This window comes from Nothoprocta perdicaria, unplaced genomic scaffold (assembly GCF_003342845.1).
Source record: "Nothoprocta perdicaria isolate Ctin4 unplaced genomic scaffold, notPer1 scaffold_18, whole genome shotgun sequence".
Classification (NCBI taxonomy): domain Eukaryota; kingdom Metazoa; phylum Chordata; class Aves; order Tinamiformes; family Tinamidae; genus Nothoprocta; species Nothoprocta perdicaria.
Genome location: NW_020454982.1, coordinates 5975487 through 6047575, shown reverse-complemented (window position 1 = coordinate 6047575; position 72089 = coordinate 5975487). Strand labels below are relative to the sequence as shown.

The 72089-nt window shown below is 36.5% G+C and overlaps 2 long non-coding RNA genes across 2 annotated transcripts; both read left to right on the top strand.

Annotated features, from left to right (window-relative positions):
* The first annotated feature begins 27679 nt into the window (after positions 1-27679).
* On the top strand, positions 27680-42967 carry LOC112944962. The gene is made up of 3 exons (XR_003248896.1): positions 27680-27795; positions 42652-42836; positions 42936-42967. It is a non-coding gene; the product is annotated as an uncharacterized LOC112944962 (long non-coding RNA).
* Positions 42968-45510: 2543 nt separating this feature from the next.
* Positions 45511-51213, top strand: LOC112944964. Its single transcript, XR_003248898.1, has 2 exons — positions 45511-45576; positions 51113-51213. It is a non-coding gene; the product is annotated as an uncharacterized LOC112944964 (long non-coding RNA).
* The last annotated feature ends 20876 nt before the right edge of the window (positions 51214-72089 follow it).

Sequence of the window (72089 nt, the reverse complement as noted above, 5' to 3'; positions counted from 1 at the left end):
TTAAGTCCCTTTTAAGGATCTCCCGTGCTTATTATGAATCACGTTGACATGTATAAATTGTATAATTTTATTATTGTTATTCTTTTTTTCAGTAATGTCGTCTTTGGTTTTTGAGTTCCTTAAGGTCAGAACCATCCCTGAGTATTTAGAAACTGTGTAAATAAACAAATAAATAGTATTAATGCATGTTGACAAGAAATAGTCTTAATGGGTTTAGAAAAATCTCTGGGATCATCTTTCTGTCCTATCAGCACCTCTCTCACTATTTTTAGCGTATGTGTTTTCCTCTCCTTTTTAAGAGTCAAGAAAAACATAAAACCGTAAAAAAAAAAACGTAAAAACAGTTATGGTGAATCAGGGGGAGAGATGCCTAGGTTTGTGTGTCACACAGTTTTGTGACTTGTAATCCTTGATGAGTGCCCTGGCTGCAGCGCCTCACCTACCCCTGAAATAGTCTTAAACAAGTTTCAGAAGACAATTCATTTTCCCCCATTGACTTGAGGAATATTTCTATTTCTAAGGATGCAAAATAAAACCTGAGGGTTCCATCCCAAAACAGGGTTTGTTAGGGTGGCTTGAATCTAAAATTGAAAATTCTGGAAGAGTCGGCATTTACCAAACTCAGTTATTCATACAAGCTTAACATGTCCCAGAAGATGTTGTTTTTTCCTAGTTCTAGACCTGAGTAACAGGCACGTTCTGTCATGTTTGCTGCCTGTTCTCAATCAATATCCAATCAATATCAAATTTTACCAGATATGAAAGTGCATAGCTTTCATAAAGCATGTTTTGGTGTTCTGCATTTTATTAGGAGCCTGTGCTAACAGACGAAGTCACCAGTCTGTGAACCTTTGGGTCATTATTGAAATTCCCGCCTGAATTTATATTTTTGCATGGGAGACTGAAAACCACCACTTTGCCTTGGTTGCTTGCTTCTTCCCCTAAAAGATGTCCTTACTTTCTCAAATTTCATGAGAACTGTTTATTTTATTCCACTTCCTCTAAAATCTTCCCTGTCTGCCACACTTTTTCGTACTTGTCCATATTCCAACCAAATCTCTCTCTAGTAGCTATGGCTGTACTAGGTTTACCAAGTAACAAACATGATTCAACTTCGTCTATCTAGAAAATGTTCTTACCCTCACTCCTGTCACTTCAATCATCATTTTCCTTCTCTGTCTCTACTCAAAGTTGTTTGAAGCACTTTCTGAAGTGTCCAGCATCACAGTCCTGTCACTGTAGTGGTTGCTAACCCCCACTGCTTGACTTTGCCTTAGGCCTTTTCTGAGGCTTGATGTCTAGGTCATGTCTTGAGCCTGTTAATTCTTCTGGAAAACCATTTGAGAAAAAGATCCTATCCTGTCCATTTGTGTGGACACACAAATTCTTTTCCAGATTCTCAGCATCTTCTGTTATGTACTGTAAACTTTGCTTGAAATGAATGGGTTTGCTTCACATTTCCAGAGTCCTCTTGCAAAGCCTATTTACCTAGACTATTTTTCTCCTCCCTTGTTTTTCATCTATTAGCTCAATCACATTAATAATAAACTACTACTACTGTTCACTCTTTCCTATCCTCTATCCCTCTAGACCTAGTAGCACATCTCATGCCTGATGAGTCTCCACCTCCCTCACTACCTTTTGCTACAAGCATTTTTTTTCTGTGTTCCCCTTTCTGCTTACAAGTAGCTTGCCATTAACATCCACATCGTTGTTCAAAGTCCTACCAAAATTTCTTCTTGGATATAGGTCCAAAAATTTAGCCCAACCTTGAAGTATTGCCAAAGTCTGCTATGTATGGGTATTTTATTTCTTGTTGCTCCCATCAATACTGACTTTTTTTCTCCTGTATCTTTTTTAATACTTGGATAGTAAGTTATTTGGGAGTAGGGCTTGCTAGCATACCCATATTAATGCTATAGGAATGCAAATAATACCAGAAATAGCAGCAAGACAGCCTCATGTAATTAACACAGCTGAACTGAACTCAAGCAGAAAGAAAAAAATGTAATTTCAAAATATGAATTATTTAGGAATATGGGTTTCTTTCACAGTAGGAGCTGAGACTGAATACCAATTTTAGTTCTTGTGACAGCACAAAACACAGCTTCTGGTCTGGGCCAGCAATGTGCTTTTTAAGACTGATAAATTATGAAGTTGCATCCATTTTCCAGCTAATATAGTTGAAGTATAAATACACGATGATAACTGAAATGCAACTCTTTACAGTATTGTAAATGGGGAGGTGGAAAATCCCTGGATATTTTAAGGGCCAAACAGGAGCCGCCTCAAAGATTAATTCCTTGTGTCTAGTTTAAAACAAGATTAAATTAGCTTGTGTGAGCTGCTGTTAGCAGATGCGCTATTACATTATGCATGATTCTTGACTGCTCATAGCATGAACAAACTGCACAATGTTCTATTAGTGATTTTCAATGCTGTGCTAAGCTTTAAGTCACGTAGACAGGCCATTGTATTTGGTTTATTTTGTGGATGTGTTTTCCAGGCAATTTCACAACCTACCTGATCACTGCTATTGATTGACTGAGTTTGAAATGGATAAAAGAATTAACCTGTGTAAGGGTAGCAGAATGGGGTATATACAGTATCCTATATACTTAGGAAAATCAATAATACTTTAATGTGGAAAACTTAACCAGACAAGGCAAAACCTTCTTGGCCACGTGCATCAATCTTCATGCTCCCTCCAGTGTGTGTGTGTGTGCACCACTAAACTTGCACTGCCTGTATATGCTTATATACTTTGAATACGTTTTATTCAGTTGGTACTTCTGCTTGTACTGTCCTTTGTAACCTTGCACTTGCATTCAAATGCTACTCCAAACAAATTTCTGAACTCCAGAGCTGATGCATTTTTCTTCTTTCAGGCCCACTTTAGAGAGAGAAAACAGAGGCAGCTTCTCACTGTGAGAGGAAGTCTCACCTTCATCTGTGAAGGTACACACTCCGTATCTCTACTGGCTCTACTGTGGTGAGTAAATTTCTTGCTTTTGTGTTCCCCGTGTCCTGTCCTACCCCATGTTTCATTCACAGGCTAAGCCTCAGTAATTTTTACCTCCTACTTGCAACATTTTCATACCCTCCTCTGCTGTACCTTAGGAAGAGATACGTATGCAGACATTCTTGGTGCCTTTAGCTTATGACGTTTATTTCTCATGCTCACCATATTGATAATGTTCACTCTTCTACTCCCAATTCATCTTAGCAGCTAATTAAGGGTGTATCACTGAAAATGTAGTAAGCCCAAACATGTAAAAAATGATTTTGTAGAAGAGAAAAAGGCTATGACTATTTATCCTCAAAATTCAGGTAGCAGGGTTTCGTTTTTGTCATATAATTAGATTCAGGAAATAAGCTTTAATACAGAGCTTCAGTTGCATTATACTCACACTATGCCTGTTCCCTGCAGCATTAAGAGAATGTTAAACTGCCCATACCAAACCTCTGGCCTTCTGGGAATTGCTCCCTTCTTGGCCAACTCCTCTTCCTTCTTGGCTAACCTTCCCTATTCACAATCTCCTCTGAAGAAAAAAAGCCACCCAGAATGGCATTTCTGCTTTTTCTTTCAAGAATCCCAGGAAACTTTAGGAAGAAAAAAGTGAGAAGCAACAATGCTGCTCAGCTTGTGCTTACACCATAAGATAGGAAGGGAAAAAGAGAATGAAAGGGACCTGCAATGCAAAGTTTTAGAATATATTTCTGGTATACTGCTTCCCAGGTGAAATGCTAACAGAATAAATATTTTTGGATTAATTTCAAATACATTATTTTTTAATACCTGTAACAACTAGAGGTCTCAAAATTGTCTACTGTTTTGGAATTAATATTGCTTTGAATCATTTCCTGGAATATGCAATAAATTCATCAGTGAACTACGTTAGGAGCTAGGTTAGGAGGAATTCTATTCTAGGCCTAGAATTCTATTCTAGGAATTCTATTCTATTCAGTCTATCTTTTGTCTAGAGCCATGTCCAAATTACAATCCAGATCTTGGTAAATCTGATCGTTAAATTCATGTAATTTGCAGTGACTCCTTCCCCCTCCCCCCAAGTCTGTGTTTATTTTCTGTAACTAAGTCAACAGCTTGGAGGTGGGAAATTTTTTATAATAATTTCAGCACTGACAGTCATTTCTGATATGGCCTTTCTTCCTACGCCCTTATTCAATACAGAGTGTCCTTGTAAAATAACCGTTAGAGTGGTCATTCTCTGAACTAATGTTGTGTTAGCTAATGGCTTTAATATGGAGTAAGAAAATTACATAAAACTGGTAACGTTTCTTGTAGGTAACAATCTCGGACTGTAAAGTTAACTACATGACTTCCCAATTATTCTTGTTTAGAGAAAGCAATGACTCAAGATCTGTTTTTCACTCCTGCCAAGGGATGGTGAAATGAGAAAAGCCCAATCAATCTCATGGCTTTATATGGGAGCTCTTTCTGCTCAGCTTTCTGCCCAGGCAGAATCAACGTGGGTGGTAAGGGCAGGGTAACAGAGCTGGCCAGAGGTATCGCTCCTTTACCAACACTCAGTGCCCAAGAGCTGTGGAATTGCCGCCAAATCCCTGGAGTGACTGCGATGGTACCGACGAGGGATTTACAGCGCATTTCCTCTCCAAGGCTAGTGTTGCAAAAAGGGAAAACAATATTCTAGCTCACAGAAGTTGAGGAGCCCTGTGCAATTTCAAAGCAGTCAATGTAAGCAAATAACAGATTCCCACAGAAAAAGCAAATACTTAGTGAAACAATTCGCTCTCCACATTAAGCGGTTTCAGAGCAATGTAATAGATACTGAATCAAAGACTACTGAAGTTCTTTATTGCTGGGGGGGAAAGGGTCCAAATATTGCTTGGCAAATTACTGTTTGCTAGGGGCGCTATTACCCGTTGACACAATCATTGGTCAGCAAATTGGTCACATTATCGGTTAGTAAATTTGAGAGTGCAGAATTATTTATTGGTAAATTAGAGATGGCAGAATTATTGGTTGGTAAGAAAGGAGTTGCGGTGATTGGTTAGCAAATTAGAGGTGCTTGCTTTTGTCTGCGAATAAATCAAGGTTGGTCAGATATTGGAGGCCAAATTATGCATGGCTATATTTATGGTTGCTCTTATGGATGTTCAGATCCTGCTTTATGTATTACAAATGAGCAAACATTAGGAGGGTTTTCGGGTTATTTTTTGGTTTTACTTTTTGCTTCTGATTTAGATTTACAAAAATTTCACTTTAAGAATTGTTGCAGGAAGGTGGACATATACACATATTTTTGCTCTTCTTTCTTAGCTGCTGCCAACATTATATGCTACCTGGACTTGCTTAGAATGCTAGGGGTGGTTTCTGAAATTGTTTGTATGTGGTTGATACCAAAGGCAGGCGTTGGGCTGAAAACAATTAAAACTTGAGCACTTAAAATGGAAGCCTCGAAGCTAGGGCAGTGTGGGCAGCATGTACAGTAAGCTGCTCCTTAATGGCTCATGCTCAGCTGGCACCAAGAGGAGCTGGAGATGTGAATCCCATTCCTGAGAGGCTGCATCACTGCCAGCTACAAGCTGCTGCCCTCCTTGATTGGGCTTTGAACATGGAGTAGTGGTGCCTTCACAGCAACAGTTGCTGTGGACTGTGGGGATTTCTATGGGCAGTGCCTCCCATCCACGCTGCCTGCAGCTCAGAAGCTAAATCACCATACCAGGGTCAATAACCAACCATTGGTACTGAGGCAGCCAGCCTCTTCTTGCAAAGCAGCTCTCAAAGCAGCACTTTTTATCTCACTGAAATGACTAACTTTCACTGGGGTACTGCAGTGGAAGGACTGCTTTCCAGCAGTTTCACAATTCCAGTTGCCTGCAGTTTTTCTGCTTTCCTTCATCCCTTTATGTGCAGAATTTCCACTTAAAAGCAATCTTGCTTGTGCAGGATGTTAGAGCAAATCTGAAGAAAAAGCACAACAGTCCCCTCCTAGACCACTGAAAGAAAACTTTTTATTTGAAAAACCTTCCACACAATGCAAGGAACAATGGTTAAAAATTAAATCATTTTAGGTTTTGACAATACTGAAAGCCATTATAGAATACTTATTAAGCAAAGTCCATGATTGTTTACATAGCTGTTGAATTCTACAATGGAGACTGATGCTAATTAATCAAATTTACTTTTCCAATGGGACACCTCATAATGGTTTTGACAGTAGTACAGATGGAGTAGAGGAGGATGTATTTTAAAACTTTAGGAAAGTCTTAAATTTTGAAACATTAAAATTTGGTTTTTATATGAACTCCTGTAACAACAGTGCCCCTACCTTTCCTGTCTACTAATTCTGCCAAAAATGATGTGTTTATTTGGAAACAGTAAAGTATATTGACATTTTTAAGACAGAGCTAGGGGGAATTTTGCTGAAGTGAAGGGGATGAAAAGGAATTTTTATTCTGCTAAAGTAGCAATACAATAACAAGATATATGTGTTTTATAAATCTCCTGGATTGAGATAACATATGCAGTGCATTTTTGGTATTTTCATGAAACAAAAAGTTAGGACTTAGAATACACTGGAGTATTTCAATAACTCAATGATTGTTCAGTGCTGTGTCCAGCTTGAGCTACTTATCTCAAAAGTTTTAGCTGAAACCATTATAATTAACTAGAGATGGTTGAACCAGTACAGAAAAACATAAATGCAGGGGTCCCCCTTAGCCTGGGTAGATACCTACATGATCTGTCCTCCAAAAATAGAGTAATTCCAGTAATTCCAGAGTGCCAACCGCACTCTGCTCTCAAGAGCAGTTGGGCTCACACCATAAGCCATCTCGGCCTGGACTGTCACATGTTTTCACCCTGCTGGTTGTTTTCAGCCAGTTACAAACCTCTGGATCTGCACTCAGACTTTCTCAGAATCTGGAGTATTGAACTGAGACAAGTTTCTTCTGCGGTTGCTCAGAGGTAGTGTCAGATGGGAGATCCACATTGGCAAAAAGGAAAAATAGCAAAAGTAAAATGGAGGAGGAGTGAAAAAGGTACGAAAATAAAGCAGGGCGGAGTAGGTGACATTTCCGAACACAACTTGTAACAAAAAAAAATGTGGGAATGCTGGCAGGTAAATGCCATTAGAAAAGACAAGGCTTTGGGCCTTTTCTCTGATTCTTGTATTGATGAGCATAGGGTTTTATGAGAAGTCATTGGTCAGACTTTTAGCGGGGCAAATAAAATTAAGTAGGTTGATTTCTTGAGCAGTTTATCTGAATTCTTCAAAGCTTGCTGTAGAAGCTGGGATAATTCGATTGATTTCAGCTAATGGGTCTGCTTTTCCATCTGACTTTTTATAGCAGAGTCAAACCTCTTTTTTTAAATCTGTTCAAAAATGGCAGTTTATTTTTAGCTTCATACCAGCAATGATATATATAGCCATTCTTCATTAATATAATTACTGAAAATCTTAATAGGGGAGTTAGTATAAAATGTTAAAGTTAAAATGGTAAACTTAACAGCATGTACGCAGGAAATATTTTTCCAATTGTAACATTCTGAATTTGCTGTTTAATATTGATATTTACTGAGGACAGCATAAAATGAGACCTCTGCTTTTAAGTGTAAATATTCTTAATCAAATCTGCATCTCTACAGTTAGGTTAGATGTGTCATGGGATGTTGTTTGTGCCCTTTGATTAAATAAATTATATAATTTCCTCCATTTGGAACTTCCCAGTGCTAAATGTCAGTTTTACCTTTTATACTTTAGTTTGTGCTGTGTTGACTGATTTCTGGAATATATCTAACAAAAGTCTAGAAATATAATACTTCATTTAATGACTAACCAATATGGTATAATTTCCTTCTTTTAGCTTGCAGCCATTTGTTCTTTGTAATTCAAAATTATTTGCAATTTGAGGATTATATTTGGCATGTAGTTTCTGAGCGCATTTGAGAATTTTGCAGTTGATTCCAAGACATTTTAGAGAACAGAAAGGTGGTTGTCCCTCAATACCATACCATTATGAATTTCCCCCAAACTTCGTCAATTACATATATTCATTTAGATCTTTAGGTGTTGGTAAATTATGGCAGGTATTTTTTTCTTAGAACTTGCAGATTTTTGTACTTCACACTGCACATGTAATGGCTAAAAATAAGAGATAAGTCAAGCCTAGAATGCAACTATCATTGCAATATTGGCCAAATAGCAGATCTAAGTGCCTTAGATGCTGAAGAAATTTGAACTTCCTCACTTTAATGGAATAACATGAAATATCCTATTCTAAGATAGATTGTTATTGTGATCATAAATTTCTAAAAATAAAAATAAATGTACGTAGGTATTAATTAGTCTTTTTGCCAGCTGCAGATACATAAAAAGCTAAATGCTATTCAGATGCTGTTGTCAAAGGACCGTTTTCCATTTAGAAAGAAGAGGATTTTCCCGGGATTCAAATACAGTATTTGAATTTTGAAATTGAAGATTGAGAATCTGGGGTGTAGAAACTGTGTAGCTTGAAGGGCTGTTATGGGGAGAGAGCCCTTCATCCGGGCAAAATCTAGCCCAGCTGGCTGTTGTTCATTGGCAATTGAAGGCTGTGAAATTAAAGGTAAATGTCCACACTGCCAGTGACATCAGTACTATACCTGCTACTATCTCATATTAAAAGAAAACTTGAAAGGAATTGCAAATTGAAGTGATTTGTATAAATAAGCATTTCTTCACCTCCAACAAATTCTTCTGTATTATCTTTTAAATGGAGCCTTTATCTCATTTATTTCATGAGTTCCAATCTCTGTGATGAAATACCTGACTTCATTCCTATGTATTGTATAGGCTGAGTTTTACTTGTGTTTAAATATATCTGTCATTGTGAAGTTTTCAAAAACTTTTAAGGTACAAATGCATCCTTTCAAAAATATGCTAATATAGTCCACTTACCCTTCAAAAAACTTTGGCTTATGAATTTACTTCAAACAGTGATGTAGTTAGGTGCACACAATCTGTGCACATAAAACCTTCATTTTGTAAAGTAATAAATAAAATAAAAGGAGAGTCTTTGTAGGCTACTGTTTTTATGATGTCCTAACCTTGAGTAAAAAGAAAGCTGGGCCAACTAGTTGTTCTTGCTTTTATTAAAGTTCCTGTTGGCAGCACATTGATGGGACACATTAATCTTAGTATTAATACAGAGGAAAAGGGGCTTAGAAGCCTATGGTATATAAATCATTCTGGAGTCCCTTTGGATCTGTTGGCACCTTACCTCGTACATTGTTGCAGGGGAAAAAAAAGGCTTCTCTGCGTGCTAAAGAGCTGGATAAACAACTGAGCAATTGTACAATTACCCACAAAATATATTGTGGGTGTTCGGTTGCGGTAGGAAGCAATGGAGCAGGCTGGTTTGAGCACCTGTAGTTGCTCAGAAAATTAAGATCATCATGGACATGAATGGCAAACTTGTGAGTTAGCACTGATAGAAGGGAAGGAATGTGTCTGCTGACATGTCCTGTGCAGTCTTTGTCATTGGTTTGGTATCTCTGGTGGTATCTGTCTGTTCTGAGATGCTTTTCAATACTGGTTGAAAAGCTTTCTCATGCTGTATTAGGTTTGTCTGTAATGACTTCATTAAAATCTCTGGAGACTCAGGGATGAACCACATAATCCTTTTCAATTGAAAAGAATCAAAAGTAGTTTTTTTTCTATTTATTTCTCCCTTGACAATTATCTCTGAATATGCTACAAATGAAATTGTCATGCTCCAAGAGTAACATTTCTTTCAGTTCCTTCATGTGTGATGCTGCTTTCTGGGCCGACCGTTCATGCCTGGAACATGTCTGTCTGTGTGCGAGTGGCTAGGCAGCCTCTAACCACTATGTTTGCCAAATGACTGTGCCCCCAGGGTCCTCCTCCATGGCACACTGTCAATGTGCCACTGGCAACCATCATTCCTGGTCCCTTCTCAGTTCAATTTGCATCCAGTCTGTGCCTGTTGAAGGTGGGATGCCCTGTGCTAGTGGGGCTGGAGTTATGGTGAGGGTGGAGGAGAAGGAGCAGATGGAAAGAGCAGGAATGAGCTTTGCTGTGGGACTGGGAGGGTTACAGGCCTTTCACCCCCCTACTCCTCTCCCTGGTGAATCCATGACTAACACGATTTCTTCTCACTGGCTCAGACTGGGCCTGCCTGTTCTCTGCAGTGCTCAAAAATAGGATGGAGTTGCGCGCTGGGTGGGTTTTTCTTGATTCCCACAGCTTTAATTGCTGTTACATGGTAAAGTGGTTGCTGACATCAGGGGAAGGTTGTCATACAGGAGTAGCTCAGCCTTTTCAGTGGCAGTCGGTGAACAATTATATGCTACAATTTACACTATCGTCTATAGCCTGTTCTCTGGCTGAAGAAGCACCTATTATTAGTCAGGCAATAATCAAGTGCTTAAAATAGACATATAAAAGAAGATTTGGAGAATAATGTATGCCGCCATTTAATAAGCATTTCACTCCCTCGTGAGAGGCACTGAAGTGTAGAATTTCTAGCTATATCACTGTATTTTTAACTGACAAAATTGCTGTTGAGACAGCTATATTTCCTCAAAGCATTTTATTCATAAAACAATCTAGTTTTATAAACACAGAGATCATCTTTAATGTAATGGATGCAATGTACAACAATTATTTTGGGTAACTTTTAGCTTGATGGTAGAAATCAAAGTTAAAAGAATACTGAAACAGAAGAGCAGAAATAGTTGAATATCTCAATACTTTTTACTTTCAAAGGAATAATAGAGTATCATTTTACTACTTCTAAAATAAATAGGATCATATGAAAGCTGTCAACCTTTACATGTGATGTGATATATAGAAACTGACTTTTTCAAGTTAGCCAGTTTTCTGTGAACTTGTGAGAGAAACGTTTTTTTTTTTTTAATATATTTTCCTGTAGATACGTTTCTTATAAATCTGTTAGCAACAATTTGCAATCTGAAAATTCAGGTAGGAAGCATATGTGATGATAAAACACCAGCAACATTAAGGAGAGGATAAAAGTCACTGGATTGTATTCAATTCAAAATATGAATCTCCCATGAAAGCACTAATAACTTGGCTCATTTCTTAGGCAGGCAAACAAATCCCTATATTTGTACCTTGGCACAGGATCTTTTTTCCCTTTTCCCTTCTTTCTGTGCCTTCTGTCTCTGGCCCAGAGCTGTGCTTGAGTACAGTGGTTTGTGCAGTGACCTAATAATTGGTTCAGCTTGTTCAGGACAGATTACGAACAGTACAGCATATCGAGTTCCATGCAAATGCTTCCAAACTGAATTGTCTAGATTGAAGTTACTATTTTTAAAGAGATAGCTTAAAAAAAAAAAACCCAAACATTATTTTTGGTCAGTTTGCACCTTTAGGGCATATCTTTACCAGATGCTAGATTTACATTTCACTTACCAGTATTTTTATAGTCCTCATATATGTCAGTGTTAAGATTGATAACATTATGATTGATTTAAGAGCAAAACTCATCATGTATTTACTGCTGCTTATTTCAGGAGTGTAATTCTGTACTGTGGCATGTGCTGATTACCTATCTGTTCTTCCTTGGGCTGTGATCTGCCAAGCTGTGATCTGCCAAAAAAAAAAAAACAAAAACACGGACATTGAACTATAGAGAAGTAAAAACTGAAAGCAGGAAAGCAGCAGGCAAAGTTCTGCCTGGTATAAAGCTATGACAAGCCTTGACCTCACAAGAAAAGGTAAGCTCAAGAGAATATGGCTCATGACTTCTGATGTTAACAAAAACCCCTATAATTCTTAAGTGTTTTGCAAGTATTATTAGAATATTGTTTCTCTAAATTCCTGCTGCCCTTCTGCATTTCTGTGATGCTTTCCTTTGCAGAGTGCCGGGGAACTTACCTGAGAACAGGGAGCACAGCAGCGGTCTCGGCGCCTTTTGCGTCATGCTAGACAAGGAGTGTCAGTCTGGGCTCCCATGGAAGAGCCCACCTTTTACCTTAGGTGTAGGTTACGTCTGGTACTTGGGGTACTGCTTGCTATCAATTGGTAAAGCGGAAGATGGGCCTAGTTTTTAATATCCACTATTATTAAATTGTGTGGCTTGGCTATTATTAATTGGTAGACATGAGTCTAATTTTATCCTGGTTTTATTGAGCCATTGACTTTAATGGATTTATTCCAAATTTTCGCTGGCGTAACTGCTAGTAGAAATAGGCCCAATAACTGTCATGTGAAACAAAATCATTCTATCTTGTAAACCAAAATGCAGGTTATATGGTAACTAAATTTAGGCCCACTAAATTCATCTTTCAGATGATGTGTTACATGGCAGCTTTGGATATCTACAGTCAATTAAAATTTCCTGGCACTTCCCTCAGTAAGAATGTTTGTTACTAATAGTGTCCAAATGAAATTCTAGCTAGAATAATTGTATTTGACTTAGCTAAAATTGGCTACGTGCGTGTAGTTAGATGGTTATTCTTCGCTCTGCCTTCTAAAAAAGCCAACCAGTTGTATAGTGATGTTGGTGCAGGTGGCAGCTGTGTTTCCTCCAGAAGCAGTATGCAGTAGAATTCTTCCTACCCTATACAGTTTAACAGAAAGGCATCTTTGAATCTGGAAGCAAAAAGTGTTGGGACTATTGCTCTAATATATAAAGACAAATACCCAACTAATGAAAATGCATGAATGTTGATTGAGATATTACCTAAGTTTATTTATATTTTATTTCTTAAAATAATGTACTCTTTTTAATTGGCTAAGCCTCTTAGGTTTTATTGTTCCTATCTAATTATTGAAAATGTCCTGTGACATATAGACCTTAAATGAGAAAATAAAGTATAGGCTATTATGTTTCTTTTAGGTGTTTCTTCTTTTATTGGTCCTGAACTCATTAGAAATCTATTCTAAATAACTATGAAACTTTTTCAGATCAGCTATTGTAACAATGAATATATAAGTATTTGGAAACATCCGTTGTTTTGCCTACCTCTTTGGGCAGATAAAACTGCATTTAGGATGACATTGACTGATGCTCAGCTGTGGTCATGTGCACAAGAGATTGTGGATTTTGCAGACTTGTGGGAAGGAGGGACAGTGCAACCATAGTGGGGGAATTCCTATTCCTGCAGGACTAAAAATATCAATATGGACCCTCCAAAGAAGATGCCACAGATAGAACTCTGTCCTTTAGGTGGAGAGCAGTGTGTTTCTTGCATTCCCTACAGGAAAACCTACCACACCTATGGGCACATAACAAATTTGCTGAGAAGAGTTTGAGGGTAACCAGGACAGTCAGTCCTAATAGATACAGAGGGCTCAAGTAAGTATGTTTGTCCTTTTAATAGCTTGCCTGCTGTTTATATGTAATCTATATCTTGTAAAACTTAATTTCTCCCTTGCAAAATGGTGCCCGAGTATGTGCAAGCATAAGGCAGTGATTTTTTTTCCTGTAGTAGCTGATGTTTGTTTTATGAAAATGAATGCTAGGCAAAATGTGTCAGCAAATTTCTTCCTGTAAAAGCCTTCTGAGGGTATCCACAGGCAAAAGCACTCACTTAAATAGTGAGTAAATGAAATCTGATGGTAGTTCTGAAAAGCTGTCAACTGGTTTGTAATGGAGTGAAAAAAAATGCCAAAGAAGCGAATGTGAGACAGTACTGGAGCATTTAAATCAAAGGAGACAATAAAGTGCTATGACTCAGCTAAGAAATGGAATGGAAACTGGAATAGTGGTGTCAGTTTATCAGCTACAGGTCTCCTAATCTGAAATATAATAATTTTTGTATTTTGATTTCATAATGCTATTTTTGGCTTTTCCAGTCCAAGAATATAACAAAGCAGCTGTTTTTGGCTTCGACTGACTTCCAAACACAGCCAACACAGTCCTCCTCTGCTTATAGAGCTTCTAGTTTATCTTGGCCTATACAGCCATTTGTCCTCTGGCAAAATTTCACTGGAAACCTCAAGCAAATATTCTTTGATCTTCACCAACACATCTCAAGGAAGTGTTCCTATTTTTTAGCTTCACTTCTTTCTTTGCAGTGAGGAAGGTAGAAATTTTATGTGAAGAATCAAGTATGTGCAGGTCTAATTTCAAGATCTGAGCAATTGTGATTCCAAGGTTTCCATACTCTCTTCCGTGATGTATTTGCCCAGATAACCAGTGACTGTAATAAGCATAATAGTGTCTTAGTATATTTCCCAGGCAGTATACCAAGCTCCCTTATCCTCTTCAGAGCCATAGAAGTATGAAAACCTCATCTCTATGAGTTTAGCAGAGCAACTTACAGGAATAATAGGTAGGATGGGAAAAATGTAGGAGGACAATGGCACTTACCTTTTGATGACTGCCACCCTTGAAGGTGGCAGCTTTTTTCTTCTGATGGCTGCCTGGTGACCTGTTATTTGACTGAAGTTCATTCACTTTACCTGTATGTTCATATCAAACACACAATTTTACATGCCTATTGGAGCACTTAGTGCTGAATGTACCCTAAAGAGATATTGTTGATTTCTGCATGTATAAATTCAGTTGTGTGCAAGGTTGGAATAAAATGTGACCTACACAGAAGCAACTGCAAAAAAGTTTTGTTTCTTTGAGAAGAAACTAGTAAGTTTCTGGTACAACACAGGAGCATTCAAAAACCTATTATTAATAGAAATGAAATAAATACGTAGTGAGCTCTAATTGCCAACTCTGAATTCATCTTTATTTCAGCTTTGGAAGGTCTGACTCAGAAACAAACACGTCCTGTTGGTAATTCATACTATTTTTAATGATTCTGCTGAGATGCTTCAAAAATTTTAAAGATCATTTTGATTTCTGATATCTTTGGCTATATGTGTATCCTATGTTATCTGAGCTGTGAGGGAAACTTCTACCTTATGCACAGTTTTCAGAAGGCAACATAAAAGTGTTTTTATATAGTCACACGACAACAGAAAAAAGTGCTGCAGTCACACTGATGGCATATTTACTCATTTCTCCAGGTGGAAGGCATAATCAGATCCTTACTCCTGTGAAGATCCTCCTGCTGTAAGTGTGTGGGATGGGACTTTATCATAGAGAAAATGTCAGGGCGGGTATAGGCAGTCAAGTGAAAACCTTGTGAACCATCTGAACTCTCCGTAAGGTCCTTGATTAAGTGCCACTCCTTTTTCTGTTTTAAGTAGGTAGAATGCCAGCAATAGTGGGACAGAAAAAAGATGCGGGAATGCTTGTGATTTGGAGCTTGGGCAATCCTGTCAGTGGAGAGACAGATGTACAGCAACCATTTGTTCCTGTCAAAAACAAGTTATTTGTTTTTCTTGTATTGTTGCATGTTCTTTTGGAATATTAACAGGCTTTTTTAAAGCATTAAAGCCTCACTACTCACCTTCAAAACTGCCTCTGGGCATCTTTGATTTGTATGGCCAGAATTTACTCCCTAAGGTCTTATCGACCTTGGCAGTGTTACAAATCATATTTTCACATGCATGAATTGCCCTTGACTAATTTCTCAAGTACAGTTTGAACATAAATAACCTTTCCTTTGACAGTTGCATTTTTTTCCTTTTCACCCATTTATTTTTAATAAGTATGGTGTGAATATGGTATATGAAGTTATATGGAGTACTGTAAAGTAAATCCACTCCCAAAACTTAATTAAGAATTTGTCTTCCTATATTTCTTTGAGTATATTAATGCTAGACAAGAGAATTTTTTTTTCTTTCTTTTTTTTTTTCCCTGTCTTTCTCTGAGTCATTTCTCTAGTCCCTTGCTCAGAATCACACAATTTAGAGTAGCTTTTTGTATTGTTCTCTCCTGCAGTAGTTCTGGCTTTCCAAGAACAGAATGAAATTGGCTTTCTCATTATGACCCCTGGCATGTCCTCTCTTGCAGCCCTCCCTGCTTACTTTTATGTCAGTGTCAGAAAAGGTACAGACTCAGAAAGTCTCAGGGTCTGCAAAAGTTGCCTTTCAAGAAAGCAGCAAGAGAGAGGCTCTGAAAACACCATACACACCGTAAGTATCAGCATCAAGCAATACCTCAGCAAAGAAACATAAGACTACAAAAATTGTAGGCTGATTCACATAATAGTTCCCAGGCTAAAAGCCTGGGATATGAGCACGGGACCCTGCCCGAGGCAGGGGACAGAGCCGTTGCAGCTTGTTGCAGAGGCTGGATGTGTTGCAGAAGCTTACTGTCAACAGGGGAGATGATAAGAGCTGGGAAGCGAGATTTCTCAATCCAAATAAAGTGCTACAGTGCCTAATGTAGTTGCTAGAAAGCAGATGTGCTCTGGGGACTTTCTGGAACATGATCAAAATTCTAGTAGGAAGTCTATAATTTTGTTTTTAACTTACTTGGTCAAGGTAAACTCTGCTTTGCTCTAAAGAATTTTGAAAGTATAAATCTGTAGCTACTCATAACCTGTTAAAAGTACGCTAAGTAGCTTGCCTGGAACCTCAGATACAGCATATGCAATCATCTGTTTGCAGATACAGTGATGCAACTATAAATAACACACATGAATGGGCTACCAGATAGTCCGTCACAGTGAATATAGCATTAACTGACAGACAGCTCTGTAAGGTGTTTTCTATGTGTTGTCCTTGGCTTGTAGTAGGAATTTTCCTTCTCACCTGGAGCCATTTATTTTGAATTCTTTTTACAATGTCCTCCTCTGACATTTTCCTGACCTTTCACTAAAACTTTCTTGACAGCAGTATGATTTTCATTGTCAGATTTTCAAATAGTTTTTTTTTTTTTTGAAATGAAGACAATAGCTTAAGTTGCTGACAGCATTTAAAAAGAAAAAAAGAAAACTGACAGTGGTCACTGCTCTGCCTCACCAACTGTGGCCATGAAGGGAAAAGACACCAGTCCTATTTCCAGTTGGTATCAGTAAGCTCCACTCCACTCTTGAGCCCAGAGATCTGGAGACCATGGACCTATATGACTTCTTTATCTGAAAGATAAAGGCATCTTTGTGACTTTCTCAGTGTGTAGAATTAGCACCTATATAACACTGAAATTTCTCAAGGAGATACAGAAAAAATAATTATTATTATTGACATGAGTCCAGCAGAAAAAGATCCTTTTTAACCAGGAGTCCTTAAGAAGCTGTTCAGTTTTCGTGAGGAGAATCCTCTTTTCCCTCTTTATGGAAGTTTCAAATGTTGAAGAGATTTGTTACAAAATATTACTACATTTCTTCCCTAGATTGTATCTTGTGGACTTTCTCCTGATTTGCCATCAGTTTGCTGTATATCGTATTGACTGATATTATATTTCAGATTCTTTACTTTTTAAAAATCTTTTTTTTGTGACAATATAACGTGCAGAGTAATTGCACAATAAGAATAAAGCTAATATCCCTGTTAATATGCTTGTTACAGAAATATGCCTTTCTATGAAGACTGAAGCCCTAGTCTTTGGGACTAAAAGCACAAAGCGGAAAGATTTCAGCCTAAGAAACAACAGTGCCACTCTGGCTTTCACTGTTAGTATCATATAGTAAGTATTCAAAGGTTAACTGTTCTTAAAACATTTAGTTTTAGCCACCATTTTAATCTTGAAAGTAAATTACAAATACTACATGGATTCTGCGTTAAACTCAAGGGCATCTTGTATCAGCTGTCTAAAGTATTGTCACTATAGTATTGTTCATTTTAGACAAGTGAAAAAAAGTTTGTACTGGATAGTTTTCTAACGATATGACATGCTTCCCATTCCTTAGGCTCACTGGCAGTTTCAGAGAAACAAGAGGACAAACAAAAAATTGATCTTCAATTCATGTAGTGACACCTTGGGGACTGAAAGATCTAGTCAAATTTGCATGCATTCAGGTAAGGATTATATTTGGCATTCTATTATGAAACACTGGTAGAAGAAATGTTTTAGAGTAAGATGCTGTGATCACTCACAGTGTGAAATGTTTTTAAAAGTTTTAAAAGTTTTAAAAAAACTTTAAGGACCAGATAGTGGAGAGTGTTGAACTGACTACTTCTATATCTAAAAAACAATTGCAATAATTGAAGGAAAACAAAGACTGAGGGAGGAGAAACACTAAATATTTTCAGAGACATGAAAAATTAGATTCTTTTATAAATAGGATGTGGCCATGGGGAGTTTTGTACTTGTATAGTTTCTGCCACAATGCTACTCATCTTTATGCTCTCCATCTGAAGGTTCCTAATATATATATTGTCCAAGCACGGGACAGGACAGGATTGTTAAAGCATTTTACAGATGGGAAATTAAGTTATTTGCCCAGAGACGCATAGGAAGCCATAAGATTCAGAGGCTTCTTATCTTCCATACCATGCTCTAAAACACAAGACCATCTTTCCTCCTAATATTATATAGTTATCTGGAGTGAACCACAAAAAATGTGCTTGGTTCCTCAGTGAAGTAGATTCCACAGATATACAATAATGGGCACATTACCAATCTATCTACAGCTACAGCTAATTACTCAGGCTCTTGAATATGCATTGCAGAAGTTTTTGTTCTCTCTGAATTTATCAATCTCACTGATCAGTTTCAATTACTTAACTTTTTCTTCTTTGATTAATTTGTATCGTTGTAGCATTGATGTACTCAGTGTTCTACTTAAAATAATTGAATAATGTAACCTTAATATTCTTTGCATGTGCTGTCTGTAAATTTACACCTAGGAAACCTTGAATGTAGTATTTCTGAGACACTCATACAGAAGCAAAGCTTATACACGCCTATTCAAACTCAGCCCTGCGTGGTGTTTGCTTATCGTTCTAAATGTTTTTTTCATTGCGCGACATGTTCTGAGCAAGATACATAAGGCAGGAGAGCCCCAGGCTATATTTGACCACAAGCTTCACAGAACCTGACTGGGTCAGTGATTTTTTTCCAGACAATTTAGGCAATTTCCTCTCTGCAGACAAAATCCCTGGTTCTCTCCACAGTGTTTATAAAGGTAAACTCCACAAAGTGTTTCACAAGTCTCTGTTTTTCATTTTCAAAGTTATACCCACCTCCTTCTGGTAAGAAGCAATAGTATATTGATACTAACTTAGGGCCTGTTTGCACTTCTACTGATCCACCCTAACATGTTAGATCAGCTGTGTTTCATGTTAAAGCAAACTAAGGGGTAAGAAGTGTATGTGCACTGTCCACGGAGTTGCATGTCTCCCAGATATAACTCTGCACAAAGTATGGCAGTGCAGAATATGGAAAAGGGTGGTTGTCAGCACCTCCTGCAAAGAAGCACGGCAACAACTTTTCCAACTGATGGAGACAAAGTGCCATAATGAAAACTAGCAGTGTGACTCACCGTTTTTGGAATGGCTTTCACTTCTTTAAACCTTCTTATGGAAGTTCACCATCACAGTTTCTGGTTAATGCACCTTTATGCTCCTGAAGTGTACTTTGAGTTTAAAACCTTCTAATATTACACTTTTCCATATTGCACTGTTTCAGTACTATTTTTTTTTTTTTAAGTACATAAAACTAGCCAAAATTTTTGTTGAGGGACTTGGCATTTTGGTACGGAACTATTAAATGTAATGAGGTTTGAAGCACAGTTTGGAAGGCACACATATTTGCAGGCCTGATTTGTACAGTACATCAATTATTTGTGTCTCTGCAGTGGCACAGGATTATGTGTAGAGGTTTTGTAGGGCATGGAGCTAAATTATACTGTATTTCTCCTTCTCACTGAAATAGTAATTTTTTACTTTTTGACATTTAGGTTGCAAAGTTTGTGAGTTTGAGCATAAGTAAGGCTTTGTGGTGACATTGCTGGATTTATTTAGCAACATCACATCTGAAAAACCAGCAATAGTTAGTTCTACAAGGGCTTTGTTTGCTGGTAGTGGAGAAATCTGTTTAATCACAGAGTTGCTGGCTATATGGTTCATATGACAAAAAGAGAAGTTGCTAAATTCTTTATGGTTTCCAGGAAAACTGAAAGTGGATTGCCAGAGGCTATCAGAAAAACAAGCTAAACTGCTGCTATTCTCAATTTTAGCAGTACGGTTTTGTACAGAAAATAATAGTGATTGCATAGTGGCTAAGAGAAATAAATTTAAGCACTTATTAATTAAAAATTACTTTTAGTTTCTACTCTTACATACAGTTGGGGAAAAATAGTACGTTTGATGGTTAATACTTCTTAATACTCACTTATTGAGTGTGTCCATATACTACAATAGAGTGATACATCTAGTGGAAGTTGTCAATAATTCTATAACGCAAAAAGACAAATAAGGCAATGACTGTTGAGAGGTTTATGTAAAAGGATTGTCAAAGATGAGTTTCAGATTTTAGAAATGGATAATAAAAGACTTCAAGGGGCAAAGCATTTTGATAGTCATGCGTAATAAAACCATCACGTTTACTGTCGTTATTTTAGAAATATGGATCAAATGTGCTTGTGAAGTGCTGGGTGTAGATCAGAAGTTTTTTGGTCAGATGCTGAGCAGTAATGAATTTATTTCCACAAGCTTAGATGCAGGAATATGTTTCATGCACAGCAGTTAAGACCGCCTTTAATTTGAAAGGAGTAGCAGTCTAATTGTGATGCCTATTTCACAGAAAATGCTCAGTTCTAAAAAGAATGATGCACTAAAATTCTTCTTTTGCAAACAGTTTAGCATTCTCTCTCTATTTAAAACACGTATCATTTCTTTTGAAGCCATAAAGTCTCAGTAGTGCTCAGCAGCAAACCATGCAGTCTATAACCAGAGATCCAGAAGAGAGATGTACGTGATTAGTGAGTGACTCCTTGTGAAAGTTGTATTTGGCAGAATTTGGCCTATCCTTCAGTGGCAAGGGAAGAAAAGAAGGAACAGAGTTCTTACAGCATTATAAGAAGCTTGTTGCCAAAGAGGGAGGGAAATGTAGTTTCCAGCAGCAGTGTTGAGCTACGTTGTTAGAGCAAACAAGCTGAAAATCGTGAGATGTTTCCAGCATCATTCACTACAGATTTTCCAACAAAGGCAGCGAAGGTCCTGGTGACACCATTCTTCTCACTTGGCCATTGAAATACCAGGCAGCTTTACCACATGTAGGGAAGAGAATGGACACTGGGGAGAGAGAATATGTGACTTTGAATTTCATTATGCATTTGCACAAAGCTGTCACAGAAAAATTTCACATAGTAGGTGTTTTCTATTTTTGATGCCCCTCTGATTGCTGCATTTTCAGTTTATTGGATTTTGGTATTATCTCTTGTAAGTTTGCACTATCCTACCGTGACTGTCAGTGGCATTCACTTCTGTAATAGTGTCACGGTAAGTTACGCCAAGATAAATACTAGTAGAACTGTATCCATGCTAGGAAATTGCACCAGTGTAACTATAAACTGAGATAGTTAAATCAGTACTGTGAGTAGACCTAGGTGCTTTGCTGGATTTTGGTAAAAACACTTTAAATGTTTAATTTTGTTTTTATGCCAGCTGTGGACTAAACTCAGCCACCTGTATTCATATTATATATGTAGCCATGAGTTCTCCACAAGTAGGTTCAAAAGTGTAATCAAGAGAACGTTCCTCTGTTATTATTTAGGCCTTTAAGGATATGCTTAAAGCTAAGCATCTCCTTAACATCTTTCCTGACTTAGAAGGGACTTAAGCATGTGCTTAGAAATAGTTATATGCTGAAGTTTTATGCTGAATAACTACTTTTATTTCTCAAAAATGCAATGAAAAGAAGATACTTATTTTGAATGTAGTAGGAAAATTCCTAGAATCAGTCAGCCAAAGATAATTGCTGTTTGGAGAGCTTTGAGTGTGCAGGGTTTTTAAAAAAAAAAAAAAAAAAAAAAGTCTATTTTATCCAAGGGAAAACATACCACCTGAAATCAGTACAACCTACAGGGCGATATTATTTTTATTCACACATATCGTGTAATGCTTCACATTTATATTTGAAGCTACACACTTGACAAAGTAACTCAATCCAATAATCAAAAAATGAGGGGGATATGCAAAAGTATATTATACTGCAAATAATCTGAAGACTGTTTTACATCATTATTCAGGGCAAAAAGTATATCCTACTGTAAGGCTAAGGCCCCTTTACCTAGTCAGAATACTTAAAAATATTTTCCACAATACTTTTCTTGCAGAGCAAGGAAATAAGGTAATTCTACAGGACACATTAGGTAGTGCAAAATTCACCCTGTAGACTGACTTCAAAAGTTATAGAAAGCAGACTCTTTCTGGGTCACGAAGCCTGCAATGATTATCCATTTCAGCTCAATAACACTAGAGAAGAATTTCACACACATCCTGCTCAGGTGAGCTTCATAGGGCCAAAGTGATCACCAAGCCTCTCCTGAGGCTGAGGTAATGCCATGCCATGCTACCAGGAATATCTCTTCTTCATCTCTTGTCTTTCTTTTGTGTTTGTTTTTGAGCCCCTTGAGGTGTTAATTAAGCCGTTAGACTCTGATTCATTTATGTTACTAATATTTTTTTAATGCTCCCTATGTATTCTGTATAAAAAGAGTTCCCAAGAGAGTTCAGAAGGTGGAGTTTTCTTTTTGAAACCAACTCTTGCATTAAATTCTAGATGCTTGCGATTGCAGTCTCTTTCTTCCAGACTTCAAGTTGTTTGCCCCGATGAACTCCCTATGAAATAATCAGACTTTTGGGGGCAATATATTGTAGTACCAAAGGATTTCATATTACTACTTTTTCCTTTCTGTGATGTGAATGCCTCAGAAGTCACCTTTAAGTGCACAGAAGTTTGTTTCTCCCTGCAGAATGTGTTTACAGAAACCTGTGTGAGATCTTTCCCTTTCTACATGCAAGACAAAATACTTTTCCTTTGAATCTTGTTTTCCCTTCCTAAAACCTTGTTGCTTTTCTTCTATATTGGAAGCACATATTTAAGCAGTGCACAAAATGACATTTTAGCATTAATCCTTAATTTTATTTTATTGGAATGTGTAAAACATGTATATTTTTCACTGTCTCATATGCCATTATAATTTCTTTTACTCTGTTAAATTCAGATGTAATTTGGGCTGGAAAAATACATTCTAGAATTACATCTGCAGCATGTAGTGTTAGTATGACTTTTCCATGGCATGACAGTGATGTTTCAACAATCTATACATATTGATTTAGGCTGATAATAAACAATTTGATTAGGCTCTATCTATAGGCTGTCATTTCAATCACTGTCACTGGTCCAATAGAGTGGAAGGCAGCTAGCAGACACATATGGCAAGATTTCTCAAAATAAGAAACTCTGGCCTGATTAGAGCCCTAGGTTCAGTGAATTGGACAAGACAGCTCAGCTGCCAGGTTATTAACTCCCTCAGAAAATACTCTGCCTTTTCCCCGGGGCCAGCCTGAATATTCTGATCTGGATCGATAAGCAATCTCCGGTGTGTACAAAATGCCAGCTAGAATCATTTGTCTCAGTGCAGTCTCCTTACAAAGGATAAAACACCTGCAGTATATGGCCTTCTCTCCCTCCTCCCCCCTGCCCCTTTTAACTAACGACCCACAGAGAAGGAAGAAGTAACTGAATCTATTCCATCATCAGGAAGGCTCTCTCAGGTTTGTTTTAATGATCACTATGGCTACCTTTCAATCTTATAAAAATTATATCAGTCATGGTTTCCCTGTGGCATGTTTATGTAAGTAATGTGAACTGCAATGTAATGACAAGTGTACAGATGTCATTGTAAGAGGGCCCTTGGCAAGAAGATACCTCAGAATGTCAGAATTTTAATAAACAGTGCACTGCTGGTAGGGTTCTCTTTGGTGGTTGTCTTTTATATTTGTAATGTGCACTGTGAATCTCTTGCTTAGAGCAGAGATTTTTTTAAGGGTATTTAGCAACAAAGGATGTTTTAAAATCGATTGGAGTAGGAGAATTTCTTTCCAGAGTGCTCGTGTTTGCCTGACCTGGTACACACCCAGGGTTTTGTCTGTACTAATGGTAGTTGATAGCCAGGTAACTTGTATGTTCTTTAGATAAGTACCAAAATCTAGAATATTCATCCAAAGCTCATTCAGATCCATCCAAACCTCTTAGAGCTTGTTTTCTCAAGAGAGAAAACCACTTCATAAAATGCTTTACACTTCTCACTTCTGATTAGAAAGTATAACGGACTTGAGAGAAATGTCTTTGCTTTAATACCTCAGTACCTCCCCATTCTTCTTTTAATCCCTGACCAAATCTATAGAAGGATGAATTAATAGGAGCAATCTTTACAAATGTGAGACAATCTAGTTTGGCATATGGCTATGAATGTATGCATGTGTAAAATACGAGGATATAGTTCTAGATAAAAGGATAAATAGTCTTTGAATGTGGACTAAGCAGAATTAAATATCACAGGTTTTGACACCTGTCTCAGAGTGGTCAGCTGCAAAGTTAAATCAAAACAAGGAATTTCTACTTCTTGATGTATATAATTTCAGGGTCTTTATTCTGATTACTCCAGAGGCGTTGTCCTTTTCTAATATTTTCGGGAAGGTTATATGCTTTCTCTTTTAAAATTCTGTTCAGTGCACATCTTTGGTGAGATACAGTTGTGATTTCCAGTGATCCGGTTGTTCCCTGACTCTGCTCTGTGTTCTAGACGCTTGAATACAGTAAGAAAAGAATGAGCACCCCAACTCTAAAATCAAATAATTGCAAAATCACAAAGAAGCCCCCAAACTCCAAATTCTTCTCCGTCATAGGTCATGTATTAATACCTGAAGGTTCAAATCAGGACTTCCCATTGCACAAAGATTATGTAAGTTCATATTTATAATGTTATCAAGAAATAAAAGCTGAATCTTCTTAACTATATACACTCAATATTTGCTAAGTAAATTCTTATACTAAAGAGCTATTTCTGAATATGGATTAAAATTTTTCCAAGAAAGGAAGCCAATTTTAACTTGTTTTTCCAAGCTCCTCAGCCTGATATAAATGGAGGTATAGTTCTGGCCTTAGCTTATTTAACTATTTGCCATTATGTACCTATAGCAAACTGAAAGGTAATGTAATTTTAAGATCTAGGCACAACCCAGAATTGAAAATGGTGTTTTGTGTCTTATGTCAGTTAAGAAAGATACATTTTAAGTTTGTGTTGCCATCACTTGAGAAAGAAGCTTTGCCTTTGCTTTCTGCCTTTTTTTTTCCTGCATACTATGTTTTTGTCCAGATATTGTCTAGAAATTAAAATACTGACTTCCAGATGGTGTCTTTCATATTTGCTCTCCAAAACTTCAGGAAACAAATGATGCTTAAAAAAGAAAAACATAAGGAATAATTTTAATGAATTGATTTCTCAAATTAGAAAATACATTTCCCATCAAGACACTTATTAGAATGTTTATCTTTTGGAAAATGCACACAGTTTATAAGAAAAGCTGATTTTATGTTAATTCTTATTATTATACAAAGATAATATGGAGGAAGATTGAACAAAGTGCTTTTAAACCAAAGATGATCACATTTTTTTCTTGTTTGCTGCAGTTTTATTGTACTGAAATATGTTCATTTTAGCAGTGGAAAATCACCCTAAATAGACAGCATAAGAGCAATAAGATGTCACATTGCAGAGCACAGTTTTAAAATGATGTGCTGTAGAAGTAAGGCTTTTAGACATTTTGGTTTATGTATTAAAACTTCCCACAAATTTGATTGAGAATGAGCCTTTGATGGATATTTGCTGCAGTTATGCTGCATTAGACTCGATTTATCCACCACCTCTCATTGTTGCTATTGATTGATTTTTAAATTAGATGAAGGCAATCAGTAAATACCACCCAATCAACTCCTAAAAACATACAGGAGATTAGACAATTTAGGGTAATCAATGAAAATATTCTGTGATTTGCTACCACTCAATTTTGACCATAAATTACGACCATAACTTGCAAGTTAGTAAGCCATAAAACAAGTGGATGTGACAAGAAAAACTATAAGAAATGAATTAAGGAGATGAAGAGGAACCACTAGGGTTGTCGTTTAATGAGACAAAATTACTCTTTATACATATCTTGCATTTCTAGTGAGTCTTGTGAAAAGTAATGGAGTACAAGAGCACCAACACTGTTCTTCTCTCAGATGTTTTTTGTTGTTGTACAAAAACTGCTCCTTTGTTTAACAAATTAATTTGAACAATAACCAATCAACTTAATTTTGTTGCAGCAAATAGATTAATGTAATTTTAGGTTCATACCCGCTGTTTGCTAAAAACCCTCACCTACATCACAGGCGCTTAAAAACACCAATTTTAAAATCACACTTCTACATGGTGTTATATCCTACGAGGTTTAAAATGTAACAATAATTGAATGTTATTTTAGACCAGCACTTTGGAGCAGCTGCACTTCTACACTGTTTTCCTAGGACACATTTCACCCATTTGCTATATTCTCACAGCAGCTTCACCACCAATTAATAATTAACATGTTTGAAAAATTCTGGTTTACGGTTTATTTATGCATTGAATATAGATAATTGATCTTTTATAATTATGAATTTCTATATGTATTCTGTATTTCTATGCTCAGAAGTTTCTTAAAAGTATATATAAAAATTTTTAGCAGCTACAGGTTTTATTGAAATAAATTGGTATATCAAAGCTAGTATTTACCTTTCAAAAGGTAGCACAGATGTGATATTGCTACAGAGCAGGTGAACGTCTTTTTGACTAATGCCTTTAACATTTCCCTTGAAATGAAGAGCAGCATAATAAATACTAACTAAAGAGGTCCAGAATAAATTTGGCAGTGTTGATTTTTTTTTAAAAAAATAAGGATATTGACAAGATTTCTTTGACAAGAGGAAAGTTTGTGGGCCTCTCTATACTAGCAGCAAATTGAGATGCCAGCAAACTGCACAGAGCACTCCTGTGAATGTTAATGAGATTTAAATTTAGGGCCAGCAATACAGAGGGGATGGAAGCCCAAAGTGTACTCATACATGCTAAGATGGAATGATATGGAAAGTGCCATTATACAGCTTGATGACAGAGCATTGCCTCCACTAGCAGATAAGCTCAAAAAAGCCCCAACGAAACAAATGCTGAAGATATATGGATTTTATATTTGCTGTGGTCTAATTTATTTTCAGTGGAGACGTGCTTCACATCATGTGGAGAAGGTAAAACCCCAGGGTGGGGAAAAAAGCATTAGTGATGTTGCAAACAAAACATTAATCAGCAAAGACTGACTCGGTACCAGTGGGTGGACTCTGTGTGCGAGAAACCAGGATTCGAACGTTAGAACACGGGGATTCTAACTCGTGTGGAAATTTAAAGCACTTTCTGTGATTTAAATTCTGTGTGGAAACTTAAAGTACTTAGTACTTGCTGTAGCAGCAAGATTTCTGGCACTAGCTAAAAGAAAACAAACAAACAAAGTGGAAACAAAGTTTCTTAGATAGTTCTTTTCTTTACTAAAAAAAAAAGAAAAAAAAAGAAAAAAGTCATTTCCTTCAGCCTAGTGTTCTAAAATCATGACTTGCTTCTCCATGCATGTCTTAGGATAAGTCCATGAAAGTCCTGAGTCCAGTGACCTGTGACACAACTTTATTTCTGTCAAAGACACTTACCTTTGAATTTTGAATTTAGCATTTTAGGGCTGCCCATATCTTGCTTGCCCATATCTCTGGGTTTTTTTCCAGATTGTCCATATTGTCAAGATGAAAAAAAAAATTACTTATCTTTTGTATTTTATTAATTTCTGCAGCCTCATAAGACATTACTAAAAGAGAAAAATTGGAACCTCCATCCCAAAGAACATCTGTAATGAGATTTAGAAGACAACGTCCTACTGGGAAGTATATGCTTAAGAATTGTCACTGCAACACTTCCAGGTACATTCAGTGCTAGTGTTATGTATTTTTTTTCCTTCCAGTTAAATCTGGTACTGCAGGAAGCTTCTGGCCTTACCTCCTTGTTACGGTTTCTGGGTGGGACAAAAGTGTCTTTTCAAAAATAGTATTTGCCCTTCTAAACCTACCATTATTTCTGAAATTTGAGATATTTACTTTCATTTGGAATTTTCTTCCTTTGAAAATCCATCTCCAGCTTGTTTTCCTTTGGTTTTGTATGAGGCTGATTTCCTGAAAATGTAGTGAAAATTTATAGAATATCCAGTTAATCATATAGGCAGGAAATGGCAAAGCTCTGATTCCGTTTTTTTGCGTTCCCTCCGGTTAGTGAATCTCTACACAAAAGAGTTTGTTTGCCTGATTGTTACATATTGTATTCTAACTCATCTTTGCCTGATTTGAAAAATATATGGACAAGAAACCAACAAACCTCTAGCAAAGGGGATAAGGAAGGAAGAGAAAAAAAGAAAATCTCTGGTTTAAAACAGTGACAGGGACATACTTTGTTGTTCCTGATGGACTGGTGCAATACAATGAAGCTGGTGCATTCAATATAACTTTTAGAATAATTGCCTGGGAGGTAACCAGAAGTAGTACATTTTACTTTATCATGGTACATAAATAAAAGGGCAGACTAATTAATCATATAACTTACTAAAAGTGCTTTTTATTTTGCCATTTAGTATGCCAGAAAGATCATTTTCTTTAATGTATATACCCAGTATTAACATGATTTAATCCATCATGTTCTGTATTATGAAATTACTTTGTTTTACTCCCTGATCCAGCTGAAGATCATTAACCCACACTATTATCTAAGTCATACATCATTTGAGTGTATTACCTCATATAGCAAAAAAGCTACTTCCCTTGGTTACACACTCCAACTAAGAAATCATTTTTTCTAGATGTTGCTGACAAGTAGAGCTGTTTCCATTAGAAAGCAGATGGTTTGCTATTTCAAGTTTGTTTTACCGTCACATTTGCTCCAGCTCTGAGTTCTTCGCTGCCAGTCCCCTCGTCCTTTCCTTTGCACAAAATCTGCATAATGCGTTCAGACCTATCCCTAAAACGTGCCGAACATTCAAGTGCATTGCCTTCTCCGAGACATCCTTTATGAATACCCAAAGTGGTAACACTAACCTGAAGTAAGCTAGTGTCTAAAAAGTAATGAAATTGAATCTAATCATATGTACAGTAGCCTAAGCTCCCATGGTTTTGCACATGTCTGCCAATGGGGAGTGCCAAAGATATCATTTGCGCATTCAAATTGATATTTGGGCTTGGAGTCACACCACTGGTGAGTTTGCCCCACTACCACTTTAGGGAGGAATCTCCTCCTCTGTCATTTTTGCAGTTAACAAGTATGATGTTTATGACTATTTTGACCTTGTTGAGTCTTTTATAAATGTATGTTCTGCTTGGGCAGCCCTGACTCTGTGGGTGCCCTGGGAGGGTGTTAATAAGCAGCAGCCTGCAATGCAAAGCTGTGCCTAACAGACAGACAGGTTCAGAGCTTTGCATAACAAAAGCTAGTGTTCTTGTTCCTCTGAACAAGAGGCTGCAAGCGATGACTGTGATTCCCTCAGAGGTTTTCTGGCAAGTTATCTGCACACATGAAAATAAGTGTCCGTGATGGAAGTGAAGGAAGGAAAGGCAAAGAGAGAGTTAAGATTCTTTCAGCCTTAGCTTTGCACTTCATGTTTCCAGATGCTGATAAGTGGTTTCAGTTTTTTAAATGGCTATTTTCTTTATACCATCTGTTTTGCGGGACCATAGTAAGCGCAGAAATACAATTTAGAAGAAATATCCCAATATTTGAGGGTCATAATATTGCTACTGTATGATTTTATCACTTGGAAGAAGAGGTCATCCCTTCTCGCTATGTTTATATACACATTGTTTTTCTACAGAGGTAAGAGGGAGATTTTTTTTAAGAGTGCTTTGGGAAAATTATATTTGTTATGTTAACAGTAAAGCAAAAACATGTAGTGCTCTTGATAGTCTGAGGAGACTTGTTTTCATTCTCTGGGGATTTGCAAACAGCAGAAAAATACTGCTCCTATTTGCTCAGTCTTTTCATGGATTTGAGGGAGAAGGGCTAACTCACAATTCTGTCTAGAAATGCTAGGCTAATGAGTTACCCTAGGTTCCAGTTTCAAATTTGTATAAAAATGCTAGCAAAGACATCCAATTAAGCCATCTGGAGTGCTTTGTGTCAAAATAAAGACTGGGCAGTTTCTGAAAAATCTTTCCTGGCATTTCTATTCTGAATGAGGAATAAATGGTATTTTAAAATAGTTGCATTTCTCTAAGTAACAGAAGCAATGCCTACAAGTTTAAGGTTGTCTATAGTTCTCTTTAAGCATTCATCTTATGCAGTAAATTCTCATCCTACTAAATAAGGATAATAGCTTATCCCGTTGCTTAAATAGGAAGTCACTTACAAAAACTGAAATCCTTAGAGGTAAATCATCATTGCATGTTCGCATGCTTCTGCTCTTCCATGGCCATGGGCTCTGGTTTCAAAAGATTTGTGCTGGTTGTGGGAGGCTTTCCTTACAGCATCAGGAATTTTTTTTTTCTCCCACTGGTAAAACACGATTCCTAACTGGATGCCAGCTTTATCATTTAATATTACGTAGTAACGTTTGTTAAGATTTACCTTCTTTATTCACACTGAAAATTATTATACTGCTTAGCAGTAATATAGGGGACAGTTTGGGGATTGGAGGGATTTGGGATTAAGGAGGTCCCTTTCACAGAATTTTGAAGTGCATCAAACATGCTTTTGTGATGTGATTTTAAGCAATAATCCTAAGTAAATAGTAACTTTCTTGTACAGTTTGCACTGAAATTTGTGGGAAGAGGAAGCTGAATGAAGGGCTGGAATGAATGTGCTTACAAAATTCAAAGAAAAGATAATAGTTTTGCTTTGGTTCCAAATATCGTCAGCTAGATGAACACCAAGGACAATGTTTAGTTATAGATTAATAATCCATGGTACAAAGAGTTCTGAACAAATTAGGGGAAAACATAAAGCCGCAATATTAAGCAAAGCCAAGGCTGAAGGTCAGCCTGCAGTTACTAACCATGCTCAGAGTTATATTATTTTTAGTGATGACACAACATTTAAGCAGTTGAACTTGGCACCACACAGAGCCATGCATACTGTGCAGGGGGGAAATAGTATGCAATTGGTTAGGGTTGATTTTTACATTTCTGTTTATAAAGTCAATGGACTCTGTTTTACTTTCAGCCAAAGATAGCTTCTGCATCCACCTGAATAAAGCTCACGGTTATGATCCAGCTGCAAATACGATGGGGCAAAAATATTCAGGGCAGATACTGCTGCCTACAGTAGAAGAGCACCTGTGCTGTCTTCTGGAGGTGAAGGGCTCCAGCCACACTGCCATAAATCACCAGATCAGTCAGTCCTGAATCAGCCTGGGCATATCTGCACAAATGATATTGTAGCCCACCATAACTATCAGTGTATCAATTTATCTCAGATATTTTCATATGGTTGATGCCTCTTGTCTTAATTCCCAAGTGATTTAAGGATTTGCTTCTACTAAACTAAGAGAAAATACGGACTTTTTGATTTATTCCTTTGACAGCTCCCCAGAATCTTATTAAGGATAGGTGTCACCCAGGCCAAATCTTTCTGCTCAAATATATGCTTTGCAACTACCAAATGCTGTAGTTAAAAGTAACTATCAAAAATAAAAAGGATATAATAGAAAGAATGAGTTACTATGAACTGTAGTTTGAATCTTTGTTGTTAATGCAAAGAATGTATCGTCTTTGTTTTAACAATTGTGACTTAATATACATAAAAATTCTCTTATCTCTTCTAGCCAAGGTGTTTTCCTTACCTGGATGTTAACAGTATAATAGCATAACATCATGAAGCATCAAACTCTGCTAAAGTAATTCCAAAAAAGAATACAAGAGAAGGCATAGGATATTGTTTTGTAGGCTTTTGAAAAGTTAAAATCAGAAAGCAGTTAAATATATCAGGTGTCATTTAGTATTTTTGTGTGAGAATGATTGGGCAGTGCATAGACACTCACGATGTTCATACAGAACATATGCCCAAATTATCACCTGGTACTCTATGAGAGTAAGAATCATGTCACATACATTGCTTAACCAAGTTTCTTAGAATTTTATCAGAAGCAGTTGCAACATATAAACTATTAATAAGATATATTACTGGGCAATAGTAATTTATTTATAAAAATGTCATTTGTGTTTATGAACACAGTCCAACTTGTATGCATGTTCTCTTCGCTATTTTCAAATAACAAATGGCCCTTCCCAATTCATAATGAGGTATGAAATAAATGAAAGAGTACTGAAGGCGAGTCATTCATTAATCATAAGCAAAACAGGGCTGAAATCAAGGACAAAAGAACACAAACTGTAAAAGTAAAAGGTTGCATAATCGTTGTATTTAATATTAACTACATTATGTTTTTCATGTGAGTTCTCAGAAGTTGATTTTTTTTTATGTTTACATGAAACTAATCCAAGGTAAATTTTATTTCTCAATATTATTTTATCCTGGTGGTTGTCCCCTTTTTAATAAAGCTCTTTATAAGAGTTCTAACTTGTCACCACCTTATTATGAAGATTTAATAGGAAGGCTTAGCAGCCACCTTTTAGCCTACTGTAAATTTTGATTTAATATATTCTACTTTTGACTAGAATGTACTGATACTTATAACTACATCCCCTTCTTGTTTGTGATGGCAGATACCCCATGAAGAATATAAATTTAGCCAAAATTGCTTGTTTTAGCCAAAATAAATTGTCATTCATGTTCTGCTGTCAGAAAAAGACAGATCAACTATTTGAACCCTGCTAGACTACAAGCATTCGGCCTGCAGAGATTACACAAAAAGCAACAAGGTTGTTTTGTAATTTACAACCAGATGAATATGTAATTGTTGGAATGAAGTGGATCATTAATAATAATAATTATAATTATGATAATATTTTGTTCTCTCCTGTTGTATCGCAAGTAAATACACAAAAATGGGCTAAAGTGAGGAAAAATAAGGTAGACTGGTGACAGGAGTCAACATGTTTCAAAATCCTTAAACATATATATCTCCCTGTTCCATACACATTTGTTTCTTTATCTGTGAAGATCTAGTACTGAAGTTACGCTTACATATTATTTCAGAATTTGATGGAGAAGGAAAGTAACAAAGATCAGAATGGGAACTACTCGTAATTTCCAAGATGGTACTGCTGTGTTTTGTCACGTCCTTGTCAGCTCTGAGTGTGTCTCTGTTGCCTACCACACTACCACTAATCAGGGTGATCAGCTTGCCTGGGCCTCCAGAGTTCATGCTGAAGTCTCAGCATGGCTGATGGCCATGGGCACCTCTCTACAAGGGCTTCTCAGTTATTATATGGGATGGGTTATGCTGGGGTGTTATGCTGGGGCAAAACATCCTGTATGACCTGAAAACTATGAGTTGATTGAAAATACCTATACTTTCTTCCTCCATTCTTTCTACGGCCCTGATAAACAAACAAACAAAATCTTATTTTTCAAGCCTCACATTTAGCCAATATTATGATTTCTCTACTCTAACCTCTTCACAATTTACAAACTATGTTGGTGTTAGATTCGCACAGTTTTTAAAGTGTTTTTTACTACTATATATATATTATTAAGCTGCAAGGTGTTTAAACCTATAATTCTCTTCATGCCTGATGTTTTCCTTTTTAAAGAAGTTTAAAGAGGATCTTATTTAATGACTAGGTCTAGATCAGAATTTAAGATTGGGATGGTTTTAGGGAGAATAATATTTACAACACTAGTTTATTTTTTGTTATAATTTAATTAAGTTATTAAGACTGAGAAGATTGCCCAGGTAAAAATGATGTCTGGTAAAAGATGATTCATTGCATTCGGATGAGGAGATCCCCTTCATTTTCGATGCAATGTGGTGCTGTGATTTTGGTTCCAAATTAAATAGATTACCTATGATACTATCATTCCCAAGAATGGATTGCCAAACCTTAACTTTCTCAGGCAATATGGTTAAAGGGTTCACTCTGTCCCAAGCAGTCCTCTGCTTGAATGCTTTTCCCAAGCTCCAAATCAATCTTTAACTCCTCACTTCTAAATTAGGTTGAAATTCTGAGGAGGGAAAAAAAAAAAAAAAAAAAAGGAACACAACTACTTCCAAAATCAGAGAAAATAGGAGGGATTCTTTACTTCACTCTTCCTTCTTCTAAACTTCTTATTTCTGGCAGTGTAGATGAGTGGTTGTATTACCTCCAAATATTAGAAGGTGTCTTGGACTTGTTTACCATTTCAGCATATTTGAAAATGTTGTAAAAATACTTATAAATGTGTTCATGAAATATATCAAAGACAAGGAATGCGTTTTAAGCTAAAGCACTATTCTAGGTTAATAATTAATACCATAAGAATTCAGTTTGGTATTTATTGTATCATGGCACAAGTAAATTAAATTCCAAGCAAGTCATTATCTATCTATTTTTTTTTTAAGTATGCAGTGTCAAATGATTAACTGCTTTAGTAGATGGAGACTAAAACTGTGGGTCAGGCAGAACCCATTCAGAGTCTTCAGGCTCTTTGTCCGTGATCTGTGCTACAGAAGAACCATGTTTCTTACAGAGGAAGGCTTGCTTGCTTTACAGAAAATTCTTCTAATGACATAATTAATGATTACATGTGGATATTTTTCTTTTTTTAATTTGTATTTAAAATAGTCCTTTTATTTTACATCTATTCCTCATTCTTATCACAATAACTGCATCTACTGTCATCGACATATGTACAGTGTCGCTTACATATTATGACAGTGATAAATTAACTTCTCAGAAATAGTTCTGAGAAGGACTGGAAAATCTCCATTTCTTAATATCCTGAAACTTCAGGATAGGTTTTGCCTCACACTTGATCTGGTCAGAGAGATTTGTAGTAGTTTATTTGCATCGTGACTAAGTTTAATTCTTAATTTTATTCTGCTCCTTCTCTTTTTAACACACTGAGCTAAGAGGTTTTTAGAAATGGAATTTTGTTATATGATCGTGATAATAGTATGTATCATTTCCATGATCAACATTACTTGTGGAATAGTTCCTGTTTCTAGAAAAAGGGCAGAGATCTAAAACTGGTGTAGTTAGAACATAGGAAAGAGAGAGTTTTAGTTAAGTCTATTTTAAAATTAAGGAAGGTTGTTTTCAGTGATTCTGACTTAAACTACTGACAAAGGCTAGGGAAAGATAGCCTTGTTGAGTTTTGGAGTACACTAGCACAAATGAAGACAAAATTTTGCAATTTCTTGATATTTCAAAAAAATCAAACAAATAACATGTTCAAAAACCATGCGTTAGCTAGGAAAAATGAAGTGTTGAAAATTTGGCTATTGTTGAATGTCTTTGAAATTCTATTTTTCATCTACAAACATGGTTAAATCAGAATTGGCTCTCAGCAGAACAGTCAAAGGCAGTTTACTCATCTATTTTTCTGGCAGAGTTCAATTTCATCCCAAATATGTCAGCGCTATAGTTGTCCATAATTTAGAATTTCTACCCTTTTTATTCTGTGAGAAGGTTATTTTACCTCTTTAGAAAATCAGTTGTTTTAATAAAAATTAAATACTATCTTCCAGTAAAGATATTGCCTGGAATATGCTGTTTGAAACAGAAATATTCTAGAAAGTTATGAGCAACTAAAGATTTTGGAATAAAAATGCTTGGGAAATATTGATTATTCTTTGTTACTCCTGCAGATAGAATATCCTGTCTGCAAAGACTTGGCATTTGCAATTTCATTTTGCAATTCCTATGTCTTTCATGGTCATCTCGGTCACCATTTGGTATCTCAAAAGTGTTTCACGTACTTATCTTATGTCACCAGATAATACATAGCCAAATTATCTAGATACAAATGCATGTTGAGAATATCATCAAATCTATTCTAATTTCATTCATGCCTTGCAGATAATAATTTAAAGAGCTAGTCACTGCTTGCAATTAAGCATGGAGAAAATAGATCTGTCCCATAATTTATGTCTGCAAAAGGTTGGACTGGATTTGTAATTAATGTTTGCTCCTTTTAATGAAATACTCCAAAGGTCTGCTCTTCTGTCATTCATGGAGGTAATTTTTCAATTGATTAGTAAAATAATACTTGGAAAGTAAATGCACCTGCTTTAGCACAGCAATGTCTTAGTCAAGTAGAGACAATGATTGGAGTGCTAAAAAAATATCATTTCAATACAGTAGAGACTGGAGTTTTACTCTTCTAGAATTCAGAACTCCCACTGAAGAGGAAAAAAGGCAAAGGTAATTAAACCTCCAACAACGTCTTAAGCATGCTTTCATCCAGTTTAATTCCTGGGTGGTTTTCAGCATAGCTAAGTACTTCAAAGAGCACATGCCTGAACTGTGCATTTGTACAACTGAAATATCACTGGAAAGCATGTGATATGGGAATTGCAGCTCCCTCCAGTAGTGCAGAATGCATCCTGCTGGTCAGGGAGGAGAGAGCACTGGTCGTGCTGAGTCCCTCACCCCCTTGGTCTCCTCACTGCAGGAGCAGAGAAGCTCTGCAGGTCTTGGACTTTTTCCCAGATCTTAGAAGAGGAAAGAGAAATGGTGGGAAGTGGGAGCTTAGTACTGTGAGGCTAAGCTAATGCTGGGCTACAGGAGCGACAACAGGACTTGCAGTCAGCATATGGATATGGTCTGATATTGTGTATATTTAGCACCATTTTATTATTTATTTTACCCAGAAAAGCAGTCAATTTTAAGGATTTAAGCACTAAGGATTTAAGCGAAGCACTACCTAAAGCCTTTCAAAAATGTAGGCCTTGAACTTAATATAACTCCAATTAAAGTCAATGGATGCTGAGTCAGGCTCTAATTCCTTTTACAAGCCAGAGACTCAAAAGGTGAAAATTCCGGCACCACTGATGTTTTACCATTGACCTAACAGGGTCAGGATTTCAAGCAAAGAGCCATAAAAAGACATTGACATTTTGTCACTGCTATCTCAGCTCAGATTCATACCAGTGACCCAGGAGAGAAAGTCTGCATAACCCATTACTCCTATGCAAGTACCCAGCATGGTCTCACTGCCTTTTGCATCTTTTGTAAATGGAGATATTTTCTTTATTTCTATACTTATTCTAAAAAGGCTTTGTAGTAAAACTGGAAGGTAAAATTCAAATTCAATGCTGCTTCAATTACTTAATAATCCTTAATTAAATATTTAATTTAAGGCCACCTGGAAAGACAATCTTGGAGAATAAAAGGAAATCACTGGATGAACTAATTTCTATGATCTACACTGTTGTGCAGTGGCTGTTTTGGGGAACGGTTTGTGTGTTAATCTTTGTTTAAGTGTAGGAGAAGGTGCTTCACAGGGAGCTTGTAACCAACCAGATTATTTTCAAGATCGCTTATGCAAAATATGGACATTTTTATCATTCTAGATGATGAAAATATTAATAGATTACCAAATCCTGCATGCAAGTATTTGAACATTATCATTTAAAACTTCTGTAGAATTAATATTAAACATAACCTGACAGCTGTTACATTAACAGATTTTTGGTGCTGTAAAAGAATAATCTGTACCAAGATCTGATGCCAGTTAGAATGAAAAAATGGGAAACTTTACTGAATTCAGTGGAGTTCCTCAAATTTCATTAAACAGATAAACTCCCATTCCAGAGATCTTTGCAAATACACAGAGATGAAGCAAATCAAAATCATGTTCACAGAAATACTGAGAGTCCCTGAAAAAAAGAATATTAGTATATTACTATTAAGCTCAGAAGAAAAATAAGTAAATTCTAATTTCATGAGGCTTTGTTTTAGCTTTGTTTTTAGAAAGAAATAATACAAAATGCGTTTTCTGACAGTATGAGGGAGAGGTTAGATTTTTTTTAAAGTCCCATCATTCTATTTAGACTGTTCTCTATATGGATCTAGTAGGAAACAGCAAATAATACCAAAAACATAAATGTATTTTGTTAGCTGTGATCTTATGATCATTAGATAATAAGAGAAAAAAAATCGATGCTTATAGTTTACGTTCATCTAGAATAAACCATACAGGAAGTTTCAAGCTGCTTGTTATACACCAGACAACTGAAGTCAATATTATAGTTTGGAAGCAGGTGTGAATCTCATCAGAAAGCCCTGGAAAAGAACTGTGAAAACATAAACCTGTAAGAAAGACTACCCAACAGTGAAGGCAATCACAGGAGAGTTAAAGCAGTGCTATTAAATAATGAGCAGTAATAGGTGACTGTCAGCTCTAAGTTGCCCTATAAAGCATCTGCTATCTGCTGCAGGCTATATGATTAATTCTGAAACATGTAATTTAGCAAAGGAGCAAGACTTCAGTTTCCTCAGTGTGCAGCAGCAAATAAATTGGTGGCAAATGCTTTGGCAGAGTATCTCATTGTGTTGTGGAAAGTCACTGTGTCCAATGCTTTGGGTTATAATTCTACTTTTTTTTTTTTTTTCTTTTTTTTGTGAGGATTTGCACTCTATATTCCTCAATCCACTTGTATTATTCCTTGAAACTTTTCAGCTTCCTTTTTGGGGAGTGTTTAATTCCTTTATGTCTGTTTCTTAGCTCGTTTTGAGATGCTTGTATTTTTGAAAGCCATAATTTTCAGAGGTGAGCACTTCTGTCTGATCAGGTGAATTCTTGTCCTTGAGGTTTAAAGTCTCCATCCTTACTTTCAAATTTGTCAATTTGGTCATTGTTTTTGTAGCAATCAGAGTTTCAAAAACATTCAGCTCCTTGCATGATTTGAACACATATTTACAAGTCTACAAAGTTTTGAAGATCTACTCTGCACTCTATTTTGTCTAAAAGTGGAAAATAACTCACCTGTTGCCACCCTTAATATTACCAACCTTCAACTGAAAGCAGTGCAGAGCTCAAGGCAGGGGTAAAGGATTTGGAAGTTTCAGCAGAATGTGTGGCATGAGACAGAACCACCAATATTCTGCAGAAGCCCATGTCCCTCACAGGAATTGAATCATAAATCAATTTTAACATTTTAACATTTAACATAAATTTAAGCACTTTAACAGCTTTTTTTTATTATTATTAATATTATTTACAAATGCTCAATTATGATAATTTTTATTAACTAGTTTTTATGACTTCTTCACTTGCCACCTTACTGGAAACAATGGATTTCTGTGTCAATAAGTACACACATAGCTGGAACTGGAGTTATCTGTTTATTGAAGCAATAGATATTTATATTTGGAAATGAAGAAAACCTATATGTGAGTTTTATGCAATTTCATTTTTTCTTCATTAAGACTTTTTCTTATTGCACAACTGCAGAACTTGAGTCTTGAGGGGTGCTTGCATTGCTTAACTTTGTTTTCTAACTACTTTCTGAGGTCTTTTCTTGGGAGACTCCTTTAGAAACCTCCACTAGAGTTTTCCTCCTAGAGCAAAGTGATGCAGACATTGCTGTCTCTGTCAAACTGCCCCTGAGGGCATATTTTGACTTTACTGGAGCAGCTTGGACTTTTCACCTCTGATTGGTTCCTTATTGTCCTAAGAGTTTTATGCAGTTGAACATCTAAGTCAGAAATAATGTAATATTTCCAAGGAATGTATATTTAAATATGGGTAATATTCATATATTAATATAATTAATATCTATTGAATATTAATAATATCATAATATTTAAACATTTTTCCCTTGTAACCATTAATGAAAGTAAACAGGGATAGAATAGTTATATACATAATATATTCTAGAGCCTAATACTTACATGTTTGAACTCTTTCTGATTTATTTTCTTGACTTCTCTAGGGCTATAAGCATGGTGTACAGCACGTTATTTCTCTGTGTAATAGATATAAGCACAGATGTATTTCCTACTAGTAACTCCCTTCATGCACTTTTTTTTTTAGCTTTTGTAGTTAATTTAGTTAAACTAAACTTTGAGAAAAGAATTGAGCCCTCTTTCTTTTATGTGGAGGCTTTTCTTAGAATGTGAAACGTATTTTCCTCCTGAATACAGTGCAAATATTTCTAAAAGAGGTGCTTTGCAAACAAGATATTATGGTACTAAAGAAAACATTGATTAGTTTTAAATGGCAGTAACAATTCAAGTGCATGTAAAGACGAGTGCATTTGCTTTAGAGGTTAAGCTTCTACATTTAATAATTGAAGGAAAAATACAATAAAGTCCAAAAGAGGAAGGTTCTGTGAAATACATTATGCAATTCCTTACAACTGCCATAACTACAATTGCCTTACCAGATCATATTATAGTTTCCACTCGGACTGTTTTTAAACAAAATATTACTTTATTACTTTGTTATTTGGAAATATTTACTATTTGGAAAAGATTATACACCTTGAATCAGAAAATCTGAAAAACTGAAGACACCATAGTAATACAACAATGCATGTTACCTGGGATGTTGTGAAGTCTCTGTCTTTGGAGACAGCTGTCTGGGACAATACAGACACATTTATTTCAATTCCCAGCATTTCTTTTTCTCTTATCCCAATTAAACTTCCATATTATCAACCAGAGTTTGGATAACAGCTTTTGGCCCATCTAATTTTTGCTTTATCCAGCTTCATGGGTAGCCAGCAGTTACCTGGTTTATGTAATTGTAACACTGTGTGAAACTATAAAGGCCACATTGGCAGACAGCAGACCACATACAGCATCTCATATGATATACAAGTACTTATGGAAACGTTTCTGGCTCTGTATTCAGTTTCTTTTCTGTGAATGCATATAGATTATCTTTACATGTCTACAAGGATATTTTTGAGGTTGGTTATGTTGGTTATGTTTAAAATTTTGCTTTACAAAAGACAAATAATATTTTGTGTGAAATGTTATTACATTTTCATTTGCATATGCACTTAATCCTTGTAGTTTATGGAATTTCTTGATGGCATTAGAATAAAAGCAAGCTTGGGGAAAGCTGCGAAATATTGAAAAGCAGCAATCTCACAGACCAATTTATGAAGGCTAACACAAAATAAGTATGAGCAAAAGAGAGAGATGGCATATAGGAAAGAAATGAAATGGCGTGATGGGTTGGCATTGTTTGCAGAGGAAAACGGCAGATGAAAAACAAAAGCTGATAAGAAAAGCAGGAAAAGTTAGACATACGAAGAACTGTAGAGGTTGAAGATGATGAATTTAAGGCAGTAGATTATGTCCCAAAGTGGGATTTTAAGGATTGAAATTAAAAATTGCATCTTAGAAAAGGAAGAAAAGAAAACAAGCTTGAACTTAGCCTGGATAAAAGAAGCTAAAAATAAAAAGTAGTCAAACAAGCAAGAGGCTGCATTGGATCAGACCGAGAACTGTGATGAGGAAGTAGTGGAAAGATATTGGGTAGGACAGAACGTTTTGCCTGTTAATGGCAATTGGAATCTGATCCAAAGCACAGTAGTTAATAAGAGTTACATATAGTTCAAATAAGAAGTTAATTTTAATAGTGTTTGGACTAAAATTTCCTCATAAAAAAAGAATTATGGTTAAAGTATAGAAATGAAGCCTAAGAATAACTTCACAAAGAAACATTTCTCAAGAAACTCTTGTTGTTCCATATTAAAATATGTGGTATAGGTTAGAAAAGTGTAATATAGCTGTTTACTTACTATAGGCCTTTGTTGCTCAAATCCCAACTGTAACTCCTGTGTATATTGCAGTTCTTCATTTTTTGTACTAAAATATATAAGGGCACACAATAGATTTTCCATAAATACTAGTATGTGCATATGCTGCAGTGATCTCTGATCTGGCATAGATATTTTGTGAAGAGCTTCAGCTCAATAGAATTAAAGATGATAAATGAAAATATAGATCTAAGGGGAAAGTATTGAAGTTAATAGTGAACTTTTTTTGCATAAAATAACCATTACTTCCAACATTTTACAAAGATGTCCCTGCATAGCTTAATGCATGCTGATAAACATCAGTTATATACTACATTTCCCTCTGATCTCACCACCCCAGTTTCTCCTTATGATGTCTACTCCTCTTAAAATCCAATTTTCTGGTTATAGTAGCATTTATTAAAAGCTTGACTGTAAAGTCTTTGTTTACCCAAAGATCTATTTTTATCATAACTGTTTATAATGGTTGAACCTCAACAGCTTAAACACCTTACACAAAATAATGTATTTTCAATAAACTGAAATATTAACCAATCATATGTAATGGTTCAGTTCTAGCAAATGGATTGCTTGAAATCCTTAGGGTTTCATATAAATTGAAAACTGTATTGACTGACCAGGCTGCACTCGAATTACATTGCATTTGGATCAAAAAGCATAGAAAAAGTTCTCATTATAGTTCCCTGACATTAATTTGAGCATTTTTATATGTGTGTCCTATTAAGTACTTTAAGTGCTTTTTGATAATTGTGCTTTGTAGTTTTTACAGCACTTCAGCCTATTCCCAGTTCAATTTCCTCTTTTATCCGATGTTTGAAATATTGATTTCTGACAGATAAAAGCAAACCTTATAATCTCAGCAGCATGCAATAAGTGAGTAAGACGGGGCTACAGAATGCATCAGGGAATGGTCATATTTGAAACCGTCTTTGTTTTATTACATTTCGTCAACAGAATTTACTTACCGCTTGCTGATATTTATGTAAAAGCAGGGACTCCTGATAGTCCAGTGATATTACCAGTTCCTGGTATACTTCTGCATTTAGTAAGATAAAAGAAGAAACTCCCTTGGTGGTTGATGATTGTAGCTGCTTAAACTGCTGTCAGCTGGCTTGAAGTAACTGTGATTTATCTTCTTCAGAATGTAGTGCGTCGAGTCCGTGAACTTCCAGAGTTTGCATTAAAAACTGACACAATATCAGAGTGCCAGAAGCTTCTCATACTGTGGCTCTCAAGGTAAAAGCCAGAGACACCATCCTGTCCTCCTGTGTTTGGGAACATGGTTCAGGCCCCTCACAAAGTGGCGTGAGAGAGATCTATAAGATGGTGGGTATTTTGAACACAAACTGAAAATAAAGATGTTAGAGAAGGCACATTAATGTTCTCTTTTACTTATTTTCATGATGTCTCTTCCACTAATTCTAGAAACTGGCCAGCAGACTGAAGAATTCATTCCAGTACAATTTACAGTTTGGTTTGCCTGTCTCCCCCTGTTCAGAATTCAGTGCAAGTATAACCTCTACTTAGCTCCATCAGCACTTGCAATAAAAGAGCAGAATATATGGTCTACAGGGGATCATCTGCTTGATTTCTGGCAGTATTTCCTCAGAAATTATGAAAATCAAGATGGCAAAACTGTTCTAGAAGGTGAGAAATGTTCTTTAAACTACACAATAATTCTGGCAGTGATTAGTAGATCTATCAGTGAGAACACAACAGAGTCTCCATCCTTAAAACTAGGTCAGGATGAACCTGAGTATATTTCTTTAGAAAATTTTTATAGAGGAAAAAATTTTTATAGAGGGGTTTTATTTGAGAACACATGCACATTAAATTAAAAGGAGGAATTGTTTTTGATAATCTAGACATTCTAAAATTATCATTAAAATATTATTCCTAAATTAGCCATTGCTTTCGTAAGCTCTCCTGATAATTCTGATGCATTTTTTTCTCAATCATTTTAGCAACTGTCTGGGCCTGCACATGCTGGATATTGGGTAGTTTCCATAGAAAGGGCATTTAGAAAAATGTTATATTAGTGAATCTTGGCTGTTATGGACTGGAACTCTGCCAGCCACTTAGCAATTAAAGGTTTAATCTCCCAGCAATTAAAGTTTTCATTACTAAGCAATTAGCACTTAAAGTTTTAAGTGATAAGCACTTAACTGCATTCAGAAAATGGTGGCTGGTGATAGCAAAGATAGGCAGGGTTCTGAGGAAGAGCAAGCCTGGAAAAGTGTTTTGGGAAACTCTGCTACAGGCCCTGATCCTAAAGGAAAAAGCCCAATGGAGCAAACATTGGTCAGCAATAGAATGAACTAGAGATGGAGCCTGGAGAGAAATGAGAAAACAGATGAGAAATCATGTCTAATTTAATAGTCAAGAGAAAATGTGAAGACTGGAATATTATAAAAGAATCTTATATCATGCTTCTAAATCCAACTTTAACACGCTAGCTACACCAAACCCAAGTTTCTGTGTTTCAGCAGTCCAGTATAGAAATATATTTGTATATATTCAACATATGCAAGTAAAAAATCAACACAAAAAATCTGAAGTGAATGATATTGTAAGTGCAACCAGCCTCCATTAGAATTTCAAAGGAGTTATTTAGCATTTTTTTGTATTGGATTGGTTATTTCCAGTTTATTATTTAAAAAGAAAAAGCATAGGAGAAGGTTTATCTTTCAATAAATCAAAACCATTGTGAAGTCCCAAAGCCTAAGGTAGTTGTTCTGCAGAGGCTCTCATAAAATATTATGTATACTAGAGTGTATTAGATGGTTGAATGGAAAGTGCTACTATGACAAATTGGAAACAGTTACAAACGCAAAAATACTATGTGGAAAAAATAGATCTAGGATTTTTGGTTGAGATATTTGTGAGGCTCAAGCTGAGAAACAAGTCATTGTATAAACCATCTGACATTTTCTGGCAATTGTCAACTATCAGTCTGATGTTGTATATAATGCTGTACACACGCATGCTCCAGTATTACAGCTGCTAAAATTGCCCTATTAGTTTCACCTGTGCTTCAAAAGCCCTTAAAATTCAAATCTCAATGTTTCAAGTGATAGCTTTGGACACACCAAGACTCATGCTGTTGAGCAGCTTCAGAAGACTGAAATATAATATCCCTAAATAATATCCCTAAACTTGTACATAGGATATTACTTGCTCAAGGACCTATTTAGTTGCTTTACCTGATGATAGGGACAATATCTTTGAATAATATATATATATATGTGTGTGTGTGTATATATATATTTAAAAACCAAACTACAAATCAATTTCAGGTGCGCAAGTGCACCTGATTTAAATGAACAAGTAGTTATGGGGACAGTTTGGTGGAGTAAATTAAGTCTAAAGGAAACCTAACCCCGTTTTCAGTACTTTTAAAAATAAAAAAGCTTTCAGTAATAAACATCTATGACAGTGAAATGCTTCACCAAATTCTGTTTTCTTGCTAAATATTTTTATCTATAGACAATGGGATTAAAAAGTTGAAATGCAGCTAACTGTTACTCCTATCTGCTTTCTTCAGTACTGAAATTTTTGAGGAACTGCAGCAAATTTTGAAATTAATGTTTTAAAATGTTTCAATTGAATAAATGATTTTTTTATGAGTAAATATATATGTACATAGTTCAAAAGACCTGGGCCTTTTCATGTGTATATTTGAAGTTGTGTGAAGAGTACTCATCATTTCTTTATTGCTTACTCATTTATTGACCACTTGAAACTGAATTTCAACATTACTCTTATTTGATACCCCACAGACATTACATCTTCATTATCTTAGCTGATTAAAGCAGTTACTATATTGTTAGTAATTTGTACTCTTTGCTATAAAGCCAAAAGAAACTTCAGTATTTGCACCACTCCAGAACCAAGTGTATGTTATAGGCATATTTTCCCCCTACATATTCTATTTTGCTTTACCTCTGTAGAGAGTCAAAGAAGAAATGACCTTATTAGATGACTTCTTTCATCTTGGACATTCTTAAGCCTCTGTGACTTCTGTTTCCATGAAGACTGCAGAGATTTAGCACATTGTACTGAACGGGTAAGTACTACATACAGTGTTTTCACTTGCTGCCAGATTTTCTGCTTACTTGAGGTAAATCTAAATTTTAACCTCAGTGGGTTTTTTGTTGTTGTTGTTTGGTTGGGTTTTTTTGAGCATCTGTTTCAATAGAATCCGTTATTTTTAATGGGATTTACCCTCTGGCCCTTCTAATGCTTGGGGTATTAATGCTGCAGGAATAGGCTTGCAGGGTTTTTTTCATGTTTTTTTTTAAGGCAAACTGATAACATTAGAATATGTTTATATTGTTAAATAAGTAGTTTATCTACTTCATAAAAACAGTACAGATTAAATTACTTTTTTCCTCTCAGTTCTTCCTTTTCCCCTTTTTTTTTTTTTTTTTTTTTTTTTTTTTTTTTTTTTTTTTTTTTTTTTTTTTTTTTGATGTCTGCAGCTGTTGTCTGCCATATAAGGCCAGCAGCTGCCTGCAGTGCTGCTGTTTTATCAGCTGCTAAGAGTCTAGCATTCACCAGGCATTGGTTCTCTCTGTCCCTCTCTACAGGGTACGCGTTTATCAGGTTGGTGACACAGCCTTTGAGCTGACAATCCAGTCTTGTCACAAGCTCTCAGCCTGGAAGTACTCAGCAGCTAGTCTGCCCATGTTGAATTCCTTGTTAAACAAAGTGTCCAAAGCGTCAGAAGAAATAATATCAACCACATTACACTGCTATAACCAAATGACAATATTTCTCTTTATTTTAGCTACCTAGTATCATCTTTGGCTGAGTAGGAAAGAACACAAATTGCCTGACCCTGGGGAACCTTGTTTCAACATTTATTATTGGAAGAACGTATGGCTTGCAAAAGATAAAATGTATTTCAAATATCAAATCTCTCCCTGTGCTGAGCTTAAATGGTGCCTTGATGTATGCCTTGTGCACTCTCTGCTGACAGATGTGAAGTTTGAATAAGAGTAGAATTTGACCAGCTAAATTTAACATAATAGGATGATGAATACTACAAGAGCAAAGGATTTTTTAGACATCAAATGCTATGGAGCATCTGATTTCTGCGTTCAGATTTAGTCCTAGATAGTCTGATTATGGGAGTATACAGTAATGAACTCGCCAAGGGATATCTTTCTATTGCAGTAGTGATCTAAAGTGTATTGTGTTTAGAATAATGGTTGCTCAGAGATGTACTAAGAAGGATTTATTTGAATGTAAGTTTATCTTGGTGCTCTTGGGCTTTTTATCTTTTTGTTCTTTCTTGCTTTCAAGTATTTGGACTGTATTTTTTTATCTTATATTCAGAAAATTGTTTAAAGTACTAGTATTATTAAATGTATCAATAGTAGTTTCAAATTCTGCATTACAGCAGAAGTCAGTTTTCTGCAGAATTCTGGGAAGCTCTTAATGACTTAATGAAATCCTTTTTTTCTGATTTTATTCAATGACTTTTGCAAATGCAGAGGACTCCGTACACCTGCAACTTTTGCAAGTGACTGGGACATAGCTCTATGGTAGTGACCCACCACCATGGCCTTGTATTTACTAGTCTTACTAGAGAACAGAGTCACACGAATTGCTGCATAAAATCTTGTGCACCATGTTTTTTTCAGCAGTGCTACACAATAAAAGAACTTTCCATTGCTGTGTAATAGTCACTCAAAGTGGAGCAGACCACCATTTTTCAGTGAGATGAAGCCCTATCTCAGTTTTGGTAAAAGAAATTTCCAGCAAAAATGGCAGTGAAGGATCTCATCTGCAACAGGAGCATAATTACCCTACAGTAACTGCATATCAGGTTGTAATATGAGGTATTTAATCAGGTATGGATTTTTTTTCATGAAGTCGTAGGAGTTTTGGCACTCAGCGCTGGTGAACAGAATATGCTTCTGTGGTGTTTCACAGGCACTCATCCTTCATTCCTAACTTTTGATAAACCTGCCTTTGCAAATGGCTTGTGTAAAAGCAAAGTTCAGAAGATATTTTCATTACACTTTATGAACAAGCTCAAGTAAGGAACATTGAGACATAAGTGTCCAAAATTGAATTTCTGGGTGGTCAAGGTGTTCTAAATGTAAGTGATACAGGTTCAACATTTTGGCATGTTTAACCAGAGCAAGAACCTGATTGGGGTTCTTCCATTAGCAGCTGAGTGAGCAAATTGCTGGGATGTCAGCTCTTCTGAGTACTTCTCAAGGATTCTTTTTACCTTCTTTTCCAAAGGTTTCATCCCACTAAGTATATTTAAAAACAAAACAAACAAAAAAACCTTGCAAATATTTGCTGAGATTCTGTTTATATATTTTCTTTGTGGATATTTTTTTTTTCTTTATCTGTTTTGAAGAGATGAGTAGATACTGGCTTAACATCACACGCTTGGTGTTTTTCTCTAGTCAGAATGAAATCATTGCCATATATAAAACAGTTTCAGTTACTATCAGGCTTCGTGGCTATCTTGTCCCCCTATAAAAGCCTGTTAATCAATTCAAGTCAGTCAGAAATGTATTGTCTAAAATCCGTTAGTCAGGGAAAGCGAAGAAGATTATTGTAAAAATCAAAAGGCTTCTCAAAATCAGTTGCTTCCCCTTGAGCATTTTCTTGAAAGGGGAGAAACGAAAAATTGACAGTTTCCAGTATATACAGATAAAATGCTTATATTTTACCTTCCTAGATATATATATATATATCTTGTTTCCGTATATATGTTTTATATTTACACACCTGTGATGAATCTGATTCCCCTGGCACTGGGCAAGAAAGGCAGGAGCTGAGCCCCCAACGAGCTGTGCCCCCTCGTTAAGCTAATGAGGAAAGGCTGTGAAGGAGAACAGGTGGTGATTGGCTTCTAGAAGGTACCATTTTGGAGCCTGGACACAAGGAAAGGTTTTCAGAGCCGGTGCAGCACGAGGAGTGTTTGCTGTGTGGAAGGATGCCCAGAGTTGCTACAGGCTGGCTGTGAGTGAGAGGCTGGGCTGGGCTGGAGCAACTTACGCCTTAGTGCTGGTTCCTAATGAAATGAAAGTCCCCCAGGCACTTTGAAATGAAAGTGCCCCCAGGCACTTAGAGTATGTAGATTTTTGTCTGGATTTTTATCCTGCAGAAAGTACCTATATGCTAAATAAAAATCAGCTTATTCTGCTATATTTTACATAGAAGCCATGATGACTAGGGTGCGAAGAGGGCTTGGTAGAGCACATGTGACACTGAATATTTGCAATTTGAGCATTTAGGTGTGTGTGAACAGAGGAATAGGAAATGCTTTTCCTGTTGTTTTTGTTTTTCCCGAAGTCTCTGCATATTAAATACCCCTCCTTTTGCAAGGAAGGACACACTGTGATATCAGCCTCGATTGCATGGGGCCTGTATATCCAGTGAATTAATAAAAGTGATCCTGGGTTTGCCAGTGACTTACTGCATGGAGGTCATGCTCCCCTTACTGGACACGTCTCCCCTTGTCTCTGCCTTCAGGCTCCTAGTGAGCTAACCAGAAAGTCCTGCACACAGCGGGTACTGCAGTCTGACTCAGGCTCTCTGCCCTTTTAGGAGAGTTTATGCCTTTGTCCAGGTGTGTGTTAACATTTGCTTTTTTTCAGCACTGAGCACTGAGGGTGATGAGCTTTTGTGTAACATATAACTGAAAAAAATACCTGTGTATTACCTATGCAGTACCTGCTGCTGCCTTGGGGTGATACTGGATTATAAGTAACAATTAATCTTAAGTGCAACTTAGAACATCAAAAAGGTGAGTCCTGTATCCTGAAAAGGAGGAGAGCATGTATTCCTGACAACAAACACTTTACTTAGATATTAATGGCAGTATTTAAAAATATAAAGGGAACTGAGGCATGGAGAAGAAAAAACAGTAAAATAGTACAGTCCATGAAGTAAGACCAGACATTCAGCTGTTACAAACTGGCAATGATCCACTGGCTTTAGCGCAGCTCATGCCAGCTGAAAAACTGACCCTGAATATTATCAAAGTTTTCTTGGAGGTGACAGGAAAAGAAATCCTTTACAATTTCCTCTTTAAGAACTCCGGATTTCCTTTTTTGTAACTGCAAACTTCTGAACAACTCAGAATGAAATGTGGAGCGCAGAAACAGGCAATGCCACGTTGACTGTATTTGATTAGAGTAATCCTTTTTTTTTCTTCTATGTGGTTACTAGAGCCAGGCAATTATTTATCATACTATCCATTGCTTGAAGCACTGTAGAATACAGGTTAAATATTTTTATGTCAATGTGAGCTCCCGCTCCAAGTTCTCATTGAAATCTAATGACTTTCATCTTCAAAAGAAATTTTAATGAGCTCAAAGTATCTACTCTTCTGTTTAATTGTTGTACTTCATACACTTCACATTCTGTCGATCAAAACCACCTTTTTTTCCAACCTGAAAATGCAGTTGACATGCTCTTTCCAGAGTCCTCTTTTTCTGTCCACTCTTTATTGCAGTCAAATCCATGCAATATATAAATCCAGAAATATGGAACACATGCACTCTTAAGACCTGTAACAAATGTTGGTGTCACCACCGAACAAGTTAAAGAAAGGGGGCCAGCCGCTGTTCCTTTGGTTAGCCTGAAAACAGATACAATTCGGATGCCTGTGACTGAAGCAGTCAAAACCCCCGCTATGTTAGTGGTGGCATCAATATTGTGGTAAACATGCTTAGTACTGACTTCTTATAGCCTATATGTGGGAAAAAAAGCACAGAACAGAGTATTCCTTGTTGTGCCTATATGTGTAGGCACATACATATATACTGTTGTTCTATCTACATATATACTGTTGTTCTATCTTCACTTTTTAACTTCCATGTGCCTGCCATATTCGTGTCTTAGGTGGAATTTGTTCAGCCCAACTGGCATCTTCACATGGTAATCTATTACCCATTTGGTATGGGCTCCCTTCCTTCACTTATGTCCTCAACATAAATTTTGATTGCTCTGGTCTGGTGAACTCTCTGTAGATGGACAACTTTGTAAGCAGAAGAGTATCATAATTTTTCTAAGCTGTAACTTACCGTGTGACCCATGATTGGCTGCCAGCAGTTGTGAAGGTTGGAGCTTTCTAAAATATCTAGACTTAACGGTTACATTTCCAGTATTCTTAACAAGTAGTACTTGATTTGTTCTATTAGCTCACTCTTTCCTTAGAGTTATTTCTCCCTTTGTTTCCTGCAAAATTGTATAGCACATACAGTGTACTGTCTTGCATCAAAATTTGAAAGGTTGAACTAGAGCATGTGAGACTGGTAAATCAGTGGCATTGCACAGTGTATCAGATGACTATGGACTGGCTCTTTAACCAGATCTACTGATCTTGTTAAAATCCTTTCTTTGATTTTTTTTTTTTTTTTTCCCTCCTATCAGACTTGGCAAATTGCTCACTAGATCATAATCTAAAGATTCATATGACACCTTTATGATAGCAATAACTAGCAGGCAATTAAAATGTTGACCTCCATTAATAATGGTGAGCCACATATTTTAGTTGTTGAGTGCTATACATGATACACCACGAGTAGAGCTGTCATCTTACTGTGGTGACTTTCCCTCCCTCCCAGATCTCACCATGAAGAGTCTATATAGTCACCTAGACTGAGCTTTATCCTGGAAGAAGCCTAAAGAGTCTGCATAGTCTCCTAGACCAGACTTTACCGTTGCACCTGGAGAAGGAACAAACCAAAGACTACATACAGGTACACACTATTAAAATATACTAGCAAAAAAGGCAGCAGTAATATTGCCACACGTTTTTTGTTACTGCGTAACATTTTCTTGAGCGAAAGAAAAGGAAGGACACAATCTGGTATTTGTTTTATGTGAGACTAGGAATACTGAACAAAAGCATTTAAAATGTCTTTTTAAATGCAATACTTTTAAATAAGTTATACAGAGTCTCTAGTGCAGAAGATTGGATTTATTTTGTATTCAAGTACAGTTACAGATCTCTGAAATTCCTCAAAACTTGTGTGTTGTTCAAGATGAGGATTAAATCTATTTTCAGGATTCCTGAAGTACAGCAGACAGTCTTATTGTAGGTCTATTATTGTTAGAAAATAAATAACAAAACAACATTTGCATTCATTATCTGATGGTTCAGCTTTAAAGCTCAGTTACTAGTTATTGAAGAATTTTAGAAATTGCCGGTTTTTAGCTACTAATTTACCGTCAGCCATCCAAAGACAGATTGGTAGGATAGAAATGAAATGCTGTAATTATACAAGGGAGTGGGTCACTGACCTTTGGATTGCAATATCTTGTCTCTTTTGTCCTTTCCTTATCCTATCCAGTCTATGGAATGAAATTGCATCTTTTTCTTTGGTTGTCTCAAGAATGAGGTGGTATTGGAAACTAGTGAGGCATAGCACAATGTAGGTGTTCATAGCTTGCAATAATTTACCCATTTTCATTTTGTTTGATTTTATTAACACCTGGGTCTCGAGGGAACTCAAGGAGGTGGACAGAAAAGGAGAGAATACTTCAGCTATAATCTAATGGTCAGTACTTATGCTTTCCCCCCAGCCCTGCTGTTGTCAAGTGTCAAAATACTTCATAGTCAAACAATTTATAATACAAAGTGTGTGTATAAAGGAAGAGGTACAGATGGTTGAAAGCTGTATGTCATGATGCACATACATATGTGGGTGATGGTGAGCGAGTCATTAAAAATACACATTTTTTAAAATGTAGTGGCTGATTGTCAATTGTTGTAATTGGCACACTGCAGTAGAAATATCTCAAAATATACCATCCAATACCCATATAGCAGGAATTAGTTGCTTAATAGAAATTAGTCAAATATCCTGATAGTAGAAGCATAAAATTCTTGGATAGTGTTTGGAGCCAAAGGAAAAAAGCATGGAAGAGAATATGATTTTATGATTTGCTGAGAAACTGCAAAACCTGGGAATTTCTCTCAAGTATTTCTGAGGGTACTGGTGTGCTTGGCAGTAGAACACAAATATTCATTGTTAAGTTGGAAAAAACACTGTAAGATTTGAAAAAAATGCAGTAAGGTTTAGTTGCGAAGCTGTTTTAAACTTATTCAGATAAATTCAAGAGTAAGCAGAAGAAAGAAGTGTTTTGGTAATGGTATTTCCTTTTCTGCCCATATGTTTTTTTAATTGAACTTTTCCAGTAGACTATGAAGCTCATATAATTGACCTAACTCTCATTATTATTATGTATGTTTTTTTTATTATTATAAAACGAAAGAAATCAACCTAGATTCCTGTGGGAGTATCCCTGTTGACTCATGTCATTGGTTTTGTTTGTTAAAAAAAAAAAAAAAAAGAAAAGAAAAAAGAAAGAAAGAAAAAATAAAAAAAAGCAAAGAAATACTACTTGTTGCCAAATAATTCAAATGAGAAATCTCTATAATCAGGTAAACTCCATGCATTTGGCAAAGTATTTCTTTAAAATCCTATTTGTATTTCTTTCTTGAATGTGATTTCCTCTGTTTGCTGAATTCATCAGAGTGGTATCAATATCCTTTTGAAAAGTTGGACAAGTTTTGAAAAGGCATAATATAATTCTCTCATGATCTGTCTTAATAGGAACTTAATAGTTGCTTAATAATTAACTGTAATTAAATTCTTAGGATTAGGCACTCTGATTCTTCAGATTTCAATTCTGTGTTCATAATCTAGATGGTAGTCTTTGCTCTTTGCTTCTGTTTCATTCATATATGTAGAAAATTGGAGAGGGACAGAGGGAGGGATTGAAAGAGAGAAAATTACCTCCAAAGGTAGATTGTACTTTAAATCTACTGTGTTCAGTTTGGTTAGTTCTTTGGAGCCTGAGCTAGTGTTTCTCAGGACATTATTGCAGTCTAGAGGTAGCAGCTCTTGCTGAGCTAGCACAAGAATGTAAATACCACAGCAATACCTCAGAATAATCGACTATCTGTGGGTTAATCTGCCTGTGAGTCTTTGGTTTTGCTTATTTGAATTTTTTATTCATCTGACTTTTTAACTATCATTGAACATGGCTAAGGTTTTTAACAAAACATAGTTTAAAAATGAAAAGGTAAATTACACTTTCCCTTAAAATATTGCAAAAACCAGACAGCTGTAATGAAGTTTTTAGGATTAAATTAAAACATGCCAACTTTCTCAAGTGAATAAGAGGGAGCACGGGCCTAGTGAAAAATAAGTTGGCCTACCAGTAAAAAGAAAACTGAAGGTATACTGAAATGGTTGCTTGGATTTGCTCTGATTGCCAAGGTTTTGGGGCAGTATGCTTGTTTTATTTTTTTATTCTGAAATATCTAGTCATGCAGCAGGCAGTGAGAGCTGCAGCCAGGGCAGCGCTGTAGTGCTTCCTGCTCACGCTTCAGTGTTGTAGGGTGCATTTCTGGGGAAAAATGAAAGGTGGTCAGCAGCTGCATGAACAGGACAACTCTGATGTTATCTTTCTTCTTCGTCTTGATCTCAGTCTATCATCTGTCACATGATGCTGCTGTATAAATGTGTGACAATGAAATAAAGTCTGGGTGGAGGGTCAGAGCACGCTGTTCACTAAGGAGCCAGAGCCTCATGGTGTGCAGGTGGGCAAGATCCGCCGGCTATGCAGGAGGGAGGTGAGCACGTTCATAGACTCAGGGATTTACATCCACTTTTCTGTGTGCACATACCACTACTTTTTGCATATTGATGATCATCTCTGTTTTGTGCCTCTGAATTCCATCATCTCTGTGGACACTGAAGCGGTCTTTTGTTCTTGCAAGTGAAATCCTTAACACCACAGGTTTCAACTGTCTGTGGGTACTGGTTTAAAAGGGCATTTTGTAGATACTAGTGTATTGGAAAGAAGGGCACTTTAAAGTCCTGTAGATTTATACCTTAGTCCAGGTAAATGACTTGCATAAAATGGCAGTCTGCCTCTACTGAGGAACTGGTTATAGTAAGATGTTACATTGGTTATAGTAAAATGTCTCCCTCTTTCCCGATTGCCTCTTTCTTTGGAGCAAGTCAAGATTTGGAGTTAGCTTTGAGGCTCACTCCAAATGAGGGGACGTGCTGAACAACAGCTCCTCCCCTAGCGATAAGATGAAATAACCCTGAGCTCATCCTCTGGCCAGTGCCTGTATTTACTGTTATATCAGACACCTCAGGATATTAAGAATATCATAAAGCACAACATATAACCAGAACCATAAACTCATTTTCTTTAGTACCCTGTGAATTTAATCAGCTCCAGTTGGCTTAAGTTTTTGGGGTGTGCTGGTAATGAGGCTTCCAGGAAACAAAGCCGTTTACATTTATATGATGGCTTTTTTTATTATTCTTTTAAAAAATCCTAATAGGAGAAACGCAGAAATGTGAAGCTTTGGATTTAATAAGATGTTGCAAGAAACAAACAGGTGTGAGATGCCCAGTTTGTAAGATGCTGATGGCCCCTTTTACTTGCACCCCTATCACTAACGCTATGACTGTTCATGCTGACTTCTACCTAATACCCTAAGTAGAGTAGATTGTGCGAGGACTGATAACAGATAATGATACCTCCCAGTAAGCAGTCTGGAAGCAAGGACACGTTCCTCTTTGCCTGGCTTGGCAGTGATATTCAACATGATACTAGAGCTGTCATTCTGTATCCAGCCTCTATTTCTACCCCTCCCAGGTATTTACATGTTCTCTTTCTTTACCCTTGGTACCACAAACTACATTTCTCAATCTACATTTTCAGTGTGCGTCAACCGTTTTCATGGGTTTATCCATCATTGAATTAGTCTGTTTCCTTAATCACTTAATAAACCATCCCACTCAGCCTCGTCTTTGAGTAAGCTGAGCAGTCTAGTCCATACTGTTCATCTAGTCCCTCCCTACTCAGCAGTCAGCAGAGAGAAGAATCCTCTCCAAAGGCCATTTCAGATGTTTTATTTTTCATTTCATGGAGAGGAAAAAAAAAAAAAAAAGTAGACCAGGAGATAAGCATAAGAAAGCACCTCATCAACATTCCTTCTATATTCTGATTAATAATGGCGATCGTAGAGAGTAGATTTGCGGATTTTTAACTAGTTTGGTTGGTTTCCAAAATAGCAACATGATCTGGAATGATAATTTCTGAGCAGCAAAGCTGGTGGCCAAGTTCTTATTTCATAATTAATATCCATTGTAAGAAAAAAAATCTATGTCTTCCTCAAAAATGGTAAGAGACAAGTACTTGTTGCTCTATGTTTACCAGGTTGATTGATCATAAAATTGTAAGATCTTTGAAATTTGCATGCAAGAAAAAAGTTTTCATGGTCCCTTTCTAGGCACCTGTTGCAGGCAAACCTATGGATAAAAAAGGTCCCTGCAGGCCAGGGACAATCTGTCAGATGTAACATCTGTACAGTTAAAGTGATGTACTATTCAGTTGTAACTTTTAAAGATCCTGAAGAATTGCCCTGACTCTAAAGGTCAACTAGAACTGTCTGCAATGAAACAGAATGTTCCAAAAAGGACAAAAAGGGTGAAGTCTCTTTTAACTGGTAAATTAAAATGAATGCAGCAGACTCCTTGGGTTTAAGTTAATGCATTTAAGTGGCTAAAAACATAAATGCAAATTAATACATATTTTCTAGTGTAAGTTTTAGCTGTTTTTTAGCTGCTTTTTTTTTCCATCTGCATTCGAGTAGGCTCTTTTGTTTATATGCAATAGTACAATGACTAATCTTCAAACAACCACTGCAAAAGCTCAAAGTCCTTAAAACTGAGAAGAAAGATTTTACTGATGGATACTTGTGGTTTTATTTTAGGGGCTGCTCACCACTGTAATAGTTTAAACATCTTGTTTGTCAGTATATCTTAGTGAGAAGAAACTCCTCCTGTTAGAACAAGAACACATAGCTAGCATTTTAGTTATTTTGTTCCCACTGTGTTAACTTCCTGTAACAGCATGAAAACCCGAGGTGGGCCTTTGAAGACTCAAATCTAAAAGTTGGTATTCAAACAAGTCCCAGTTCACCCCCCAAATGTAGATTTTTCCATTGATACACCATAAACCTTTTCATATGACAAATTTTTATATACTCTACTCTGTGGTGCTCAACCAACACATATCATCTATGTGCAAAATAATCTCTTCTTCTTGTCCTTAAGTAGCCTTTCTTATAAAACAATTTTTTTTGTCTCTCAAGCCTCTGTGTAAAAAGACTTTTTTTTTCCTTTTAGCACGTTACCGAAGAACAAAATAAGCCCTGTTCAAGGGAATTCATTTTACCATTCTTTCAAAAAGCAACAAAATTCATTTTGTTGCAGCTAGGAAGGCAAAATTTGAACTTCCTTGGTATAAATAACATAATTTAAAATGTATATTTTTAAAATAAATATGATCTTTTCCTTTGCAGGGTTTCAGAAACAATTTGTTTATGTATCTCCGTCACAATGACATAGAATGACACAGTGACAGAATTCTCCCAAATTTAGGCTTACCATGAAAATCCACTTCTTTTCTGATTGTATTTGTTTACAAAAATCTACCCAATTCCACATTAATACATTTCTTCTGAAGCAGATTTATCAAAAGGTTATGTTTTCGATCCATGCAAAGTCAAGATACTCGAAACCTTTTCCCCAATATAATGTTTGGTGTTCTTGCATTTGAAGCAAATTCTGAAGAGAGAAACTGAACTCGCGTTCACAGAAGCTGCTCGTTCTGAGGGCAGTGCTGACAAGTGAGCAACGATTATTATACATTTATGCAGCTTCATTTCCTTGTAATGTTTGCAGAGATATAGAAACTCCCTTTGTTTTCCCTAGTGGATTTGGAAACGTGCACCCACAGAGTGAGTCAGTGAGATGGCAAGGATCTCTATTTCTAAATGGAGTAAATGCACGTGTGTTTGAGACAATACAGCAAGGTGCTTAACCCAGTTTTAAGAGTTTGAGTGGTTATTTACAGCTTGCATCCTAAGAGCTGCAAATATTTGACATATTCCAATTCATAAAGGCATTTTGAAGGTTTGGATGTATAAAAGATGGAAGAAAATGCTATGAAAAAAGATGATTTGAGATGAATAATATTAAAAGAAATACCGTACCTTTTCTAGATGCTGTTGAGATTGGCCTTTATACAGAGAAAAGTTGTCAGAACTCTTGAGGAGAAAGCTCACTGAGTCTTAACAAAATAATCTATGCATATTAATTAATCTGTAAAAACAGTAAAAATAATCTAGTTTACCAATCAAGTCTCTGCTGGGCTACTAAAGGACAAACAAATCATTTTCTGATATCAGATGTTCTCCTCCTTGCAATATTATTTTACTGTGTTCAGTAGAAGCCCCTTACTGCAGTACAATAAAGAGAACAAAGATAAGATTATAGCCAACTTTGGAAGTCTATTTGCAGAGAGAAGATTTCTGGCAGATAAAATGTCATAAATTTTGACGCTTTATATAATGAAAAACCTTTCTTCTCATGGAAATGTCTCTTCCTAGGCATAATGGCAGTATTTCAATTTTAGCATGTTATAAATAACTGGGGATATTTACCCTGAGAGGCACAGAGCATAAGTGAGGCACCTGAGTTAGGAAGCTTGTTCATCTAGGTAGCACTTACACAGGTTGACTGATCACGCAGAGAATCTCCATCAATTGTACAGAAAGACTTGAGACAAAGTTCCGAATTTGGCTTCTCACTACCACTCCCCAAATTTCTTCCTTGAGAAGGGGACTTAGAGACATGCAGTAAATAAGAGCAAAGCTCTGTTACGGAAACAAATTTGCAGTCTGTCATCCAGTATAACTGATAGTGAATCCAGCTTTTCAAGTGATCTACTAAAGATCTCTGCAAGAGACACTGCAGTGTGACCTTTTCAAGAGCTCCAGTGGCTGGTGCCCTGAAATCCCCTGGCAAGCAGTGACCCACTAGGATGGCATGAAGTTTTTCATCAGCCTAGCTAGACAAAAGAATGTCTTTTACGTTCCCTTCTTTGCTCCTCTTTCCTTTTATGCTCCCCAAAGATATATTTACATACAAGGGATGGCTTTTTCAGCCTGCTGTATTGCCAGCGCACCTGAGTCAGTGCTGTCTTTACATGCTGGACGTTTCTTGCTTTCTCAAAGCAAAATGTTTCTGTTCCTCCCTTCATGCAGTTGGTGTTCTGCTTAAATAGCCCAGTGTAGCCTTGACTAACAGACCATTTGTATTCACAGCACCAGCTTCAGGGGAAAGACTCATGGGGCTATCAAGGCATTTGAACACTGAGCAAAACACAAACACTCAACCTGTTTTAAACAAATAGTCTTTCTTGGTTTAAGGCAGTTTGAAGCACTGAGCTGCAGTGGGCTCTGAAAGGCCCTCCTGACATGCTGAGTTGTGTTTTTCAGTGTAAGCAACCACGTCCTCCCTAGCAGCTACAGTAATCAATAAACTGGATCTAGATTACTGAAAGTGCTGATTTAAGTGGATGAGAGAGAGAGAAAGAAAGAGTGGGATTTGTTTCACAGCATTTGTAGCTTTTGAGTGTATTTTGCATGTATAAAAAGGAATGAACTCATTCCAAACACCTTTGCAATTCCTAGTGATACTTTAGAGTACTGTTTTGTATTTGAATATTCAGCTTGCTCCCTGCCTCACCAAATCCATCATTGCTGGCATATTTTGGCATAATTACTGGTCAGTCATATACACATTTTCTAACCTCATTTGTACACCCTACAGTAGCACCTTAGCGTTTGTTCAGCTTCTCTTACTAAGCTGCCATGTTACCCTTGAAAACAAAGTTATATATAAAGTAGATTTGGACTTTTTTAGGCTGTTTCTCTACTCACTGAGTAAAAGGTCACTCTTTGAGCCCACCGACTTCCAAAATACATCCATTGCCAAAGGCTGAATAGTTAGACTCACTCTGGGCGATATATATATATATATATATATATATAGGTATACATAAAAAATCCTATTAAAGCTAATAGATGGTTGAGGAGAGCAAACTTTTTTAAAAGATAATTTTATGTTTATTCTTAAAAACCTTTTCTAAAAAATAAGGAAAACATTAATTCTGTAAATTGAAGTTATCACTAATATCAGAGAAAATTGGTGTTTTTGATATTAAGTATAATTTGTTAGAGCTCGGTTAAAATCTATGCAACAGGCAGCTTTTTGTTGCTTTAATGTTCTGTTAGGCCAGATTCTTTAAGGTCTAGAATTTATCAAAGAAAATAGAATAGCAGCACTTCACACCTACCATTGTCAAACAAAGTAGTTTGCACTGAGACTGAGCCTGTAATGTACACAGAAGTTCTTCACATGTCAGCTGGGTGTTAAAGCCTCTGTTTTATGAGTACAACACATTAATTGATAGATATGAGGTAGCAATCAAAATGTAAATAGAAATTGGTTTACATGAATGCCTAAATTTACTGTATAGATGTATTGCATTTGCTTTTAGGAAGCTGGACTCAATTTCAAAGCATATCTTTAATTCATGAATTTTTAAAATGAATTCCATTTGTGGCTTTAAAATATTATGATTAAAAAAGTTATGCTTTCTGTGAGTTGAATCAACTTCATAATTTCACATTATTCCTCTGCTGAAAGCTGAACCAAAAGGGAGTCCTCTTTTTTCTAAAAGCATTGCTACCTTTCTAAATGTAAAATAATATTCAGTTGACCAATTACTTTCAGCCTGACAGCTGCACCTTCAGTGGGTTCTAATAAACCAAATTTAGGTTAAAAGCCGTATTTTATTATTATTATTATTATTATTGGTACATGCCTGACATTTAGCAGACTGTACACTGAAGCATATATTTCATGTACTGTTTCTAGTTATGCATTTATAGGAGGTACGTGATAGCCACAGTAGGATAAAAAACTTTCAAGCTGCTCTGCCTTCCGCTAACTGTAAATAGAGGGAAGGGGAGGTCTGTCCACGAGGTTGGCTTTTACCCTTATCTTTCTGTTAAGCATGTCCTATAGGTGTCATTCCTTAGAGTTTATAAAAATGAAGCCATTTGTAGCATCGTGGATGAATTTTCTCCTCCGCAGGTGACGTGGTGATGGCAATGTCCGTGGTGTGACGGGGAAGGGCACAGGCTTGATGGCTCTCGCTGCAGCGCTGGGGTAGCGCGAGCGGGCTCCGCGCGGGGATGAGCGAGTGGCCGATTCTCGTCTCTGATGGAAAGTTCTCCTGGGGATAGCTTTTATGTGGTGACTTACAAACCTCCCATTCAGGAGGCAATTAGGTGACTATCTGGATTATGCCCTTTTATTCTGGGATAGCATTCAGTTAATAACCCATCTACTAACATGTGAGAGATGCATATTTTTTCCCCTCATTCGCAGGCAGTGTTAGGCCTGTTATTCAAAACCAAATATTTACATTCAAATCAATGCATGAACCTTAAATATGTTAATGGAAATATGACTGTGGGCAGGTTTTTTACTTTGTGAAACCTAACTGACTGCTATCAGAATATTACAAAATTGTAAACCTATCTCAAAAGTCATGTGGGAAAACTTTAAATAACAAAATAATTATTTTGTAGCTAGGCATACTGTTACTAATGGCTGCCTTTAGCAATGGAGGCTATAAACTGTAAATCATACCAGGGTTTCCCATGGCAGAGCAAGCTGCAATAGGGATCTGATAGCGGCCTTTGACCTCTCCAAGGAAGGCGTAGTGGGAAGTATGTGAGGACATTATGCCTGATTAGTCTCTCCCTGGTTTGCCTGGGTAGGAAGATAATGAAAGGACAATGGACTTTGGAAATTGAAGGTTCTGAAATGTGCTTTGCAAACACATGCAATTTTAAATCTATAACGTGTCATCTATATCAGCAGTGGACATTGTCTTCATTACATAAATACAATTCCTCTGCTAATACAGTGCAAACAGGGGTTAGGCAGCATCTGCACTTAATGTAATCCACACTTCAAAGAGCAGCATCCATTTTATGTTCTTAAAGTTCCGAGAATTAAATAGAAGCTTTAAGCATAAGAACTGATTGTCTGATTTCACATTCTCTAATTTGTATCATTCAACAGATAAAGTTGAATTTTGTCCATTAAGTAATCTTCTAAATAAAATTAGCAGTGTAGCTTATACTTGAGGACAATTGGGGACTGGGGGGCAGAAGGAATTCAGTTTAGCTATTTTAATACACTGCCTCTGTAAGCTGGGACCAAGACTATTATTCTGGATGTTTTCTGGTCTGTTGAGTCCTAATGTAGCTAATCTCCAACAGATAGTGCTGCCCAGGGTTCCTGTAAAACAATCATCTGCAAACATATTTATTAACCTTTGTTATTTAGTTTTCTGCAAAGTGCAGGCCACCCTGCTGAACAGTCTACAGCATTTATTTACAATGCTGACTCCTATTAGATATCATTAGGTACACAATAATTATAATAATTATGTGCATTGCTTAGGCTACCCTGCTAAATAACAACCACTTTTATTCAGAAGTCATAATTGCAGCATCTAGACTTAAAATGAAATCTAATTAGGTGTCAGTTCACTCTTTCACATATAATCTATATCCATTGTATAGCTGTAAAATTTGTCCAGCAAGTTTAATTCATTTAGACTGAAAAGTACCCTTTGTGTGGTCTGTCAGGTAAAAGTTATAAAATAGTAAATTTGTAAAAACAGACTGAACTTTAAGGGGTTTGTTTGTTTTTTTAAGGGGATAAATATTTTTTCACGAGCATATTTCAGTGGTAACTTCATTGTATTCAAGGCTGAAAGAGCTACATTAAAGAACTTCATAGCTCTGTAGCTGGATAGCAGGATATAACCTTAAAATTAACTCTTCCAAGTTTGAAGATTTTAATCTGATTTTGGTGCTAAGATGTAGTCATCTTTGTGTGCTATTAAGGACACTTGCAATCTTAAGGCAGGGAAAGCTGGAAGGATAAACTGAAGAGGTGAAGGAAGTGTGGACGTGAACTAATCTTTAGAACTACATGATGATTCATTTACTAAACCTAGTTTCTTTCTAATGAAAGAGTTAGGAATTTGCTCATACATTGTCAACATTAAGCTCTTTCGCTGGCACATGACCCTATCTGAACATCCATCTAATCTTTTTGTAGGGCAACAGCTGTCACTGTCCTTATTCAACCTGCAATCATGGAGCATTTTTTTAATATATATGTTTATAAGTAAAGATATTCTTCACAAAGAGTGAAATGAACTGATTGCAGTATTAAAACTTTGCATGCACTCAAGAGGGTGAACAAAGTGAGCAAACAGGTGAAGGGAATAAACATAAGGAGCAGATTTAGCTCAAAACATTCAACAGGTTGGAAAAATCATGGATCAGGATGATCAAGGGATTGTTGGGGAGGGAGTTTTTCCTCAGGGATTTTGATGAGGGGGCAAGTTCTTTAAAAAAAGACTGTAAATGAATCTGCTTGGATACCCCTAGTAAGGTGTTCAGTGCAGGCTTTTTGCCAGGTAGTTTAAATGTGACTGGAAACAGTGATTAGTGCAAAAAAAGCTGTTTCTTTGGAAGCTGCTGACCCTACATTTTTAGTAGAAGTTGGACTAAATAGAGACTTAAAGAGATGGTCCAGTGTATAGGAAGGTGGGTATGGTGTGTTCTTACTAATCTTCCCACTCTTATCCCACTCTTATGAACCTGTTGCAACATAAACAAAGTCCCATATGTGCAAACCTACATATGAATGTATGTGCAAACATACACATATCTACATATATATTTATTCATGTACATGTACACGTATATATACGTGTAAGCCTTGAGAGACTGCCTTGTACAATTTTCAGCTGGCATTTTAGAGCCTTCCACACTGGGGTATCATGGAAAGGATGACATCCACCTGTGTGTATGCTACCCGCTTCTGTGCTCCAGCCTAGGCTGTCACTTCTCGCATCCTTTTGTGATTCTGAGCATGCCCGGGCCTTTAATGCATGTGCATATCCACAGGCATTTCATTTATCTCCAGCGTACTGATCGAGATATATTCATCTAGGAAAAGATGGGTGACAAGTATTGACAGCCACAAGATATTAGGAAGGGTGCAAAAGTAAATCTGCTTCAGGAGCTTTGCAATAGTTAACTAACGAAGTTTGTATTCCTTGAAAGTTCAGCTCATGTTTACTCTGCAATGCAATGCAGTGATACATGTGTTTTCCTAATACAAGAAGTACTTTCTTCTTCCTAGCTTCCAGACTGATGAATCAGGGGTTACATGCATTTTGAAATTTGAAAGTCATATCTGTCTGCTCTAGTGCTGACTGCAGCTCTTCCCTGAATAGAAGCTTGGACTGACTTGGACCTCCAGCGTTTCCTTCCAACCATCGTTCTGTGATTGGCAAATGGGAATAGTAGTCTGGGCTCTAGAATAATCCCTGTAAAATCACTTGAAAGCTTTAAACCTGTATACAGCTGTTTCAGCATTCTAATATATCTTACATTGTATATGATAAACCAGTTGGGACCAAAATTTGAATAGAGACCTAAGTTTTGGTCATAAAGTATCAGAATGACAGTTTCTTGATGTTGAGAAGTTAGAAAAATCTGTAGTGGTGCTTTAACATTTTCTGGCTTTTTACTCCAGTGCTGACCTTTGTTGCTTGGTTTTTGGGGTTGCTTCTCGCTTGTTTGCTTGGTTTGGGATTCTCAGTCAAGGAAGGAACAGGACTACACTGATTTCAAAAGTACAAAGGGAGATCCCTGACAAAAGCGAAAGAATCTAGAGAGAAATAAAATGGAAACAGGTAATATCATGTTATAAAGTTCAGTCTGAAATGACATTCTAATGAATGTGCTTGTCAGCAGGGAAACTGATTAAGTGTCATTTGTACATTATTGTGCAATATTGAGTACACAGATAAGAAGCAGTTCTGAATTTCTCTTAAACAATTAAGGATTGTAATTGCTTGTTAATAATAAATTCGATCATAGCTGTTGCTGAACCCTAGTGGTAAGACTTGCGTGACTGGGAAATTACAACAGCTAGCTGATAATAACTTATTTAGGGAAGTCTGAATGGATGAGAAGGAGAGGATAGCAATTTAGTTTTACTCTTCTAATTGTTTCAGCGGCACACATAGTTTGGAAATGTTTGTTCTCATGTAGATGATGATCAATGCTATTCATAGGTGTCATCTGTAAAAGAAAAAAAAGAAGTAGATGGTCAAGCATGTGGTTAGAATATGTAAATATGTCATGAAAACAAATATATTATCAGAATTAGAAATTTAAATAGCTTTAGTAGTAGTATAGTAATGTATAGTAGTATAGTAGTGATACTAATAATAAAGATCTAAATTAGGTAAGGATTTTCTGTTTTAATAGGAATATTTGTAGTTTAGCTGCTTGAATTATTTTATTAAATACTTAGAAATCAGACGCAAGGAGAGAACAGAATTTGTAGTTGTGGTTCATTATTGTTGTTTGAAGAGAAAGTGAGAACAGCTACTCAAATGTAAGTACAAATCTGTTAAAAAAAAAAAAAAAGATTTTATATATAAATAAGACCAAAGAGAGGTTAGAATCTTGTTTATACTTGAAACCAGGAATGGTAGAAAAATGATTAAAGTCATATGAAAAGGTAGAAGAAGAAATATATTTCCTGGAGTGTTAAGAACAGTTCAAAGTTTTTATTTTTAAAGCACCAAGAATGAAAGGACATCAACTAGTCATATTTCACATCTAGTTATGTGGAAATAATAAAATTAAGCATAATAAAAAAGCATAAGTGTTCAATACCCTTGTGTCTTCTGGAAAAGGTATTTTGGGTATGTGTATCATATGGCACTGCTGATGAGATAATTTTACTCTAGTTTGCAAAAGAGAAATTTAGAGTATTTTATGTATCTGCATTGAAGAAAAGGTTTGATAAGACAATCTTTGCTCTAGAAGCAACAAATTCAGTGACTGGAATCTGAAATTAGACAAGCGCAAGTAATGGAAAATGTAGATTTCCTGGTTTCTTTAGGACCAAAAATAATGACATAAGAATGTGAATATTTTAAAAAGTCCTGGTTCAACCCCAGCTAAGGGCATTCCCCTGGCTCTGACCTCTGCTGGGCAGTTGGTTGGAAGTTTTCACGCAGCCCGTAAGCTGAGGCTGTGCATTGGTGCTCAAGGGGAGCCAAGAAGAGATCTGAAAATACTATTTGTTCAGTGGAAAGGCATATCCTACTTGCAGGCTGCATTTTCTGAAGTGCCTCAGTACCTTTTTTGCTAGGGTGAGTGTGCCATTAGCTTGATGGAAGGGTCTTCAAAGCCTCCCTGACTTCAGCACAAGCTCGTGTGGACTCAAGGGAGGCCCCTAGAAGGATCTAGCAGCAGTGTCTGTGATCACAGATCATGGTACTTGATAAGTCTACATTGTAACTAGAAGAGCCTTTGCATGGACAAATCCATACAGTGGCACAAACTGTTTTCATTTATTATTTACAGTTATTACACATTTGCTGAAATAAATACCCTTCTGCTTCCCCCTCCATTCAATTTTCTTGTCTGTTGACATTTTGATCTCTTATCTCTGAATCTCCATTTTTTTCTGTATGATTTAAGACTCATAGGTGGTTGCACAGAGCAGAGTCAACCTGATATAGCTGGCATGGCCATAATCAGTGCGAGAGGCTGCTGATTCAGCAGGAGGCAGTTACAAAAGCACTTACGAGGAAAACCACAGCATTAGGCAATGCTGTCTAAAACAAGCAAAAGGAAGGATAGGGACAACTTTTTTTTTAAAAAAAAAAAAGGGGGGGGGAGGAAAAAAAAAGAGAGAGAGAGCTTGACACTAGTATTGCTTGGTACTGGAATAAGTAAGTCAGGCTGCTGAGAGCAGATAACAATAGTGTAAATAAGGCCAGAATCAGATCCAAAATCTGGTTGGCAAAAGTGTCACAGAGGCTAAAGCAAAGAAGGTAGAACACCGCTGGCAGAGAATTTTCATTCCTTTCACAACCAACATAAATTCAGATGGATTTTCTACAGCTAAATTCCTCAGCAGTTCTTAGTAGAAAGAAATGTCTGAGTAAATTGCAGGTACCCTCTCCTGCATGCACAAGAGGAGCATTGCTGTCCCCCTCCTTGTCACTAGCCGCATTTTGGGAGTCCTGCGCACTCAGTACTCTTGGCTGAAGCCAAGAGGGGCCAGAACCTGGCACTTGGAGCTGTGCGCTGCCCACGCGGCCCCCTGCACTTCCTCCCACAAACACTGAATAGAGAAGAAACTGCAGAGCTGATTTTGGGGGAATTTTGATATATTGTTTCTGTATTATGAAACTCTGACCGTGGCGGGTATCTCTATCAAAATAATTCAGTTTTAATAAAGGAAAGTAGGGGATAAACTGTCTAGGGACTGTAAAATGTCATTAACAGGACATCAATAAATACACGATAAGCCTGGGAGCTTGGAGAGGCAGCACTCTCCCTTTCATCTTGTTTCTATGCCATTGTCTCTAAAAGATTTGGCACTTCAGTTTTAAAGTGAGAGTGTTTTTAAATATGTATGTTAAGAGTAGAAATCTACTGAGAGTGTTTTTGGAAATCTACATTTTTTTCTGTATTCATTTGTTAAATCAACCTAAGCTTTTGCAGTTCACTTGATTACAGGGGGTGACATAAATACTGGAGCAGGTTCTGTCACAAGGAGCTTTGCCTTCATTTTTAATGGTAGGATCATCTTGGAGTGAATAACTTGTAGCCCCATATGCTGCATTTCCCCAGAGCTGCATCAATCTGAGGAACTTATTTTGAACTATGTCTGGAATTTGTTGAATACATTTTTGAACCTTTCACTGAATATTATCCTTCTACGGAATGGACAGTGCAAAGGTAGTATATTTATGCCTTTATTTTAGCATTAATTGAATATGCAGATTGATGGCTTAGAGAATGACCTTTTTTTTATTTCTTTTTTCAAGTACAGTTAAAATGCTTGCATGAAACATTAAAAAGGAACAGCGAGGCAAGAGTCAAACTGGGTTAAAACCTAGAAATAATACCACCCACGACCACCATACTCCATTACAAATGATACAGCTAAGTATGGTCAAACAGACAAAATGAGCCTGATTTTAAGGAACTGTCTCTGACATCTGCCACCAGTGTATTTCGTATTAGCAGAGTATGCACCTTGCTAACAGCATTCATAAGGTCACTATACTTATATATATTTCTTTTAGTAGAGTAATTGTGGAAGAGTACTCTAACATATAATTAGTGACCTTATGAGTACTCTAATATATAATTAGTGACCAGAGATGTGATGATACTAAACTACAATAATAAAATACCTAGTTTTGTTTTATTTTCTGTCCAGCTCTCCAAATATTAAAGAAAAAATAGAAGCAACTCACACTGAAATGTAGTTATTGCTGTATTACAAAATACAGTTGCAATGATCACACTTAGTTAAAAAAAAATTAAAAATAAATATTGACAATTCTGTTCTTGCTCATGTCATTAATTAAAAATGGCCTGAGTTTTTTCTTCTTATCTTTAGTATGCTGTGACTGTAGGTGGTGAATGGTGCCTTCAGGAGCTCAGGCACTGTGCAAATCCATCTTTTTTTTCGCAAGCTAGATGCCTAAGATCTTATGCTTACAAACATTTTTGAAGTTGATATAAATCATCTCATGGGAGATATTCTGAAATATATGTTCCTCATTTAAAACCCTTGGGGATCCCCAAACCACACTTGTTTTAGGACTGAACAATTACAGCAGTTGGGAAATCTGATGCTTTTTCTCTTTTAAAGGTATGTAACTGATCGGTATCATTGTTTCCCACAACAATGACTCAGAGCAGATGAAATATATCCCTGCTTGCTTCTCTCTTCTCTGCATACAGCATGTCAGTCCTTGAGATATCACAATATTTACAAGCTCTTCCTCCGTTAAGTGGACCATGCTGCCACATAGTGGAAGTCTGATACACTCTGTCTTCATCCATCGTATTAAGTTGCGCAAATCTAAGGATAAAATAATGGGGTTTGTTCATTTCTGTAATAATTAACAGCACATTTATACTCCGAGCATATCACTGTTGATGTTTACTATTTGATCAAGTAAGATGGATGCCTTGTGGTTGCAAATTCAGATTAGCATAATTTCATCACCAAGGGACCCATGAAAAGGTTCAATTATAGAGCAATCTCATTAATACCAGGGCTTGTTAAACTAATAGAAATAGACATCCCAACAGCTCTGATATGTATACATGTGCTTGGAATATAATTAATGGAAAAGTAGCCCATACCTGAAACAAGCTTGAATGATATGATTACGTGATGTGCTAGAGTGTCTGAGATAAATGCTGTTACACTGCAGAGAATGTTTTCATAGAATTGCTCACAGAAAAATTGTCAGCAAAAATCTAGACAAGCTTTCTTGCAAAACGTTAGCAAAATAATTGTCCTCCCTGCGTGTTACATACTGTCTGTTTTTATCTGCAGACAAAAACCTGTTTAGCTCATGCTTTCCATTTATAGGGGTAGCTTGAGAAACACCCCCTATGTCCTTAGCTTGTTTTTTAAGCAGCCATTTTTCAGTACTTCAAATATGAGAATTCGCCTCCAAACAAGATTTATAAGTTTGTAAAAATCATATTTGTTGTAGCTGCTAATGTGGGTAGGCAGCCAGCTCTTTGAGAGGTCACAATCCAAATTTTCCAGAATAGGGAATACAGAACTAGTGTGACTTGCATCTGTCCTTTATGCACAACAGCAAGGAGTTTGCAACAATCCTGTGAAGGTTTTCTAGTGACAGATAAATCCTTGCCCTCAGTTTCCTCATCTATTAATGGAAAAATATTGGAGCTGTGTGGGAAACTCCTATTCCAAAGTTAATTTTTCTGTGTCAGGACAACTTGAGGTCTTGTGCAGTTTTTCAGGACAAAAATAGTTTTTATGATGATTTTTGTCTTACTATTTATTTATAAATCTACTTGTTTTATGCTCTGTGAAATATCACCATATAAAGTAGATGACAATGAGGATGTTGAGATATTCTTCTTTGGTTCTCTGCTCTGAACAGAGTTCCCATTGCCCAGTTGATTACTTAAACCTTAACTTGAAAGAGAGCTCATTCTCTCTTTCAAACTGAGGAGCTTTTACCTCAGTTAATTCTTTGGATCCTTAATGCTTTCATTAAAAAAATCAGAATATTCTGATAAGATGCTTCACTGGTGGTAATAATAGCTGTCTTCATAGGAGAGTGTAGTAAAAGCTGAATGTCCAGTCTCATGAGTTGTCTGCTCCCAAAGGCCTCCCTTTCTATGCAGTGCTCCTCATAGTATGCAAGGAGAAGTCCATCACTTGCATGGTGCTGTTTGTCACCATAAATGTGCAGATTGGCACATTTGCAGTAGAAAAGGATGTTCAGACTGGTTGGGATAAATTAGATATAACTTACCATCTTTTTTATAGTATCATGTTAGATGAAGCAGATTCCTCATCCTCTAATCTGTCAGAGACTTGATAAGTGAAGAACAGTTGAAACTAGTTATCTTTGCTCCAATGTAGATAATGTCCAAATGAGCAAGTTATTCTTTGAGAGCTGGCTACAGACTTACGTGTTCAGGAAGACTTGTTCAGAATTCACTAAAGTGTAAACTCGTTAGTTTCATCCAAAAAAGCCCCATGAGACCATTCTTACTTGACTTAGTTTATACTGCTTAGTAAGAGGTTTCCAAAAAAGAAAGAAAAAAACCATGAAAAGCTACTCTCAAGTAAGAATATGAGTGTCAACACAGTCATGCATCTAAGAAAATTTCTATTTCAGGCAAAGCCTTGTGACACAAGAGCATTGGCTTTCAAAGACAGAAAAACTTCCAGATTTTGACACAATCCTTTCCATTATTTCTGCAATCCAAATGGCTTCTGTTCAGCCTTTCTAGAGAGCCAAAGCAGTTGTCTGACCAAGGGAACCATGACTACACATCATTTAACTTGAACCTGAGTGAAAAGCAGTGTTGGATAATGATTAGGAACACTAGCCTGTGAGCTCTGCCACTGCTCTTCATGTGCACCGTGTACAGCTTTGTTCTTTATTTTCCCTATCATCCAGTGAGGCTGATGATTAAGACCCTTATGCTGATGATGCTTATGAAATGTAGTGGTTTGCGCACTATTTAAAACAACAGCTACAAAAAAAAACAAGAAGAAAAAGAAAAGGATGTGTAAGTTTAGGAATAATCTCTTTTTAATACTAGGAATTAGCTCTTTGTAGACTGCAGTAAGACTGACTCTTTTCAATAGGATTTTTTGCTCCCTGACCTAAATTAGCTGTGTATCATGCACTTTGTATGTTATCTGATGTTCCTAGGGTCATGTTCTTAATCAGTTAGCAGTCATAAAAATCCTAAATGTCTGTAGAATGTTATAGAAATGGTAAAAATGTAGCAGAGAATGGAAATAAGTATTGTAAGCACGGACAACATCTGAGGCAAGAACTTTTTGGCAACCATAACTAGCTCCAGTAAAATGGGTCCTGTTCAGAATACAATAACTCTCTAACAATTCATTGTTGAATCCCTCGTTTCCTTCCTAGACCTAATTTTTGTTCAAATTAATTTTTATGCTGATGTGTATATGCTCTGATTCCATCACATGATCTTATTAAGTCTACAATGCTGCATTTTTTATCACTTCTCCTATTTGATTTTTCTGCAATTTTAAGCAAAATAACACAATTCCAAAAATACTTGAAAGCTGATGCATGACTCATACTGTAGTTCATTGAACACCGTAAAATATTCAGTGACTCATAGTCCTAGCATAAACCAAGGGTCCAAAAAAGACTCTATTGTTCGCAATACAGGGGTACAAAATCCAAAGACTTCTAAATCAGGTATTAGGAGCTATTTCTGCTTTTGTGGTTGTCACTTGTCAAAATTCCAGTTAATCCCTATGTGGATTTTTAAAACAGTGCAATGAAACCTCATAATTTTATAATAAGAAACAGTCTGTTTGCTAGATTAATTTCAATTTGTAATGTTGATTAGTTTCATGCAAGGGTGTAATGATCTGGAGTGGAGGAACATATGACACTGGAACACTGGAAACGGCTTTCAAAGCATAAAGCAGCTGTGTTACATCGTTCTTCTACTTAGAATTACAATAGCAGTCTAGCTCACTCTCTGAATGATTCAGCTTTTATGGTTTGTGCACTGAAAGCTTTTATTCTGTAGGGCAAACTGATTCCTGGATATATGCACTCTTCTCTTTGCTTGGTCTTTGCATAACAGCCTCATGCACATTGGTACCATCTTCTTTCCATACAAAGATGACTTCCTTGGGTAGAATTTCCCCCAGCTTTTAGCAAATAAGTTGCTTTCTGTTCATGACCTTGACTGGTTAAAAATAAAAAGTGAAAATACCTCTTATTAGAGAATCTAGCTAGATTGTGATACCTAAATGTATCTCAGATATTAATCTGCTTTCTGAATACTTTTGTCTAGAGTCTGCTGGATGCTTAAAAACTAGTGTAGTCTCATCCTAGAGGAAACAACACAGAAACCTTTACATAAAATATCTGAAAGTGGAGAGAATGGTGCACTGTAATGTCAGTTACATATATGAGTATCTTTATTACATTTCAACATTCCTAATCTGCTTT